The 72,089-nt window shown below is 36.8% G+C and overlaps 1 protein-coding gene across 2 annotated transcripts; it reads left to right on the forward strand.

Annotated features, from left to right (window-relative positions):
• Positions 1 to 25,273: 25,273 nt before the first annotated feature.
• Positions 25,274 to 48,523, forward strand: CLEC2D (C-type lectin domain family 2 member D). 2 transcript variants are annotated; one of them, XM_069490401.1, is made up of 5 exons: positions 25,274 to 25,352; positions 34,552 to 34,665; positions 41,014 to 41,198; positions 46,266 to 46,369; positions 48,235 to 48,523. In XM_069490401.1, exons 1-5 carry the CDS (start codon positions 25,298 to 25,300, stop codon positions 48,371 to 48,373), a joined length of 597 nt encoding a protein of 198 aa, XP_069346502.1. In that variant the 5' UTR covers positions 25,274 to 25,297; the 3' UTR covers positions 48,374 to 48,523. The 2 variants fall into 2 exon arrangements, with proteins under 2 accessions (XP_069346502.1, XP_069346503.1); XM_069490402.1 differs by lacking the exon at positions 46,266 to 46,369 and having other exon boundaries at positions 48,235 to 48,330.
• Positions 48,524 to 72,089: the final 23,566 nt, after the last annotated feature.

Consider the following 72,089-nt stretch of genomic DNA (forward strand, 5'->3'; position numbering starts at 1 on the left):
AAACTGTGGCCTGGGTAAAGGGACTGTGAGAAAGGCAGACATCTGGCAGTCCGGCAAACAGGACTTGGGATATGAATGCTAATGGCCAGCTCCATACAGCAGGCTTTGGAATGCATGGGAGTGAGACTGATGTTGGGTCCCTGACCTTTTCTTTATGTCCCTAAGGAGTCATAAGGAAATACCAAGATAAATATAAATTTATTGCATACCACTAACTAGATTTCTTTAGAATAATGTATTTGCTGGTGCCAGAGATTTTATCTGTATGTTCTTTGCTTTGACCTTGCATACCTTTCCCTGCAATAAATACGGAGATTTGGAGAGGTACAGGAGCTCTTTGAAATGAAAAGAGTCTCTCCTACTCTTTTCTGACTTACAGGGAAAATGTAATTGTAGGTCAGAAGATAAATATATCAATTTCTAAGTGTGGCAATTATCACGTTAAAGCAAATGATTATGTTGCAGTCTTTTACAGGACAAAGCTACAATTTCTGATGTCTAGGTGTCTTAGAAGACTCCTTTTCTGTAAATAACATTACTAGGACATTATATAATACAAAAAAACAGGGCATTACATTTTTATAAAAGTATCTGCACTTAGGAAAGTAATGATACTTTCGTGCATGTTATCATACTTTCGTGCATGTTATCAATTTACTATTTTATCAGAACTAGATTTTAGGACTCAAAATAGTGAAGTTTCTTTTCACCTTTTGGGAAAAAGGAAAAAATTTTTATCTCATCTTTCTGAGACACTTTCTGTTAGCAGTTAGTGATAGAAGGACCAGCATTTGAAGTGTAAGCACCAAAAATGGACTTAAGAAGTTTAAAACTTACACTATAGAAAAAAGAAAGGTCATAAGAGAAACTTTTACAAATGAAGTATGCTCTCATAATTTATATCTAGCTTCTTCCACTTCTATTCCATCCTGCAACCACTGCCACATTAAATCTCCTAAAAGTACAGTTCTGATTATTGATACCACCATTGCACATCTGCCTTTCATGGGTCCCCAATGGCTATATCATGGCCATTTACTGTCTCTAATCTACCTTTATTACATATTGTTACCAGGTTTTCAATTTCCCTTCTCTATACATTATACCAGTGATTCTCAGCACAGGCTTCCTTTGAGTATCATCTGGGGGAAGGACCTCTTAGAAAACCTGGATGTGCAAATTCCACCCCTAGAGATCCTGATTTAATTAGTCTGTCATACATTAGAATTATTTTGTAAAAGTCCCCTGGTGATTCAGATATGAAGGCAAGGTAGAGAATCTTTGTTCTGCCTCATTCTATGTGTAGCTGGGAATAACTTAATTTCACCTTCATTTGTTGAAATCTTGCCCACCCTTTAAGGTTCAGTAAAAGTGTCATCCCCCCCATGAAGTCTTTTCCCAAAGAAAAATACTGCCTGCCACACTTGGGCCACAAGTAGTACAGTTGGTAAGTTCATTATAGATCAAGTTGACATCATACTATCATTGACCCTTCCAAAGCCTCTCCCATTTATTGTCTTTATAGTCCCATTTCCATATCCCCTATGGGCACCCATTCTAAGGCATTTCATGTGCACTATTTTATTTTTAATACAGGTTTTATTTTTTGTACAAATATATTTATTTAGTAAATATTTTTATTTAGCATGGTGAAAAATTATGTATCACAATTTTATACTTAATTATCACAAAGTTAGTACCATCCACACAGCCACCACCCTAATCATAAAATAGAATATTACAGCAGTATTCAATCCCTTGTGGACCCCTTCCAATCACGTTTCCCTTCTTGCTTCACAAATGAGTCCTATTTCTTGACTTCACAGATGACTTTTGTCTGTTTTTGAACTTTATATAAATGAAAGAGTTCAAGATGTATTCTGTAGTCGGAGACTTCTTGTACTGAAAATTATTTTTTGAGATTTATCCATATTGTTGCCTGTGATAGGAATTTATTCATGTTCATTGCTGTATTGTATTTCACTTTATTAAAACACCACAATATGTTTCCATTCTACTATTAATGGGCATTTGAGTTTCCATATTGGCTACTACAAATATGCTGTTATGACCATTTTGTACATGTCCTTTTCTATGCATATATTTTTGTGGGGGGTAGGGGAAATATGAGTAGAATTGCCAGATCATGATTTGGTTATGTTTAACTTTAATAGTTATGCCAAAGAGTATTATTAAATTATAATAACTATTTATTTTCTTACCAGCAGTGTGTAGGAGTTTCGGGAGTACCATATGACCCCTAAAAAGTTATATACTTATCTTTCTCATTTTAACCATTATAGTGGATATTTAGTGAGTTTTTTCCTTGCCCCACATGCTGTGAGTCAGAATGGGATTCCCAGCCTTTTTGGCACCGGGGACTAGTTTCTTGTACGACAATTTTTCCGTGGACTGGGAATGGGGTTTGGGGTGTAGTGGGTGAGAGGGAGATGGTGGGGAGGATGTGGTACGAAGTTCAAGGTGTGATCAAGCAGACTTTGGTCATGCCTAGTTCAGGCGGAGTTTGCCCTGCGGTCAGGGACCACACGCAAACAAAACATTCAGAAAGTTCCGGGTATGTTAGTTTCACAGTACTAGTGGCTTCAGCTTCCTTACTCTGGTGTGTTGCAGGCTGCTCCTCTAAGCAAGAAGATGACAGCCGGAGAGGTTACAGAAGAAATGTTAAAGACAGACCTTACCTTTAGAGATGGCATGGAGAGAGGAGAATCTGGTAATGTAACTGATGAAATGTGAAAAATCAAAAGGCAGGAACTTTTCTTCCACTGAAGCAGGCAGGAAACTGGATTCAGGTGCACAATCTCCATAGAAGGGATTTGTTTAGGAGGGAAGAAAGGTGGGTGGGAGAACCGATGTACAATTTTTAATCGGTTATTGTATTACTGTGTCTGTTACTTAAATATTTCTGGGGCAGGAGAAATGAGCACATTAGATCATGGAGAATGAGGAAAGAAAATGTTCTTTGTGTTTCTGTTTAGTCCTCTGTTTTCCCAGGTTTCTGGCAACTTGCACTCTGGCAAGTCACATTATGATGTTAAATAGCATGTCCTTTATATGCCAGAGTGATGACAAACTTCCAACAGCCTTGTAATATATATACTGACAGAAGTTGCCCTGCAAAACTGAGACTTTTTGTTTATAGGTTCTTTGTAATTAAGAAGAGATAGGGGGACTTGAGGGTGAGGGTGGGAGAGGCTGAACCCTCCCACCAGCAAAGCCTTTAGCATTTCAGTTTGTGGCAAATTCTGTAAGAAAGAGAACACAAGAAGGAGTCCAGCAGAAAGGATCCCCTTTGCTGAACCTCTTTGTTCTGCTTTTTGAAAAACATTTCTTTTATTCTTTTTTTTTCCTTCACTCTTCCTCCTCAATTTTATTTATTTATTTTTGTTTGGGAGGGCAGGACATTGGATTTCCTGGAAAACAGGGTTCATATTGAACAAGAAAAGAAAGGTTATAAGGAATGTTAATGTTTTTCAGCTAAGCCCAGTTCTTACAAAACTGAGAGTAATGTTACCAGTTAGAATGTTACATAATGCAGTTGTGAAACTTTTTTAAAAATGCATCCTGTTTTTGTAAAAAGTTAAGTAAGTTTTTTGGATCCTGAAACTATTAATAAGTTAAAATTTCACCAGTAACATGGTTTACTTCTTTGTTCTTCTGCAGGATAATTCATAATAATGTTTTTCCAACTAGAAATTTGAAGGGCATTGTGTTCAGTGTACACTATAAGAAGCATGTGAATTTAGAGGGAGACAAGAAGAGGGAACACAGTTAAGAAAGGTAGAAGAGAAATAAGCAAGAGAGAGATGGAGCAAGGACATTAGTAGGAGGAAGTAGAGACAGGGAAAAACCAAAAGAAAGCAGGGTCTTTTTGAAGATTTGTAAGAGAGGCAAATGGGAGATTTTGGGGGAGATTTAAGTGAACATTTACATATTACTGTACAACAATGAAAACATTATAGAAATCATAATATACTGAGTTTTTAAGACATTTTTGCTTAATGTAGAATCAGGAAGAAAGAGGGTTGAGGTTATTATATGGAACCAAAATCCAAATGATATCGTATACTGCTTAAAACCATCCAATCCAATATGTTAATATCTTTTCCCCTCTGTAAATTTAAGCTGGGGCTCCCTGTTGTTCTTGGGGATGTATGTTAAGTGAGTGAAATGTAGTGGTTGAAAGAAAATCAGCAGGAACATTTCTAAAAGTATGATTATACATTCAGTAAAATTCATTCTTTGGTGTGCATTTCTATGGGTTTTGACAAACACATATAACCACATAGCCACCATCAAAATCAAGATATAGAACGATATCAAATTCCCTCATGTCCCTTTGTAGTCACTTTTCCTCTGCCCTTGGCAACCACTGATCTGCTTTCTGCTCTTACACTCTTGCTTTTCCAGAATGCCACGTAAATGGAATCCTGCAGTGAACTGCAGAGTCTGACTTCATTCACTTAGCAATGATGCCTGAGAGTCATCCACAGTGTAGTATATACACTGACAGTTTGTCAAATAAGGGCAAGTCTGGACTTAGATGGGGGAGACTTTATTCAGAAGGACTGTTACTGTAGGAATAACATTCTGACTTCAAAAATCCACAAACGTTTCAAAATCAAGCAGAAAAAGGCTTTTATTTTAGAAAGAGGTTAAGATGGGTTAGCAAACAACTTGTATGTAAGAGGGCATTGATGTGGAAGAGAGCTGGTGGCAGCAGGTGTTTCAACAGGAAATGTTTCTCTTTGTTTACGGATCTCAAAATAAACCGGTTAGGGTGGGTTATTTTTGCACAATAGTGCTTTAGGGCCTGGTGAATCTGGTGAGCAAGCCAGAGTTTAAAAGGCTTGTGAGGAGGAAAGAAGACTGACAAACATTTGGCCAGCCAAAGCACACTAAGAAATGAGTAACAAATGTTTGGTTAAGGTTTTTTTTTTTTTTAGTGCTGAATAGTTCCTTGCCTCTTCACCACCTTAAGCATATTTGAACTGTTGCCAGTTTTTGTGTGATAATGAATAAAGCTGCTGTAAATACTCATGTACAGGTTTTTGTATAAACACACACAAAAAAGCTGCTTTTTTTGAGCCTGCCTGGGAACACATACATGTTTAAACTTGTTTCTGAAATCTCTCTTCTGCTCCACTGATTTATGTGTCTACACTTCTGTCAGTACCATGTTGCCTTTATTCCTATTACTTCATAAGTTACAAAATCAGGTTTCTTTTTCATCCTTATTTCTACTCTTTTTGTTTTTCACTATCCCATAACTAGAAGATTCCCTAGTCCCCTTTGGGCCATGGCTGTCATTTATGGACCAGGACCTTTTGTGACAGAGGTTGACAGTAGGTATGTTGAGGTACAGCTGAGCTTAGAGTTGATTCTATGATAAATTTCATTTTCTCTCCCGAAAATCTTCATGAGATTGAGACTCTGATATTTGTATTTTATAGGTAAAGATCTCCAAAGAAAATGTATACATATTATATCTCCTGTAACTCCGATCAAGGTTTATTGTTGCTTTTTGATCATTGCAGTCCTAACTATTACTGTGGTTGCACTTTCTATTGCTTTGGCAGGTAAGTTACTTTTTCTCCAACCTGTACAATATTCTTCACATATTTACGTTGTCAGTAAATATTTATGGAGCTCCATTATGTGCCAGGCACTGTGTGAAATGCTTGAGGTATATCAGTGGACAACACACACACACAAAAACATTCCTAGCAGGAGTGACACAGGTCCTAATAAATAAGGGCAGAGGTGGAACAGGTTACAGTAGGGTGGCCAAGGTAAGTCTCCTTGGGAGTACACATAATAGTGATTTACTAATGTTAGGTCATGTCTCCCTGGGCAGTACTTAAATGTGCCAAGCAGTGCTGAGGACCTGTTGCCCGTATATATAACGTACTTTTGTGCATTCTCACTCTGCTTAAGTAGAAGGTACAAATTCTTAAGGCCAAGGAATATGCCTGAAAACATTTCAAGTAGAGTTCTCACTTTCTTCTTTAATGAAATGACAATTCTGATAGGAACATGTCAGGAAATAGCTCCATAAATGGAATTCCTACACCCATAGCATTTATCATATTAGTGGATGGCAACTACATTTTTGCCAAGTCTCAAAAGAAAGGATAGAGTTATCTTTAGCTTTTCTCTTTCTAAGACAGCACATCCAATCTGATATGAAACACTGTTGGCTCAACTCTCAGAATATCCAGAATCTGACCACCCTGCCTTACCTGCACTGCTATCATCAGGCCTAAGCCACCCTCGTCTCTCACCTAGATGTCAATAGGATTTCCCTAATAGGTCTCCCTGCTTCCACTCTTGTCTTTTAACGACCTGTTCTCAATATAGCAGTCAAATGATTATTCTACAATGAAAGTTAGATCATGACATTCCTCTCCTACAACTTCCCTCATCCTAATCTTCCTATTGCACTCAAAGAAAAAGCCAAAGTTTTCAACTGACCTGCACAGCTTTTATCTTCCTGATCCCACACCCTGTTACTCTTCTCTGTCCTCACTCTACCCTAGCTATAGCAGCCTCCTTACCTGTTCCTCAAACGAGCTGGGAGATGCCTCCTTAGGGCTTTTCCTCCTCTTGTTCTCTGCCTGGAATAGTTTCCCCAGGTAGCCGCAGGTTCCCTCATCTTTCTTAGATATTAAGGAAGGAAAAGATGAGGTCATAAAACAAAAACGTCTATTCTTCCCATAGTCCACACTCCGAAATCTTGCTGGTTTCAGAACATCTAACAAGGGCCAAAATATTTTTTATATGTATTTAACAGAAATATATATATATCTATATATGTACATTATATGTGCATGTATGTGTATGTGTATGTGTATGTGTGTGTGGGTATATATAAAAACTACAAGAAGCCCTAGATTGTACTTTGGTACCAAAAACTATTTTGAATTGTGTTATGTTCACTGGTAGGTTTTGTACCCCCCAAGAAACATACCATAGTAAAATCCAAGACAGGTAAGGACTTTGCCTTTCCATTGTGAATAGGAGGAAGGGCCAATGTGAAGGGGAGGGTGTGGAAAAAGAAAATCTATATGATCTTAGGAAAGAGTGGTATGGTTGTTGCTATAGAAATTGATTTCCTTGGAACTGTTCATGTCAACGTACACCTCAGAAAGTCAGGGGTGCGGGTACCCAGCCACAAGACCACTGGACTTGACTGTGTTGTGCTTAGGATGAGACTCTGAGTGGTGAGTTAGGAAAGCAACAGTCCAACACACATACTTCAAAATTGACCTCAGGATGGTAAATGAAAAAAGAGATAAAAGAGATGAGAGAATTTATTTATTATAATTCCCTGTGATTATCTAACTTTCAGTGAGAGGGGAAAAGGTGCTCGTAGAGCACTGTTTGGATGCTGCAGAGCACTGTGTGTATGCTGCCTGCCCGGAAGGCTGGATTGGATTTGGAAGTAAATGTTTTTACTTTTCTGAAGACACAAGGAATTGGACATTCAGTCAAACTTTCTGTGCCTTGGTAGAAGCCCACCTTGCTCGGTTTGAAACTCTGGAGGAACTGGTAAGAAATGTTTTTGGGTCATGTTTTCTGTTGCATACTTGGCCCCGAGGTGGGTAAGCTGCATAGGGCTACGGCTGAAATATGAGGAAGGATCTCATTTCAGGCAGAATTTGGGGCATGAGAGTGTCTACCATTAGCTGAGGGTATATTCTCTTCCTAGAACCCTGTGAGACATTTTAGATATAGTTTCTCATGTAATCCCCATAGTTAACCTGCAAAACTACATGTATTGTTCTCATTCTGTTAAGAAATATGGCATTCATATAATTTGTCATCCAAATTGGGACATTTTGGGTATTGAAAGTGGGTGTTAATTATGATGGAATGATAGACATCAACTGAGACTTTCCTGGTCATACAGGGATATATTGTCACTTTAAATGAAGTAATTTAGGATCAGTGATATTTGACTGTGAGAATTGGGAACTAGTCTAACTCCCAAGTCTATGCTTTTTGATTATACCATGCTGTCTTCCAAAAAGAGAAGGCTATAGGGAAAAGAAACTCAAGAGTAATATGAAAGAAACCTATGTTGTTATTTTCTGTGTTTTATAATAGAATTTCCTGAAAAGATACAAAGGCCCTTCTGACCATTGGATTGGCCTTAGCAGAGAATCAGGACGTCACTCTTGGAAATGGACAGACAACACTGAATATGATACCTCGTATGTTTTGTAACTTCGTTTCCTTCTACTGTGTTTATGTGTGGTTATGTGTGTGAGTTGTGTTTATGAGATGAGAAATGTGATATGGAAAGCTTATGAGGTAAGAAATGTAAATCTTCTTTGTGCTTTCATTTATTAGCTGTACCCTGGGAAACTTTACTTATGATTTCAGTTGAAATCTTTAACTCCATGGTGACATTTGACACAGTTCTTGAACTTTCATCCACTGATTTAAAGCTTTTCTTTGCTGAAAAGCCTATTCAGAATGCAGACAGAACAGCTGATTTACAGCAAGGGTTCTCCCATCCTAGGAAGCCACTGAGGAACTGATGCCCACGAGGCTCTTAAGTCCCCTCTTGCAGCAGCTGCATCCATTCAGGAAACCTATATGCTTCTCTCCCAAAGTTTTGTCACCAGAAGAAAACTAGTGGCCTGTGTACACTTCATTGGGGTATTTTTGATTATAACCATTACATTGGAGCAGATAAAATGTAGGGACTCAATCATTTCCATTAACCAAAGCTAAGCCCTTTTAGGAATTTACTAAGCAAGTAAATATTTTTCATTTCACATATTTATGAAACAGTTCAGGAGAAGGCTGAAAATAGTCTTCATTGAAGGCTTCTGATGGCAGCAGTTCATTTGGGTACAACAGCAATCACTAGTTAAGTACCTAATCAATAACATAACTGGGTTTGGTATGGATGAATGATAAACTTGGGAATTTCAAGCAAGGACCCTGATAACATAAAGGAAACTAAATACAGAAATGGTGTATATTACTAAGAAGCAATATTAATGACAAACTTAAGCTCTTCTCTTCTTCACATATAAACAAATACAGAGTGGGGGTGCTGGAGATTATAGGGGAGGAACAAATATAGTTGTCAAATCTAGGAATATTTAATATTTTTACATTTGGTTTTAGGTTTGCCATCAGAGGAGATGGAGAATGTGCCTATCTGAATGACAATGGAATCAGTAGTGCCAGGACCTACACAGATAGGAAGTGGATTTGTGGCAAGCCAAACCATTATGTCTACAAATGCCAAATGAAAAGCCCTTTATAGCATGTTCCATGAGGATGCATTGTAATTTGTTATATACAGTTGCTGCTTTTATTTTTTGGTCTATCAAAAATGTTATCAATATGCATTCATAATTTCTGTTGACAGCAAAGATGCAAACTATCATACAGTGATATAATACATACTGATATAATACCAGCATTTGGAAGATTATGTTTCTAAATTAAATAGGTATTTGGATATGAGTCGATGGTTATATTTTGAACATAGAGTACAATAACTATCAGCGAACTCCTCTCCTATGATCAGATATAAAACATCTTTTATATAGACAGTCTTTGCTTTGAATGCATGGGCCATAAAAATGAGTATGCTAACTGAAGCCATGCAAAATGACTTTGACAATCAATGAGAAAAATTATAATTGGTCCGTGACTCCAAAAATTTTTGGTAACACATTCAAAATTCTCTAACAGAATTCAGTTACAAATATAAAGAGACATTTAAAAAATATTAAGACTAATATTTATTTTGTGTTCTGTAATTTAAAACATGAGAAACACTGACAAAGTATATTTTACACTTTAATTCTCAATGTTTATGTTTTAAATTACAATGTAGTAAATAAATGTATCTGTATAAAAATAGTATTCTTTATTTTACCCTTTATTGGATTTAAAATTCTTTTATCATCTCAGGTAAAATCAGTTAATTACTTGAACTTTTTAAGCATTAAATATCCAGTGTTACAACCTCATATAAATTATTGAGTTTCAAAGGCAAAATAGTTAAAATTTTTCTAGAAGCAGCTACACTGTACTGATGAGTCCCAAAAAGGACGAAATAACAATTTACAATGCATCCTCTCCCTTATGTTTTCCCTTTGTATTTTTCCTGCTTTATTGACGCATTTGTCCATTTGTTCTTATAATTGTAGAAAATTTTGTTTTATATATTTTAATGCTTTTTTAGATAATGCTATAACATTTTATTGTATGTAACTTCAGGCTTTGTTGTTATAAGTCAATAAAATTTTATTGTGTGTGTCATAAGGCTACATTTTTATATAATTGAATAAAATTTTATTGTTTGTATTTTGGGGCTGTGGTATTAGGTACATACAAGTATATTTCATTCAGAAATAAATCTCTTTTTCAGTGAATTATTTTATTTAGCCCTAATAGTGCTTTTTGCCTTGCAATCATTTTATTCCACATTTTTTAACAGGCAAGGACTACATCTAGTTCACTTCTGTATCCTAAGAGACTAGCATAGTATAAAATGTAGGATATATTAAAAAAATACCTGTGGAAAGAAGAAATGCCTTTGTGATTATGCCTCTGCCCTATTTGCTTAGTTTCAGATAACTTTCTCATAAAGAAAGCTAAATTATGCAGAAATCTAGAAAGCAATAAAAAGCAAGATTTTATATTGATAAACTGTGTGTGATAAACTCACAAATGAAATTTGAGCCAAATTATGACCCTAACTGACCTAGTAGTGTTCTTCTACAAACCAGTTTCTAAGCCATATACCTAAAGCATGGATTCTATTACTTATTAGCTATGACCTTGATAAATTTGTCCTTCCATATCCCTGGGGGATTGGTTCCAATACCCCTGCAGATAGCAAAATCCATGGATGTTCAAGTCCCTAATATAAAATGGCATACTATGCATATAACATACAAATATCTTCCCATATAATTTAAAGCATCTCTAAATTATAATACCTAATAGAACATAAATGCTATGCAAATAGTTGTTATACTATATTTTTTTATATTTTTTTTGTTGCTTTATTATTTTTCATTGTTTTCTTTCTGAAATATTTTTAATCTGTGAATTGTTGAATTCCTGGATGTGGAACATGCAGATGTAGAGCTGCAGACATGGAGAGTCCACTATATAGCTCCTCAGGCAGAGTTTCTTCATATGAAAAATGGGCATAATACCAGTGTAACTGGCTAGCTGTAACATTGATGTGAGACCAAGCATGAAAATCTCTCGTCAGTATATCTAACTCACAGTAAATGTTTAATAAATTATTGTTCTTCCATTATTGCTCTATGGAAATAAAAGTAAAAATAAGAGCAATAGTTTTGCCACCAGTGTGGGGACTTGTATGTGATAGTACTACTACCAGTAAGAAGTCAATGAGCTGTTTCAGTGTCTCATGCTTCAGTGGAAATAACTACTGGTTGAATTAATCATTCAAAGCCCATGTGGGAACCTTTCTTCACAGGAGCAAGCCTGCAAAAGTACATGGTTTGTAACATATGACAGGAACAATCTACATAATTTGGGACTTACCCACTTTTCCATTTTTAGTACATTCCAATTCATGGTTTACATTGCAACCAAACTGATCATTTTCATCCAAAATATGATCAGGTCATTCACTGCCTGCCCTTTTTAATGGTTCCTCCTTTGCTGTCAGTATGTAATCCAAATTCTTGATGGTTATAAGGTAATATTATGTTACTGGTTTCCTTTCCATCTTCTCTCTGTCATTCCCTTCATAATCACTATCCCTCCAAATTTGACACACACAAAAAATGAATAGCTGTGCACCACCTTTCTTTTTGTTTCCATTTCCATGGAATATTGTTTTCCATCCCTTCACCTTAAGTCTGAATAAGTCCTTGTAGGACTTATGTTTCCTGGAGACAGCAGATACTTGGTTTATATATTTTTTTATCCATTCAGCCAGCCTATGTCTCCTCAGTGGACAGTTCAAGCCATTCACATTTACTGAAAAAATTGATAAGTGGGGAGGATTTCTGTTCTTGTTGAATAGAAATTTGTTGCTTTGTTTTCCTCTTGAGCCATTGAGGTATCTGGGTGACCGTTAGCTTTTGGGTGATTTTACACTTGTAGGTAACTCAAGACTCAAGATGAAGAGATGGAAAACAATATTCCATGCAAATGGAAACCAAAAGAAAGCTGGCGTAATAGTTCTCATATCAGGTGACATAGACTTCAAATTAACAAAAGAGAGAAAAAGATGGTCACTATGTAATGGTAAAGGGAACAATTCAACAAGAAGACCTAACAATTCTAAATATTTATATAGCTACCACAGGTGCACCCAGATTAATAAAGCAAATCCTACTGGATCTAAACAAAATGATAAACCACAGAATTGTAATAGGCCACAGAACATTTCTCAACACATTTAAAAAAAATAGAAATTATACCATGCATCTTCTCAGACCACAGTAGAATAAATGTAGAAATCAACTCCCAACAGATGCACTCATTTCTACACAAAGTCATGGATAACCAGCCTACTGCTGAAAGATAGTTGGGTTAAGGAGGAAATTAAGATGGAAATCAAAAGAGTCCTTGAACTAAATGATAAAGGAGACACAAGTTATCAAAATCTGTGGGACACAGCTGAAGCAATCCTGAGAGGAAAATTCATAGCCATAAATGCCTACATCCAAAGGCAGAAAGATCACAACTCAATAATTTAATGAATTGTCTCAAGGAACTGGAAAAGGATAAGCAAACCAATCCCAAACCCAGCAAAAGAAAAGAAATAAGATCAGAGGAGAACTAAATTAAAGCAATAACAAAAGAACTATACAGAAATTAATGAAACAAAAAGTTGGTTCTTTGGAAAGATAAACAAATTGACAGGCCTCTCAGTATATTAATCAGAAGCAGAAAAGAAAGGACTCTAATGAATTCAATCAGGAATGAAAAAAAAAAAAAAAAGAAATCACAATGGATACCATAGAAATTCAAAATATCATCTCTGAATAGTATAAAAATCTCTGTGCACATAAACTTTAAAATGTGGAGGAAGTGGATGAATTCTTAGAAACATACAGCCTTCCTAGATTCAATTAGAAAGAAATAGAATTCTAAACAGACCAATATCTAGTAACAATATTGAAGCAGTAATAAAAAATGTTCAAACAACAACAATAAAAGTCCTGGACAAGATGGCTTTACACCTGAATTTTACCAGACCTACAAAGAAGAACTGATTCTTATACTGCAGAAATTATTCCATAACATTGAGAAGGAAGGAATCCTCCCCAACATGTTTTATGAAGCCAACAGCACTTTGGTACCAAAGCCAGGAAAGGACTTAACAAAAAAAAAAAAAAAAAAAGAAAACTACAGATCAATATCCTTTATGAATATAGATGCAAAAATTCTCAATGAAATCCTAGCAAACTGAATTCAGGTTCTCATCACAAAAATAATCCATCACAACCAAGTAGGCTTCATCCAAGAGATGCAGTGATAGTTCAACATATGCAAATCTATAAATGTAAATCACCACATAAATAAAAGTAAACAAAGACCATATCATCCTCTCCATAGATGCAGAAAAAGCATTTGACAAAATCAGCAACCTTTTATGATAAGAATGCTTAACAAAATAGACATAGACAGGACTTACCTCAAAATGGTAAAAGCCATGTACGACAAACCCAGAGCCAACATCATACTGAACAGGGAAAAATTCAAAGCATTCCCACTTAAAACTGGAAGCAAAGTTACCCACTATCACCACTTCTATTCCACATAGTGCTGGAAGTCCTAGCCAGAGCAATCCGACAAGAGAAGGAATTCAAAGTTATCCAAATTGGGATAGAAGAGATTAACTTATCACTCTTTGCTGATGATAGGACTTTATATCTAGAAAACATCAAAGATTCTGCCATGAGACTACTGGAATTGATAAACAAATTCATCAAAGTCTCAGCTTACAGAATCAACATGCACTAATCGGTAGCATTCATATACACCAACAACAGTCAAACTGAGAACCAAATCAAACACTCACTACATTTCACAATAGCAACAAAGAAAATAAAATACCTAGGAATATATTTAACCTAAGGAGGTGAAATACCTCTACAGGGAGAACTATGAAACAGTGAGGAAAGAAACAACAGAAGATGTAAACAGATGGAAAACCATACTATGCTCATGGATCTGCAGAATAAACATTGTTAAAATCTCTATGCTACCTAAAATGATCTACAAAGTCAATGAAATTTCTATTAAAATACCAACATCATTCTTTGTAGATCTAGAAAAAATAATTCTATGGTTTGTGTGGAACCAGGGAAGACCTCATATAACAAAAGTAACCTTAAGCAAAAAGAATACATTGAGAGGTATCAATATCAGACTTCAAAGTATACTACAAGGCTATAGTAACCAAAACAGCATGGTACTGGCACAAGAACAAAGACATAGGCCAATGGAACAAAACTGAGAACCCAGATATAAAACCATCCTCATATTGCCATCTGATCTTTGACAAATCATACAAAAATATGTACTGGGGAAAAGAATATTTATGTAAGAAATGGTGCTAAGATAATTGGATAGCCACATTATAAGTCTGCACCTTTCACCACTCATGAAAATCAACTCATGATGGATAACAGACTTAAACCCAAGGCATGAAAGTTTAAGAATCCTGGAAGAAAATTTTGGGAAAACTCTTATAGACATTGGCCTAGGCAAAGAATTTATGAAGAAGGTCCCAAAGGCAATAACAACAAAAATGAATAAATGGGACCTGATCAAATTAAAAAGCTTCTGCACAGCCAAGAGAACAATCATTAGAGTGAATAGACAACCTTCACAATGGGAGAAAATACTTGCATGCTGTACATCCATAAAGGGCTGATAACTAGAATCTATAAAGAACTCAAGCAAATCAGCAAGACAAAAATTAAACCAGCCCATTAAAAAGTGAGCAAAAGACATGAACAGAAACTATTCACAAGATGATAGACTAGTGGGCAACAAACATAATAAAAAATGCTCAGCATCTGTGATCATCAGGGAAATGCAAATCAAAACCATGATGAGATATCACTTATTTCCAGTGAGAATGGCTTTTATCAAAAAGTCCTAGAACAGCAAATATTGGTATGGATGCAGAGATAGGAACACTCATACACTGCTGGTGGGACTGCAAACCAGTACAACCTCCATGGAAAGGAGTATGGAGATACCCCAAAGAACTAAAAGTAGGACTACCATTTGATTCAGCAATTCTACTACTGGGTATCTACCCAAAGGAAAGAAAAACCATTGTATAAAAAAGACACCTGCAGTAAAATATTGATAGCAGCACAATTCACAATTGCGAAGATGTGGAGACTACCTTAATACCCATCAATACATGAGTGGATTGATAAAATGTGGTATATGCATCCCATGGAGTACTAGGCAGCCATAAAAAAAATGGTGAGCTAATAATACCTCTTGTATTAACCTGGGTGGAACTGAAGACCATTCTTCTAAGTGAAGTATCGCAAGAATGGAAAAAAAACACCACATGCACTCACCATGATATTGGAACTAATCAATCAACACTTATATGCATATATGGAAATAACATTTATTGGAAATCAAACATGTGGGAGGGGGAGGAAGGGATAGATAAACTCACACCTAATGGGGACAGTGCACTCTCTCTGGGGGATGAGCATGCTTATAACTTTGACTCAAATTGTTCAAAAGCAACTTATGTAACCAAAACATTTGTACCTTGGTAATATCCTGTAACTAAGAAAAAAATGAACAAAAGACATTATAGGCCAAGCAAGTTTTCTTCTAGTACTCAGCACCTCAGCTTCTGGATGGGTCCCAAATGATGCAATTTGTCAAGGCAGAGCTTATATAGAAACTGCATGGTGTTCGTGTTCATTAACAATAGTGTTGCTGTTTTCGCAATTCGAGAAACGATCAGGGCATAGCCATCCATGGCTAGTTTTGTTTAAAGCCATATCAGCAGCTGCAGTTCCCAAGACCGAAATTCCAGCGTAGAGGGTGAAGGCAGATAGAGAGCACCAACTTAGGGTGTGGCAAATGAGTAGAGAGCTAAAAATACAGAGAGGTAGCTTGATCTGCTCATTCTTGATTTTAGATTAATCACCACTCTCCATGGATGTGCTTTATGATATTTATGTATATAAATATTATTTATTTATGTTTCTGCATCCCTGTGTTCTAACAGCTATTATTCACCCAGGCTAAACCTTATTTTGTGTTGGTCTTAGTTAATTTTCTCACTTCCCAATGAGAATGCAACTGCATGCAGGAAGAAGCTATAGTTCCTTTTCCTTCATCATGTTCTTAGGGCTTTGTGTAATCCATAGAAGATGGCAGGGATTCGATTAATATCTGTTAAATGAATCTATGTGAAAATATTTTCCTGTTATATATTTTTAAAAAATCACACTTATTCTTAATAGTTTGTGACTAATTTCTTTAAAAAGCATGGTTTTTCTGTACCATGGAATATACCTAACAGACTTCTGAGTTTTTTGGCTTTGAGTTAAGGAGGTATAGCAATTACACAAACTGTACCCAAAATACTGTGGAATTTTATCCTCATTTAAAATTTATCTTTATTTAAAGTAAAGAGTACCTGCTCTATAGCACAGCAATGGCAAAAGTTACATATAAACACATATGAGGTTGGCATTTATTATAATAATATTCTGATTATGAAATAAATAAGCTGGAAATAGATTTTGGTATTTGTTCAGTGAGAGTGAATGTACAATGCATGTATAGTGGTTGCTTTTCAACGTGTGCAATAGAGTTAGTGCTGGTATTGAAATCTCTGTAGTGACAATCCCGTGCAAGATGTTTCATTTGGAAATTGGATGTCTTCATATTCTGGTTGGAATTAGGATTGGAGTCTGGTATCTCTCAGAATGTAATGTAATAACCAGAGAGAACATAGAGACTTCAAGAGCAGACACAATCAAATAAAGGAGAGCAAGAAATAGAAAGACGCAAAGTAATAAAATGGAAAAGGAAAGCAGCCAGAGCAAAAGCTGTGGACTAACAAGCTATATTAGATTTATTGTAACAGGAACTCAGGTGGAAAATATGGGCAGGATCACAATATCTAACCAAGACGACAGTGTAAACTCATCTCTCTGATCCCCTCCTGAAAATTATACAAGAAATAACCAGTGGTGAATTTTTAAAGATGGTAAGGGAAAGGTGAGCTGATTTGGGACCTCAGGACTGAAGAACTAGCACAGTCAGAGGGTATCTTGTGCCTTCTCCCAACATCCAAAAGAAGAAAGCCAGTATGACTAGGCACTTCTTCCTGACCCCCCCCAACCTAACAATAGAAGGTAGACCCTTTCCTCACTCTGACTGACACCTGCTGACAACATAGCAAACCCAGCAGCACCAGCAAAGGGGCTCCATTGGGAGCCTCTCCTGACAATAAGCAGTCAGGGGAAGCACTCTTCCTGGCCAGACCTGAGACTCCTCTCTCCTACCTAGGGATAGATAACACGTGGGCAGGGACACCAGCAGGGGAAAACCCAGGTAACAAAGACACTGTCCAGGTAAATTCCTTTATCTCTGTGAGATAGAGACTCCCTTTACCCTCCTAAATGCACCAGGCAGAGCAGCTTGAGGAAGCTCCCTCTTCCCCCTCAAGCAGCACCAGAGGATTTGGCACACATTAAACTGAGCAGACCAAAATAATGTAAAGGCTCTGGGTCGTTGGAACCACAGCCCCCAAAAGTAGGCCAGAACATACAAGCTAAACCTAAAATAGGATGGCTGCCTGCTAAAATACAAAGTAAGTAGGATCCAGAGTCTTCAAACCTAATAGCCAAAATGTCTGGGGCACAATAGAAAATCACCCATCGCACCAGGGACACAACTTTATTGAAAGAAAACTCTCATAATATTATTTTAAAAGAATTTGGGGGAAGGACTTTAACTCAATAAAAAGCATCTGTAAGAAACATACAGCTAACCTCATATTTAATGGTGAAATATTAATGATTTCTCCCTAACATCAAAAACAAAGTAATTACGTTTTTTCTCACCACCAATATTCAACATCATATTGGAATGACATTGCATTAGGCAATGCAGTAAGACAACAAAAATAAATAAAAGGCATACAGATTGAAAAGGAAGAACTAAAACTGCCTCATTTACATATCATAAGATTGTCTATGTAGAAAACCCCAGAATTATAAAAAAACAAACCAAACAAAAACATCCTAGAACTAATATATACATTCAGCAAGATTACAGGATACAAGTTCAACACATAATATTTAATCACATTTCTATACCAACAGTTCAAAACAAATTAAGAACTTAATAGCATTTATAATTATTTCAAACAAACTGAAACACATGCATAAACTTAAAACAGGATGTGAATGCTGGAATTTTAAAATGCTGGTTGAAAAAGAAAATAAATTCTGGGGGTACACACTTTGTTTATGTATTGAAAGTCTCAACATAGTAAAGATATCAGTTCTCCCCAAAGTGATCTATAACTTTAATGTAATTACTATCAAAATTCCAGCAAGATATTTTTGTAGACATAGACAAGCTTATTCCAAAGTCTGTATGGAAAAGCACAGGCCCTAACATTGCTAAAACAATCTCAATAAATAAATAAATAAATAAATAAAGATATAATACTATATCATGCTAGGTCTTATTCTATTCTAAGGTAATTAAAATATTGGCAGAGGGCTGGACATTCAGATTAATAAAACAGAATAGAGAATCCATAAATAGACCCACACAAACATGCCCATCTGAATTTTCACAAAGTACAAAAGCAATTCAGTAAATGGTGCTGGAGCACTTGGGCCTTCATTGACAAAAAAATTAACCTCAATCTAAACCTCACATCTTATACAAATATTAATCCAAAAGGACCATGAACTTAAATATAAAACATAAAACTATAAAAATTTAAGGAAAAAAATGAGAAAAATTTGGGGATATAAAACTAGGTAATGATTTCTTAGACTCAATGAATCAAAAATATGATTCATAAAAAAATGATAAATTGGACTTCTTCAAAATTAAAAAATTTTATTCTGCAAAATATCTTAAGAGAATGAAAAGCCAAGTGAGATATTGGAAGAAAAAAATTGCATACCAGATACCCTATAGAGGACTGGTATCTAGAACATACAAAGAACTCTCAAAACTCAACAATAAAAAAGTCCTGTTAGAAAGTGGGCTCTATGGCCTTTTAAACCAACTAGCTGGAAGAAAGCCAAACTTCACAGGTGAAGGGCCAAGTCCTCCATAAGACTGCCTTCACTTTCACAAACCACCTGCAAATTCAGGAATCCCCAAGCTACCCTCACTCTGACCAGCTAGTTATAAATTTGGGAATTCCCTCTATCCCCTGAGTTTCACCAATTCACTAGAATGACACACAGAAATCAGAAGAGGGCTATACTTAAATTTACAGTTTTATCATAGTAAATGGATCCAAATCAGAAGCAGCCAAAGGGAGAGATACAGAGGATGAGGCCTGAGAAGGATCCAAACACAAAGTTTAAGTTGTCCTCTCTCCATGAAGTCAATACCCTCCCGACACATCCATGTATAACGTGCGGAGTACCATTAACCTTTGCACAATGTGCAGGTTAGGGACACCAAACCCACACACAGTCAAAATCCACATACAATTTTAGACTTCCCAAAAACTTCACTACTGAAAGCCTACTGTTGACCGGGAGCCTTACTAATAACGTAAACAGTCAATTAGTACATGTTTTGCACTTTGCAAAAAGTGCAAGATTTTTGTGCCTCCTGGCACAACTGCAGCAATGGCTTCATGAATTTTCTTTTTGTACAATGGTCCTTATGCTGGATTCATTTATCTTGAAATGGTGGGCAAGTACAGCTGCAGACCTCAATCTCTGGTACATATCAAGCAATTCAACATTTTCTTGTAATGACATGACTTTGCTTCTTGGAAGTACATCCAGCATCACTTTGTATGTGTCGCGAGGTGTTATTCAAGGTTTATGGTATTTTACTAAACATAATGAAAAAATATTCAAGAACCTCAAAAAGTCACTTTTTACTGATATACAATTTACTGGAGAGATGAACTGGTCATGTGGAGATGATTAAAGCATCTCATGACGTTTGTAGCAGACATTTGCAACACTTGAGCTTACCAGAATTAGCAACAGGAGATGCCTAGGGCATTAATAAAATAGCACAACATGTAATAAAACAAATTTTTGCACTTATGAATTAATACTGCATTTTTACATTTGTTGACATTTCTCTCTACTGCGAATGGTGCCACGTACAGTTTGGTTTGTGTTTGTATGTGTAAATTTTGAAAAATTTTAACTTTTTATAATACGTTTGTACATATTTTATGATAGTAAATGATAAAATTGACTAGTATCTACATATATTTTGGGCATCCATGACATAGTGAACTTTTTCTTAATTTTTTCAATATTTCTAGGATATGTAGTTCCTCTGTGAGTTTTTTCAAATTCTCACAGATCTCCAGAAAAATTTCCAATATATTTATTGAAAAAAATCCACATATAAGTGGACCTATGCAATTCAAACTCATGTTGTTCAAGAGTCAACTGTACTGCCAACCAGAGAAGCCCACTGGAGTCTCTGTGTCCAGAATCTTCTCTGGAGTTTCATGACACAGGCATGATTGATTGAATCATTTCCATGAGGTTGTACTCAAAATCTAGCCTCCCTCTGCTCCTCACAGGGCTAACATCACATGTTCAAAGCCCCAACCCCACACTCGCGTGGTTGTACTTTCTAGTGTGTCCAGCCACACATTAACATGAACTACGACTCTCTTTTTATTTGTATAGATCTTGAGGCTGAGAGAGCTTAACTAGTGTGCTGTAATAGTTTGTGTAACAATAATTCACCACAAACTAGTGATGCTATGTTCTGAATGTTTTTGTCCTCTCCCCCATTCCAAATTCAGATATTAAAACCCTACCCCCCAAGGTGATGGTATTGAAATCCTACTCCCCAAGATGAGGGTCTGGGGAGGTAATTAGGTCATGAGGGTTATGAATGGGATTAACGCCCTTATAATAATAGCCCCAAAAAGCTCCCTTGCCACTTCTACCACGTGGGAACACAGCTGGAAGGTGTCATCCGTGAAACAGAAAGTGGTTCCCACCAGACGCTAAATCTGCCAGAGCTCTGATCATGGACTTCTGGCCTCCTAAACTGTGAGAAACAAATTTCTGTTGTTTATTAGCTACGCATTGTATGGTATTTTGTTATATAAGCCCAAATGTGCTAAGACAAGTGGTTTAAAAACAACACAAACTATTATTTTACAGCTTGGGAGGTCAGAGGTTTAAAATGGCTAAAATTAAGGTGTTGATAGGGCTGTGTTCCTTCTGGAGGCTCTTAGGGAGAATCTGTTTCCGTGCTTTTTACAGCTTCATTCTTAGCTTACGGCCCCTTGCTCCATCTTTAAATCTGCAAATTTGCATCTGCAAATCTCTCTCTGACTATGACACTCTGCCTTCCTCTAATAAAGACCCATGTGATTAGGTTAGAATTCCCTGTATTATCCAGGATAATTTCTCCATCTCATCTATCCTTAACCACATCTGCAAAATCACTTTTGCCATGTAAGATAACACATTCACTCCAAGGTTTGGGAAATTATGACACAGCATTTTTGAGGTGTCATTATTCTGCTTACCATGAACATGTAAAGTTAAACAACTATCAGGCTACAGTAGTCACATTTGGGTCGGGCTTATTTTGCCCCACAGGCTGTGTTCTTTCATATCATAACATACTGCCTTTCCTATTCCTCCCTCTTTCAGTGTCTCCACCACCCAGCATGTTGTCCAAGGCAACAGGCCCAAGACAAGTGGGATAGAGGTCAACTGAGAGTAAATAATTTTCATGATTTTTTGCTGCCTCTTGTAACATTTTATCAGTTGTTCCAATAAAACCAAAATCTGATAACACATTACTTTTATACTAGTCACTTGAGATACATCTGTTGAGTAGTAATGGGTAACTTGAAGGGGCTTTTCCTTTTCCTTTTAATGTCCAGCCAGTTAAGTCACTAATTCCTGCCTCCTAAATACAAACTCAATTAAAAAATTTTATTTTGAGAAAAGAAACACATTTCTTTCCACAGTCAAATTAAAATTACTCTATCCGTGTATTCCTTTCCCTCACGCTGCAATTCGCTAGGGATCATGTGAATACATATGGGTCACTATATCTTATATATAGTATCAGCTACTAAACATAAGTTTACATAAGAAAGTAAACAGAGTGATATGGCTTAGAAGTTATGAAATTCATATAGTTTAATATAAAGCCCTTGTGACAATTGGAAAGTTATTTTATCACATTTTTCCTTTTATAATTTGAGCTCAAGTCATCTCAAATTTCAGGTGGTTTATCAACAATGCTATATATTCTCTTCTTTCTGGGCCTAACTGAATAAAGTTCCCTTCAACAGGAAGACTTCTCCCTCCATTACAAATGACTTACTTTCTCATTTAGCTAACTCCTACTCATTGTTCAGGTTGTAAATTTAGTTACTACTTCCTTGGGAAAACTTATTCTGGGTTAAGTACCCTCACTGTGTGCTCTCATAATAACTTATTCTATTGTCTTTCACAACATTTTACAATAAGCCATACATACTCATTTATTTTTCAGTTTTATATTAAGTTCCTTAAAGGAAAGGACATCAATGTATACTCAGAATCCACCAAGCCTGATGGCTGAAAGATACCATGTTTTAAAAATTTTTGTTAAATGGTAAATGAGTATTTCCACCATTATGACTGCACGAACTTACTTTCGGTTTAGTTTTCTCAGAATAGAAAAATCTGTTACAGTAAAATAGAAACTGAAACATTTATATTAATAGACTATGTGACTAACTCACCAGTGCCATGTCAGTTGACCATTGACCTTTATATACCAAGCAGTTTTCAAGGCAGATCATTTATGCATGGGCTGTATTACTTACTGCGAACTTGAACAAATTAGTCACCCAGGGAGCTCATCTGAAATATAAAAATCATATCACCCCAATTAGTTAGATGAATCAATTAAATGAGAACACATATTTAAATCTCTTATTAATGTACCTGGATCACAGTAAGCAATAATATGCTATAGTTTTATGTTGTCATGCCAAGATAATAATAGTGAAAGTAATATTATTAGTTCTGCCATCATTGTATGAATTCCAACATGATTTGAAATTCATGAAGTTTTACCTTCTGTCATCTTTAAACTGATAATAAAATCCTAAAAGGATGTTAAAAAGGATAAGCCTGACAATTCATATTCACTTCTGTATATGATAATTCAACTCGAGAGAGATCAAACTCATGCTGAGAACAACTAGAAGAACTGGATTTTTAACAAAAATAAACTTTTAAGGTATTGGAGAGTTTTCAAATCAACTGGAGGAGGAACAAAGATTCTGGAAAGGGGCCACAGAGAAGTAAACCAGCATTCCTAGAGCCACCCTTTTCTTAGGGGCATCTTGACAATAGATCAGAGGCTGAGAATCTGGGCTGATGGCTATAGCTAACAAGCATTCTTTTGGGAGAGATAAAAATGTCTTCCAAGACACTTGAAGGGCCAAAATCCTAAAGAGGAGAGAGGGCCAAAGAAATGAGACCAATATTTTTCCTTCAAGCCATTTGCCAAATTATTAAATTTCACAGGAAAAGAGGCCAGGAAGAAAATGTACAAAACAATTCAATTTTTGTCAATCATGTAGTACTGAAGAGACAAAAATTCAAATTTTGGCTCCAACAAAGAGAAGGAGATTTGGTAGAAATCAGGCTTTCAGATGGAATTACTAGAGGGGTTTCTCTTAGGTACTAGGGCAAACTAGAAATGATGGAATAGTGGAATAAAAGATACATAGAATCTTATAAAAATTGGAATTGAGTACTAAATCAACATAGTCTCTATTGAACTAAGGCAAGAACTATCCAATTTGTCTACCTACCAGAAAATAATGTGAACATTTCTGTGAAGAAAGTTTTATATTATATATGAAACTGTACATACCATTACACAGACAGCACTTAAGCAAAAATTCCCTTTATTGTTCCAAGAGAAAAAATAACTTTTAAAAATGAAAGAAGAAAGAGACACAGATATGACCAAGGTATTGGAATTACTACACTCAAATTTCAAAATAATTGTGATTAATATGCTCAAAAGAATAGCTAACAAAAATAAAGTTTCATTAGAGAAATGGAATCTCTAAATTAGTCAAAAGGAAATTTTATAAATGAAATATTGAGTAGTAAGAACTGACAATGAAATAGATTTAAAAGCAGTGGCTATTTATAGGCAAGATCCCACTACTGATCAGCATGGGAGTTTTGACCTGCTCTGTTTCCGACCTGCATTGGGTCACCCCTCCTTAGGCAACCTGGTGATCCCCCAGCTCCTGGAAGATCACTATATTGATGCTGAACTTAGGGCAGATATTCGATCAACATAGCAGGCTACAGCCCAGAACTCCTGGCCTCAAGCAATCCTCTCACCCACCTCAGCCTCCCAAGTAGCTGGGACTACAGGTGTGCTGTTATTTATAACTGTCCCTTTCTGCATGTATATTACACTTCAGTGATAAAAAAGACTACTCAAGCATCCACAGTCTTTCAGATACTAGGTAAAGAGAATGTGTGTACCTTATTTGAAAATAATATTTTTTAAATGAGTGAGCTCTTTAGAATGGATTTTGAGATTAGAATTCCTATTGTTTTTATTTGCCTAACAGTCATTTCCTCTGAGAATAACCTCCTTCTCTTCAATAAATTCTTTATTTTCTAAAATAATATCACTTTGTACTCCATAAATATATTCAATTATAATTTGTGAATATTCAATACAATTTTTAAAAGTTAATAAGCATTAGTTTCTCTTGTAATCAAAGTATTATTAGAGAAGTAGCTTCAGCATCTTTTCTTTTAAATTCCTACAAACACCAGGGTATTCTGTTGAAGCGTGCTGACTTCTAACTGAGAATTACTACTTCATTTTTTGCTTTACCTATATTGACCTTAAGCTACGTTGACCTTAAAAGCTTCACAGTTTTAAACATTGAGGAAGTCCTAAAATGACACATTTTCAGTTGTTGGAGTTTCTTTTTTAATCATTCTTGGGGTGGGATCTGTAAAGACTGTGGCTTAGATGGCTTAGATTGCTCACAGAAACCGTAGGCAAAATGCATGACAATGTGGAGAAAGGCTTTACACAAACCAAAGTGCTGGCAAACCCAGGTAAGAAGCCGGGCTGTGCGGAGTAGTGTGGGAACCGGGGTGGGAAGACAGTGATGGGCTCTAGTCTCCACACAGGAAAAATGGTTAACAAGTAAAGAGTTTTCAAGAATGAGAGGTGGAGTGCTGGAGACCATAACTAGTTTATAATTTGTGTAAAATATGCACATATGTAGATACCCAATCCTAACAATTAAGGAGAGGGAATCATTAGAGCAAAATGAAAGAGAATGGAATCAGGTTAAATTTATAATTGAAAACAAAAAGAATTAAATTTACTGAAAAGAATGATACAAACTCTAGGGTGTTACACAGATAAAAGATATTATCATTATTAAGCTAAAAAACCTATCATGGAAGCTCATAAGGGAAAAAATAGAAAAAAAAATAGGTAAAAGACGTTTATAAATCAAAAAAGTAAACAGAGGTCCAAGTAAAACTTAGTAGGGTATTTAAATGGAATATTCTTACATTGGCTGCACTTAAAAAGAACAAATATATATATGTATACACACATTATATGTAATATTATGTGTATATATGAGAAGTTTAAAATTAAAAAAATCTGTATGTGAGGCCTCATGGTGATTTAGTAAGTGAAAAATATTGTGATTTCTTTTTCCCCCACAGGGAAATTCAAGGTGTCATAATTTAGGACTTGAAAGGTTTTTTTCTTCCTAGTAAAAGTGGTAGTCAACTGAGAGAGAAGGTAATTCAGAGGAGGAAAAGATGCTCTCTAAACGTCTGTTAAATTATTTCATTTATTTCTTCATCCATTTGGTATTTTGAATATTTTATGACTGCTGCTTTAAACAGCATTTTCCCTGTCAGAGGGAGATTTAGACTGTTGATTTCATTTCCTCTTTTACTTTACTTATATATTTTTCTTCTTCTTCTTCTCTTTTTTTTTTTTTTTGTGACAGAGTCTCACTCTGTTGCCCGGGCTAGAGTGAGTGCCGTGGCATCAGCCTAGCTCACAGCAACCTCAAACTCCTGGGCTCAAGCAATCCTTCTGCCTCAGCCTCCTGAGTAGCTGGGACTACAGGCATGAGTCACCATGCCGGCTAATTTTTTCTATATATTTTTCGTTGTCCAGCTTATTTCTTTCTATTTTTTTTTTTTTTTTAGTAGAGACAGAGTCTTGATCTTCCTCAGGCTGGTCTCGAACTCTTGAGCTCAAACGATCCACCTACCTCGGCCTCCCAGAGTGCTAGGATTACAGGCATGAGCCACTGCGCCCAGCCTATTTATATATTTTTCAACAACAGATGAATCAGCTAGCTGTGTCCCCATGTATGAATTTTTTTTTCAACACAAGATGTATGATTTATAGTAGGCATTTATGTAAAAAAATATACAATTTCCCTCCCATATAAAAGTAATTTTAAGGTGAGGTACAATGGAATGATAAAACAATTAAAGCATATGGATGATACCCCTAAAATATTTAAAAAATAGCATTTTTTAACAGCTGTATTTGTCAGATAATCCCATCATCCCTGTCATGTCAGGGATTGCCTTTTCCCATGGAAGTTGACATTTTCATGGTTTTCATATGCTGAGTAATTTTGGATTGTATTCTGGACATTTTGAATAAATATTTTGTTATGAGACTCTGGATCTTGTTGAAATTTTTGAATATATTGACTTTTTTGTTTGTTTGTTTTAGCATGTAATCACTCTGGTGGGGTGCAGGCATTCTGCAGGCTCTGGTTCCACTGTCAGTTCAGTTTTGAAATGTTTTGTCATACTCCTCATATATGTCTTTCTGGTGCACAAACCACGGCTCAATTTGGGAGCTGTGCAATGTTCTATTTATTAGTCTGTAACATCCTCCATCTGCTAATTAGGCCCAGACCTAGGCACACACAGCTTGAGGGGCTGGTGAATTCAGGAGTTTATAAATAACTTTCAGGGGCCCCTTTCAAAAGTTCCTCCCTCTTCACTGTTCAACCAGTACTTTATGTATCCCAAGGGTTTCTCTTTTTTGAGAAAGAGGGCCAGAAATTCTGGATTCCACTTACCCTGATCTATCATACACTTCTGCAATTGTGGCTTCATTTTTCAGCCCACATGGCAGAAGGAGAGCAAAAACGAAGAAAAAAAAGCAAGGGGTTTGGCCGCACTCTCTTGGAATCACAGCTCTACCGGATGGAAAGGAAGATTCCTCTTTCTCAGGGTTTCAGCTGTTGCAAGTTGCTATAGTTTCCACTGCCACTGCCATGAGGTTGCCTGGGTTTGAGGCATGTGAGAATGGAGAAGAGGGAGAAAAATGGGATATTTTCATCCTTCTTGAGATAGCAGTTCACTTTCTTGTTCCTGAGACCAGGAGTGCTTCTCCTGGGGCTCTCTCTATCTGGGCCTTGATAGATGCTAAATTCCAGGTTCCTGGCTGTATTAGGTTCAGGGCACTGATTCTAAAGGAGGTAAATTTAATCACTGGTTTGATGATACTTTAAATTCTGGTGTTCTTTTTAGATCTGCTGCTAGTAAGCCATGCCTTGCCTTTTGCCTTGCCTGAGGCTGAATAATTTATAATGAACAGAGATTTATTTGACTCACAGTTCTGGGGGCTAGGAAGTCCAAGAATGAGGGTCCACATCTGGTGAGAGGCTTTTTGCTCCATCACCCTACGTCAAAATTTGGAAGGGCAAGACACCATGCACGAGAGGGGTGGGGGGAGCGTGCGAGCACAAGAGGGGTCACACTTATTTCATAACAAATCCCCTCCAATGATAATGAACCCACTCCCAAGATAATGACATTAATCCATTCATGAGGGCAGAACACTCATGACTTAATCACTTCTTGAAGGTCTCAACTCTCAACACTGTTGCATTGGGGATTAAGTTTCCAACACATGAACTTTGGGGAACACATTCAAACCAGAGCAGTTTCCCACATTATCAACATTTTTCACCAGTTGTACATTTATTACAATTAATAAACCTACATTGACACATCACGACTGCTCAAAGTCCATAGTTTACATTAGAGTTCATGCTTGGTGTTGCATATTTTATGGGTTTGGATAAGTGTATAATGACATGTATCCATCATTATATGGAATAATTTCTGCCCTAAATATCCTCTGTGTGATAGTATGTAGCCTTTTCAGATTTGTTTTTTACCTTTGGTATTACACATTCAAGTTTCCTTCCTGTGTGTGGTTTGACAGCTCATTTTCTTTTCTTTTTTTTTTTTTTTTTGAGACAGAGTCTCACTTTGCTGCCCGGGCTAGAGTGCCGTGGCATCAGCCTAGCTGACAGCAACCTCAAACTCCTGGGCTTAAGTGATCCAACGCCTCAGCCTCCCAAGTAGCTGGGACTACAGGCATGCGCCACCATGCCCGGCTAATTTTTCTATATATATTTTTAGCTGTCCATATAATTTCTTTCTATTTTTAGTAGAGACGAGGTTTCACTCTTGCTCAGCCTGGTCTTGAACTCCTGAGCTCAAACGATTTGCCTGCCTTAGCCTCCCAGAGTGCTAGGATTACAGGCGTGAGCCACTGAGCCCGGCCTACAGCTCATTTTCTTTTAGCTCTGAATAATATTCCATTGTCTGGTTGTACAAGTTATTTATTCATTCACCTACTAAAGGACAACTTGTTGTTTTTCAAGTTTTGGCAATTATGAATAAAGCTGCTACAAACTTCTGTGTGCAGGTTTTTGTATGGACATAAGTTTTAAATTTTGGGGGGTAAATTCCTAGGAGCATAATCACTAGATTGCATGTTAAGAGTATGTTTACTTATGTGAAAAACTGCCAACGTGGCTGTAACATTTTGCATTCTTATCAGTAATGCATGAGAGTTCCTGTTATCCCACGTCCTCAACATCCTTTGGTGTTGTTAGTGCTTTGGACTTTGGCTAATCCAATAAACCTATAATGATATCTCATTGTTGTTTTAACTTGCAATTCCCCAATAACATATGATGTTGATCATCTTTTCAGATGTTTATTTTTATCTGGATATCTTCTTCGATGAGGTGTCTATCCAAGTTTTTTGTCCGTTTTCTAACTGGTTCATTTTTTTCCTTTGAGTTTTCAGAATTCTTCATATATTTTGGATAACAGTCCATTATCAGATGTATCTTTTGCAAATATTTTCTCCCAGTCTGTGGCTTGTCTTCTATTCTCTTGATAATGTCTTTTGCAGGGCAGAAGTTTTTAATTTTAATAAAGTCCAACATACTGATTTTTTTATTAATAAATGGATTGTACCTTTGTTGTGTGTCTAAATAGTCACCACCATACCCAAAGTCATCAAGGTTTTTCTTATGTTATCTTCTGAGTTTTATAGTTTTGGTGTATGATTCATTTTGAGTTATTTTTAGGAAAGATACAAAGTCTGTGTCTAGGTTCATTTATTTGCATGTGGATGTCCAGTTATTCCACACCATTTGTTGAAAAGACTATGTTTTATTTTTCATTGTTTTGCCTTTGCTCCTCTGTCAAAGATCAGTTTACTACATTTATCTGGGTCCATTTCTCTTTATTTTACTACTTTACTCTCTATTCTGTTCAATTAATCTGTCTGTCTAATCTTTAGCCAACGCTACATTGTCTTAATTACTATAGTAAATTTTGAAGTTGGGTAGTATCAGTCTTTCAACTTTGTTCTTCCTCAAAACTGTGTTGGTTATTCTGTGTCTTTTACCTTTTTATATAAACTTTAGAATATCAGTTTGTTGATATTTACAAAATAACTTGCTGGGATTTTGATTGTGATTGCATTTAATCTACAGATTAAGCTGGGAAGAACTGATATCTTGGTAATATTGAGTCTTCCTATCCATGAACATGAAATCTCTCTCAATTTGTTTAGTTTTTCTTTAATTTCACTTATCAGTTTGGTAGTATTCCACATATAGATCTTATACGTATTTTGTTAGATGTATTTTATATTTTTGGATGCTAATGTATATGACATTATATATTTAATTCAAATTTCACCTCTTTATTGCTGGTATACAGGAAGGTGATTGACTTTTGTATATTAACTCTGCATCCTGGAACCTTATTAATTGTATGTCAGTTCCCAGAGGTCTTTTGTCATTTCTTTTGGATTTTATGCATAAATGATCATGTCATTTGCAAACAAAGACAATTTTCTTACTTCCTCATCTGTATACCTTTTATTTCCTTTTCTTATCTTATTGCATTATTTAGTATTTCTACAACAATGTTATAAAGTATTGAGAGGGGACATCTTTGCCTTGTTCCTGATCTTACTGAGAAACCTTTAAGTTTCTCACAATTAGGTCTGATGTTAGTTGTAGGTTTTTTGTGGTTATACTTTATCAAGGTAAAGAAGTTCCTCTTTACTACTTGGAGTTTTTATCATAAATCTATGCTGAGTTTTGCTATATGCTTTTTAAAAATCTATTGTTATGCTGAAGTGATTTTTCCTTTTTAGCCTGATAATATTGTGGGTGACATTAATTGATTTCTGAATACTGAACCAGTCTCAAAAAACTGAAATAAATCCCACTTAATCATGGTGTATAATTATTTTTATACATTGTTGGATTTGATTTGCTAATATTTTGTTGAGGTTTTACATCTATGTTCTTTTCTTTTCTTGTAATGTCTTCATCTGTTTTCTATATTAGGGTAAATATGATCTCACAGTTAACTGTGAAGAAGTAATCTCTCTAATTTATCTTCTGAAAGAAATCATAGAGAATTGGTATGATTTTTTCCTTAAATGTTTGGTAGAATTTACCAGTAAACCCATTTTGACATGATGTTTTCTGTCTTTAGAGAGTTACTAATTATTGATCCAACTTATTTAATAGGAGCATATTCAGATCATCTGTATCTCCATGTGTGAGTTTTGACAAATTATGTCTTTCAAGGACTTGGTCCTCCATATGACCATAGAATTGTTCATAGTATTTTGATTCTCATTTAATGTCCATGGGATCTATAGTAATATCTCTGTTTCATTTCTGATATTGGTAATTTTTGTCCTGTCTCTTTTCTTCTTAGTTAGCCTGGATAGAGGCTTATAATTTCTTTTGGCCTTTCCAGAAACCAGTTTTTGGTTTTGGTTATTTTCTTTATTAATTTCCTATTTTCAATGTCATTGATTTCTTCTCTAATGATTATTTCTTTTCTTCTGTGTACTTTGTACTTATTAATAATTTGCTCTTCTTTTTCTAGTTTCCTAAAGTAGAAGCTTACATTATTGATTTTAGATCTTTATTCATTTATAATATATGCATTCAATGCTATAAATTTCCCTCTAAGCACTGCTTTTGCTGAATCCCACAAATTTTGATAAGTTGTTTTTTCATTTTCATTTAGTTAAAATATTTTAAAATTTCTCTTGAGACTTTTTCATTGACCCGTGTGTTGTTTAGAAGTCTATTGCTTAATCTCCATATATTTGTGGGATGTTCTAGTTATTTATTATATTTCTGTTATTGATACCTAATTTAAATACGTTGTGATCTGAGAGCAGACACTGTATGATTTCTATTCTTTAAAATTTTCTAAAATGTGCTTTATGGCCCAGAAAGTGGTCTACCATGGTGAATGTTCCATGTAAATTTGAGAGTGTATATTCTTCTGTTGCTGCATGAAGTAATCTATACATGTCAATTACATCCCATTGATTGACTGGAGTTCAACTATGTTCTCAACTATATTGAGTTCAACTATGTTCTCACTGATTTTTTGCCTGCTGAATCTGTCCATTTCTGACAGAGGGCTGTTGAAGTCTCAAACTATGAAAATAGTTCATCTATTTCTCCTTGCAGATCTATTAGTTTTTGCCTCACATAGTTTGATGCTCTCTTGTTAGGCACATGCATGTTAAGAATTGTTGTCTTCTTGGAGAATTAACTCCTTTATCTTTGTGTAATGCCTTTCTTTATCCCTGATAAATTTTCTTCCTTTGAAATTTGTTCTGTTTGAAATTTTTATAGCAACTTCTGCTTTCTTTTGATTAGTATCAGCATAGTATATTTTTATTATCAATTTACTTTTAATCTACATGTGTCTTTATATTTAAAGTGGGTTTTTTGTAAACATCATACAGTTGTGTCTTTTTTTTTTTTTTGGAGACAGAATCTCACTCTGTCACCCAGGCTTGAGTGCAATGGTGTCAACATAGCTCACTGTAACCTCCAACTCCTGGGCTCAAATGATCCTCCTGCCTCAAACTCCCAAGTACCTGGGAATACAGGTGCACACCACCATGCCTGACTAATTTTTCTATATTTTGTAGAGATGAGGTCTCACTCTTGCTGAGGGTGGTCTCAAACTCCTGACCTCAAACAACCCTCTCATCTTGGCCTCCCAAAGTGCTAGGATTACAGGTGGGAGCCACTGCACCCAGCCCGTGTCTTATTTTTTGATCCACTCTGACAATCTCTGTTTTTTAATTGATGTTCAGAAGTGATTATTTATATAGTTGGGTTAATATATACCATATTTCTTACTATTTTCTATTTTTGCCTTTGTTCTTTGTTTCTATTCTTGTCTTCTACTCTTTATCTGCCTTTTATAGTTTCAACTGATCATTTATATGATTCTATTTTTTTCTCCTTTCTTAGCATATCAGTTATACTTTTTTAAAAACATTTTTTAGTGATTGCCTTAGAGTTTTCAATATATTAATACATTCACAACTGATCCAAGTTCACTTTCAAATATTGCTACACCATTTCACAGGTACTGTCACTACCTTGTAACAACAAAATAATCCTAAATTTTCCCTTTATCCTTTATGTCATTGCTTTTATTCATTTAATTTACATATAAGCATACATAATTAACCATACTGTTACTATTATTTCAAACTGTCAGGTATTAGATAAATTAAGCATAAGAAAAATGAAAATTTTTATCTTCACTTACTTTTTCTTCAATGTTTTCCCATTTCTTTTAATGTAGATCCAGGTTTCTGAACTGTATGGTTTTTCTGTTTTTTAAAAAGTTGTGCAATATTTTTCATAAGACAAGTCTCCTGGCAACAAATAATACAGATTTTTGTTTGTCTGAGAAAGTGTTTATTGCTCCTTCACTTTTGAAGGATAATTTTGCAGCGTAAAGAATTCTGAGTTGGTAGGATTTTTTCTCGCAACACTTTAAATACTTTATTCCACTCCTTTCCTTCTTGTATGGTTTGTGGGGAGAATTTAAAGTAATTCTTATCTTTGTTCCTCTCTAAGTAAGGTTTTCCCCCTCTGGCTTCTGTCTTGATTTTTTTCTTTATCTTTGATAAAAGAGAGACAGAAGGTTTATGTGAACTTTGTAATTTTCATTCAATATTTCTGTAACTCTATCTTGCTGAAATTATAAAGTCTATTAATTAATAAAAATAACTTGGAAAACATGAATATAAAGGTAACTAATGTCTCCACTGTGGAAGAAATTTTGGAGAAAAAATATACCTGTTTAGCTAACGACGTGTCTAAGAAATTAGCTAGAAGTGTGAACTACAGGCAAGAGAGAACATCAGAATCAACAATAAATTTTAAAAGAGGTTTTAGTTAACCTAAGATATTTTGAGATATAACACAAAAGAGAAAATTATACAACACAAATATGTAGCTTGATGAATTATTATAAAATGAACACATTTTAAACTACTAACATTGAGAATGATCCTTGCTATGCAACTCAGAGGCCCCTCCTTGCCATTTACCAATCTTTCCTCCTAAAAATAACAAATTTGACTTTTATGATAACCATTTTGTCACTTCAGTTTTGCCTTTTTTTAAAAAAAAAAGCCATTGAGTCTCTTTTAGTTAATAGATTCCCTCTTGATATATTTTTAAAATTTTCTTTACTTTTTTTTTTTTTAAAAAAAAGAATCAGGTTAATTTTCTACATAGGCTTTTTAACAATCTGTATTTTGTTGGTTTCATTTCTGTGGTTTAGTTGACATGATTCTCTCCTTTCTACATTTCCATAAAATGATAGTTGAATGTGGAGATTTAATCAAATTTCTATGTATTTTGATGGGGGCATGTAAGGCTACTTCATGGGTCATGTGTGCTTACCTTAACTGTGGTAAATAATTAAACTCTGGATACAAAATAGCAAATTCAAAAAATGACAGGTCAGTTGCCTCCTCTAGTGAAAAGGGAAGAAATTAAATGTGAATAATATTTTTGTGGTTAGTGCTTTGAGTAGTATTATGTCTGTATTTAATTTAAAAATGTTTTTCAATAATTGTTTTTAGGTAATCTGCATTCTAAAGAGCATTCTAATAAAGTTAGTTCACACTGGACCTTGTATTTCTTCTCAACTGTATGTCTGACAATCATACTGTGTGGAATGATCACTACGTTAGGAGGTAAGTGAATTATAATCTTTGTTCATTTAGAGAGAATTATATTTGCAGAAGGAAGAGAAGACATTTTAATTATTTTGTTGTTATTTAGACCTCCTAATATATTATTTCACCCAGTAAGTTAAATGCCAATAACCTTATAAGCAGCATCTAAAATTTTAACTATGTATGATAGGGGACACATTCTTGCAAGTTTAATGGGATGATCAGAATCTGCAAAAGACAGAACCCAATTGCCAGTCCATATGCTTAAATTTACATTAGTTTTTAGGCCTTTTATTGTGTAATTTAAATGCATAGTTTTTTTCTCACTCAGAAATTTCATTTTTAATTAAATTACTTGAAAGACATTGTACGTAGGTCTTGATGGAGGGCATGTCAAAATAGAGCTGTAGAAGGCTTTGTAATTTATAAAATTGTGTTCATGCTTGAAAATAGTAGTCCCCCCCTTATATGTGGGTGATACATTTTAAGACCCCCTATGGATGCCTGAAACTATAGGTGGTACCAAACTCTATTGCCATTGGTCAGATCATGTTTCTGTTCATGTCTTCTAGACACAAATTTAATGCCTTTTAAATCTTGACTAAGCACTGTAACTATAACTTGAAGTTAGAGGTGCAGCAGCAAAACTAGCACAACATTTTTGCCTCCTCAGAATTTCACAGATAGATTTGTTTTTACCTTAGGTCTTACCATACCTCAGCATACAATTTTTTCTTCCCCTATTAAGTTGAGAACTTTCATTTTTTCCACAAAGAGTGAGTGCTTCATGGCTTTCCTTTGGCATGTCTGAATTGCTAGCATCAACACTCTTGTGCTTTGGGGCAATTGCTAAGTGATATAAGGGTTACGTGAACACAAACATTGTGCTACTGCAACAGTCAATCTGATAACCAAAATAGCTACTAAGTTACTAACAGGAGGGGAGTGTCTACAGCATGGATACACTAGAAAAAGGGATAATTCACATCAACAAATTGGAAAGTTGGTATTTTTTAAAAGATAGGCTGGGCGCAGTGGCTCACGCCTGTAATCCTAGCACTCTGGGAGGCCGAGGCGGGTGTATTACTTAAGGTCAGGAGTTCGAGACCAGCCTGAGCAAGAGCAAGACCCTGTCTCTACTAAAAATAGAAAGAAATTATCTGGCCAACTAAAAGTATATACAGAAAAAATTAGCTGGGCGTGGTAGCGCATGCCTGTAGTCCCAGCTACTCGGGAGGCTGAGGCAGTAGGATCGCTTAAGCCCAGGAGTTTGAGGCTGCTGTGAGCTAGGCTGACACCACGGCACTCACTCTAGCCTGGGCAACAGAGCGAGACTCTGTCTCAAAAAAAAAAAAAAAAGAAAGAAAGAAAAGATTAAAAAAAAAAAAATCAACAAACCATTAGCCAGACTAAGAAAAAAAGAGAGAAGATCCAAATAAATAAAATCAGAGATGGAAAAGGAGACATTGCAACTGATACCATAGAAATCGAAAGGATCATTAGAGATTATCATGAGCAACTATATGCCAAAAAATTGAAAAACCTGGAAGTAATGGATAAATTCCTAAAAGCACACAACCTACCAAGATTGAACCATGAAGCAATCCAAAACCTGAATACACCAATAACAAATAATGAGATAGAAGCAATAATAAAATGTCTCACATCAAAAGAAAGCCGAGGACCCGATGGCTTTACTTATAAATTCTATGAAACATTTAAAGAAGAACTAATATCAATCCTATTCAAACTGTTCCAAAAGCTTGAGGATAACAAAATATTTCCAAACTCATTCTATAAGTCCAGTATTACCCTGAAACTAAAACAAGACAAAAACACAATAAAGAAAGAAAATTATAAGCCAATATTTCTTATGAACATTGATGCGAAAATCCCCAAAAAATACTAGCAAACCAAATACGGCACCACAAAGATACATTAGAAATACACCAACTACAAAAAGATCATTTATTCTAATCAGGTAGGATTTATTCCAAGGATGTGGGGATGGTTCAACATATGGAAATCAATAAATTAGTTACATAGGATCACCAGAGTGAATAGACAGCCTAAAGAATGGGAGAAAATATTTGCAAGTTATACATCAGATAAAAAGATGATAACTAGAGTCTATATAGAACTCAGGAAAATTATCAAGAAAGAACCAAACAACCCCATTAAAAAGTGGGCACAGGACATGAACAGAAACTTTTCAAAAGAAGACAGACAAATGGCCAAGCAACATATGAAAAAATGCTCAGTGATGCTAATCATCAGGGAAATGCAAATCAAAACCACAATGAGATATCACTTAATTCCAGTGAGAATGTCTTTTATCAAGAAGTCCCAAAACAACAAATGTTGGCATGGATGCATAGACACAAGAACACTCTCACACTGCTGATGCGACTGCAAACAAGTATGACCTCTATGGAAAGTAATATGGAGATGCCTCAAAGAACTAAAAGTAGAACTACCATTTGATCCAGCAATACCACTAGTGGGCATCTACCCACAGGAAAAAAAGACATTCTATAAAAAAGACATCTGCACTAGAATGTTTATAGCAGCACAATTCACTATTGCAAAGATGTGGAAATAACCCAAGTGCCCATCAATACATGAGTGGACTAATAAACACACACACACACACCATGGAGTACAACTCAGCCACAAAAAACAATGGTGAACTAACACCTCTTGTATTATCCTGATCGAGCTAGAGCCCATTCTCCTAGGGAAGTATCACAAGAATGGAAAAACAAGCACCATATATTCTCACCATCTAATTGGTACTAATTGATGAACACTCATATGCACATATGGAAGCAACATTCATCAGGTGTTGGGCAGGTAGGGGGAAGGAGGGGATGGGTAAATTCACAACCAATGAGTGCACTGCACACTGTCTGGGGCATGGACATGCTTGTAGCTGTGACTCAGGTGGTGCAAAGGCATTATATGTAACCTAAACGTCTGTACCCCTGTGACAGTCTGAAATTTAAAAGATAAATAAATAAATTTAAAAAAACACAAATTTTATATTCAAAGGACATTAACATAAACTTTGCATATAAAGAGCTACACATCTTCAATAAACAAATGTTGAATGAAAAACAAACCCAGCAGTGGGATTGGTAGATCAAATGGTAAATCTACTTTTAGTTCTTTGAGATATCTCCATAGTACCTTCCATAGAGGTTGAACTAGTTTGCAGTCCCACCAACAGCGTATAACTGTTCTTTTCTCTTTACATCCATGGCAGGATCTGTTGTTCTGGTAATTTTTGATAAAAGTCATCCTCACTGGAGTTAAGTGATATCTCAGTTTGGTTTTGATTTTCATTTCCCTGATGATTAGCATCATGGAGCATTTTTTCATATACTTATTGGCCATTATTAGTCTATCTTCTTTTGAGAAGCTTCTGTTCATATCTTTTGTCCACTTTTTTAGGGGTTGTTTGATGTTTTCTTGCTGATTCACTTGAGTTCTTTGTAGATTCTGGTCATTAGCCCTTTGTCAGATGTATAGCATGTGAATGTCTTCTCCCATTCTGTAGGTTGTCTATTTAGTCTATTGATTGTTCCTTGGCTGTGCAGAAGCTTCTTAACTTGATCTGGTCCCATCTGTTAATTTTTGTTGTTGCTGTGATTGCTTTAGCGGTCTTCATAAATTCTCTGTGTAAGTTGATATCTATACGAGTGTTTCTGACCTTTTTTTCTAGCATTCTCATAGTTTCATGCCTTAGGTTTAAGTCTGTTGTCCATCATGAATTAATTTCTTGTGAGTGGTGAGAGGTGCAAATCCTGTTTCAGTCTTCTACATGTGGCTATCCAATTATTCCAGCACCATTTATTCAATAGGGATTCTTTTTTCCAGTGTGTGTTTTTGTCTGCTTTGTCAAGATCAAATGGCAATATGATGATGGCCTTGATAGAAATCTAGATATCCAGGTTCAAGAAGCTCAAAGGACAACTGGGAGATTCATCAAGAAGAGGCAATCACCATGACATATAGTCATTGGATTGGCCAAAGTAAACATGAAACAGGCCCTCCTAGGAGCCATAAGGCAAAAGCAGCAGGTAACTTACAAAGGAAAACCTATCAGACTAACTGCAGACTTCTCAACTAAGCCCTCACAAGCCAGAAGAGATTGAGGCCCCATTCTCAGTCTTCTCAAACAGAATAATGCGTAGCCTAGAATTTTATATCCTGCAAAACTAAGCTTCTTACATTATGGAGAAATAAAGTCTTTCTCAGACAAGCAAACACTGAGGGAATTTGTCAAGACCAGACCTGCCCTGCAGAAAGTACTCAGAACTGCATCATACCTGGATTAGTATAACAAACACCCACCAGTGTAAAACCACCCAAAAGCTAAAGGTCAGAACCCAGATACCACAATGGCTCAAGAGATAAAACAAAATAATAAAGTTCCACTCAACAGGATAAACAGAAATTCACCCCACCTACCAATTCTTTCAATAAATGTGAATGGCTTGAACTCCCCACTCAAGAAACATAGTCTGGCTGGGTAGATCAAAAAATACAAGCCAAGTATCTGCTGTCTCCAGGAAACACATCTAATCTACAAAGATTCATTCAGACTCAAGGTGAAGGTATGGAAAACAATATTCCATGCAAATGGAAACCAAAAAAAAAAAAAAACTGGTATAGGTATTCTCATATCAGATAACATAGACTTCAAATTAGCAAAAGTAAAGAAATACAAAGATGGTCATTACATAATGGTGAAGGGAACAATTCAACAAGAGGACATAATGATCCTAAATATTTATTCACCTAACATAGGTGTGTCCAGATTCATAAAGCAAACCCTACTTGTCCCTTTTTTTTAAACTGGTTATTATAGGAGAAATGATAGCACAATAGAGATGCATACATTTAAAGAAATCCAGTATGCCTTAAGATCTAATCCCAGAAATTACACTACAATAGGTATAATTTGGTACCTGGCTTGTGGTGAATGCCTTAGAACTACAGTCCTTAACCCCTGGGCCATGGACCAGTATTGGTCCATGGACTATTAGGAACTGGATCACACAGTAGAAGGTGTGCAGTGGGTTAGTGAGTGAAACTTCATTTGTGCTTACAGCTGCTCCTCATTACTCACATCAGTGCCTGAGCTCTGCCCACTGTCAGATCAGCAGCAGCATTGGATTCTCATACGAGCAGGACCTCTATTATAAACTTCACATGTGAGGGATCTAGGTTGCACACTACTTAAGAGAATCTAATTCCTGATGATTTCAGGTGGAGTTGAGGTGGTGATGCTAGTGCTGGGGAGCAGCTGCAAATACAGATTATCATTAGCAGAGAGGTTAACAATGTAATAATAATAGAAATCAGGTGCACAATAAATGTAATGCACTTCAATCATCCCAAAACCATCCCTGCCTATCTCCCAGTCTGTGGAAAAATTGTCTTCCATGAAACCAGTCCCTGGTGCCAAAAATGTTGAGGACCACTGCCTTAGAGTACATATTTCCCTGGTGTTATATGGTTTGACATTTGGATTACACCAGTTATTACTTATAGCCAGGAGCTGTTTCTCATTTCTTAAGGGGCAAAATTCAAGAATAATGGTTGCAATTATTGTAATGATACCATGAGTACAAAGCTTCCTGGTATGCCGTAGCCATCTTCAGAGCTGATGAGTTGAGGGGAGAAAGTGGTTATGTAGAAGCTGAAGAGTCAGCTACTAGCAGCTCAGTGACAACTATCTGGAGAGACTTTCATCACTCTGGTACAATTTGAAGAGAGCATTTCTCCTGATTATACAAGAAGTGGGTCTGAGAATCCTGTCCAATGGAGTATGGCTGCCTTCCAAATATAGAGAATCTCACTAATTCTCCTCAGTAGAAGGAAGCTCTGGGTGCAGCAAATTCTTTAATATTCATGGGACTATTTAGGCATATATCAGACCATTTCACCTTAAGAAACTTTACTCACATGAGGTATCTATACCCTGCCCCTTATTTTATCAACTCATCTAGAGTAGTTGAAGAAGCATCTGTTCTCCAAGGCTGATCATATGCTGATATTTATGTATCCGATATTTTAAGAAAAGATAACATTGTTGAATTCCAAGTAGACAGATATGTGACACAGAGAGAGCTTAAGGCATTGATAACTCCCTTTTGACCTCATCTATTACTGAAGGCATTAGTTTGAATCTCAGTTTTGCCATTTACTGTGTAATGTATGCAATGATCTTCAACATCATATTTCTCATTTGAAAAATGAGGATACTACATGTAATACTTAAACAACAGTGTTGGAGAATGTATTAGTACTTGGTAATTTATACAGTACAGTATAAAAGAAAGTCATTTTTATTTTTAGCACTTAGAACTAACTGCAATCAAAAGCCCTCAGTATATCTTGAAGCTGTGTGCCCAGAAAGCTGGATTGGTTTCCAAAGAAAGTGTTTCTATTTTTCCGATGACATCAAGAATTGGACATCAAGCCAGATATATTGTGACTCACAAGGTGCTGACCTTGTTCAGGTTGAAACTCTCCAGGAACTGGTAAGAAAATAGTTTTGGCCAGAATGAAAGATTCAGCCCTAAAAGGATGTGGTTCTTTGTGGGGTGTCTAAGAGACAGATTTAGACATTTGCTTATACATTGCTTAGTTAGCATAAGCAGAGATGAACCCAGCAAGTACCACATTCTACAGTTAGCCATCTGTATTTACCTTAACCTTCATGGCAGAAACATGGCCAGAGAGCAAGCCAGAGCATTCTTTGACTTGTGAGCCAGAACTGTGCAAATAGGAATCAGAAAATTATAGGTCAAAACACAATTTCAAGTTTATATGAAGTTAGTAACTTTGCTTCAAAATAAATAAAACAGGAGTAATGTCAGAGAATATGGTGGAATAGGAAGCTCCAGGAATCTGTCCCTCCACCTAAATGACTATTAAACTATTAGAAACCGTCTGAAGTAACTATTTTGGAACCTTTGTGCCTAGTTGAACACTTGCAGTATCAAGGGAAGAGTTTGATGAAGAGGCTCATAAATTTTGGCTAATTTTAGTAAATTTTAGCCTTCTACTCAGTAATAACTACTGTTCTCCACACCTGATCATTGTAAGGAGCCATGGGGACTGCTGCACATGTTCCTGGCATGGCTTGCTGAAGCCAGGGCAGGCAATAAGGAACTTTTCCTCTAAATATCAGGGTTATTGACGATTTCTGCATTTGGTTGCTGGGGGGAAGGCACAGAGGTGGGCTACCACTGTTTCAATCAGTCTAAGTGGATTCTAGGGGATTTAAGTAAATATAGTAGCATGTTTGTTTTTCCTCCATTTTAGGAAGCAGACATATAATAAAAGTTTTTTTCAGGTAACTGGTTGATCACAGACAGAACAGAAATTTCAATGACCATGCACAACAGGGAATACACACTTTGCAAAAATAGTTGGGAAAAGTCATGAACAAATAACTCCAAACCCCAACAAGCAAGATTCAATGATTTCCAAAAGCAAAAGTAAATTAACAGAGTTACCATAACATAATGCTCATAATGTCCAGTTCTCAAAAAATTATAGGACATGCAAAATAAAGTATAACCCATTCACAGAAAAAAAATCTAATAGACACTATCCCTGAAGAAGCCCAAATATTAAAAGTATTAGTCAAAGATATTAAGTTAGCTGTCTTAAATATATTCAATGAACTAAAGGAAACTATATGAAGAGCTAAAGGAAATCTGGAACACAAAAATATGAACAAAATTAGTATATGAAGGAGAAGGCAGAAATTGTTAAAAAAAAAAAATAGAAATTCCAGAGCTGAAAAGTACAATGCTTGAAATAAAAAATTCACTAGAGAGGTCAGACAGCAGCTTTGAGCAGAAGGAAGAAAGGATCAGAACAGGAGGAAGAAAGGATCAGAAAACTTGCAGATAAGATAATTGAAACAATCTAGATTTAGAAAAAAAAGAATGAAGATTAATGAACATATCCTTAGGGACATGTAGAACATTATCAAGCATACCAACATATGCATTACAGAAGTCCCAGAAGGAGAAGAGAAAGAGAAATAGCAGAAAAATTTTTAAAGAAATAATAGCCAAAATTTCCCAAATCTGAGGAAAGATATAAATATATATGTCCAAGAGGCTCAATGAACTAGAAATAGGATAAACTCAAAGAGATCCACATTGAGATAAATTATAGTCAAGTTAAAAAAAACTATTCTACAAGGCTATAGTAACTAAAACAGGATGGTACTGGTAGAAAAGTAGACACATAAACCAATGGAACAGACCCAGAAGAAAAACCGTACACCTGAAACCAACTATCTTTGATAAAGCAGACAAAAACACACTGTGGAAAGGATGCCCTATTCAATAACTGCTGCTGGGAAAATTGGAGGGCCACAGGCAGAATAATGAAACTGGATCCCTATCTCTCACCGTACAAAAAATTAACTCAAGATCCATAAAGACTTAATTTAAATACAAGATGTGATACTGTCAAGATTTTAGAAAAAAACTTTAAAAATATTCTTATGGACATTGGAATTACTCTTATGGACAAAAGGAATAATCAACAGAGTAAATAGGCAACCTACAGAATAATGGAAAATATTTACAGACAAAGGACTAATATCTAGAATCTACAAATAAGTCAGAGAAATCAGCAAGAAAAAACAAATAACCCCATTAAAAAGTGGGCAAAAGACATTTACTGACATTTTTCAAAAGAAGATAAACAATGGCAAAAAAAATATGAATAAAAGCTCAACATCACTAATCATTAGGGAACTGCAAATTAAAATCAAAATGAAATACTATCTTAACCTTGTCAGAATGGTCACTGATAAAAAGTCAAAAAACACTAGATTTTGTATGAATGTCATGAAAAGGGAATGCTTACACACTGTTGCTAAGAATGTAAATTAGTACAACCTCTATAGAAGACACATTATCTTAAGTAAAGTATCTTAGGAATGGAAAAATAATACCACACGTACTCACTTATAAGTGGGAGCTAAATGATGGGTATACATAATCTTACAGAATGGTATAATGGACTTCGGAGACTGAGAAGGGGGCGCTGGTGTGAGGGGGCCAATAGATCAGAAAATACCCATCAAATATAATGTATACTATTCGGGTGACATTTACACCTAAAGCCTTCACTCACGTGTCAACAAACTACTTGTACCCACAAATCTATTGAAATAAAAAAAAATAAAGAAAAATCCCAGAGAGAATTTGGAACCAGCAAGAGAGAAGCAACGACACATCATTTACATAGGACATTTAATGAGATTAATAGGTGATTTCCCCTGAGAAACATGAGGATGAAAAGGCAGTGGAATGATATATATTTAAAGGTCTGAGGGAAAAGAACTATGAACCCAGAATTCTATATATGACAAAACTATCCTTAAAGAGTGAAGGAGAAAGTAACACATTTTCAGAGAACCACCTGAAAGAGTGTGTTACCAATAGACCTGTCCTACAAGAAATGCTAAAGAGGATTCTTTAGGCTGAAATGAAAGGACTGTAAACAGTAACTCAGAGCCAGAAGAATAAAGCATACTCATAAAAAGTCAACAACATAGATAAATATAAAACCCAGAATTACTCTGTGTATAGTGTAATATGTAACTTATCTCTCTCATATGTATGTAAATATATATATGCATTATATATAATGCCTATATAACATTTAATAGGTAAATACATAAAACAATAATTATATTTGTATGTTTATGGGCATACAATATATATACACCCAGTCTGTGACAACAGTATGAAGAAAGATGAATGGAGATGTACAGGCTCAAAATGTTTGTATAGCTATTGAATCTATACTGACATTATTAAACTATGTTGGTATAAGTTCAAGATGTTAATTTTAATCCTCAAGATATCCAGTAATAAAATTACAAAAATATACAAAAAAGGAAAGAAGAAGGGAATAAAAATGATACACTATAAAAAATCAACAATTAAAAAATGGCAGTAATAGAGGAATTGAGGAACAAAGACATGTAAGATATAAAGAAAAGAGATAAATGGCAGAAATAATTCTTCTTTTAATAATCATATTAAAGGTAAAAGAATGAATCCATTTTATTAAAAGGGAGACATTGATAAATTGGATAAAAAACAAATTAAAAAACAAAACCCATCCCTATGCTGTCCACAGGAGACTCACCTCAGCTATAAGGATACAAAGTAAGAAGATTGAAAAGGATATTCCATGCAAATAGTAATCTAAAGAAATTAAGTGGCTATATATTTGTGAGACAAAATAGACTAAAGTAAAAAATTTTACAAGTACATCATACATTGATAAAGTTTGACATGGCAAGTCAATCTAACAGTTATAAACATATATGTACTTAATATCACAGCCCTAAGATATATAAAGCAACAATTGACAGGATTAGAGGAAGAAATGGACAGTTCTACAAAAAGTTGAAGAACTCAATACTCACTTTCAATAATGGCTAAAACAACCAGATAGAAGATCAATAAAGAAATAGAGAATTTAAAGACCACTATAAAAATTAGCCCTAACAGACATTTACAGAACATTCTACCCAACAAGAGTAGAATAGGCATTCTTCTCAAGTGCACATGGAATGTTTTCTAAAATAGATCATATGTTAGGTCACAAAATAAGTCTTAATAAATTTTAAAAATGTGAAATTATACAAAGTATCTTTTGGAACCACAATAGAATGAATCTAGAAATCAATACCAAGAAAAACTTGAAAATTCACAATATGTAGAAATTAAACAATCCACTCTTAAATAGCCAATGGTCAAAGAAGAAATCCCAAGGGAAATTAGAAAATACCTTGAGACAAATAAAGTGAAAATACAAATACCAAAATTTATGGTATGAATTGAAAATAGTTCTAAGAGGAAAATTTATAGCTGAGAATACATATCTTAAAGAGAGGAAGGATCTCAAATCAATAACCTACTGTACACTTTAAGGAACTAAGAAAAGTAGAGCAAAAGTAAAGGTCATTCGTATGATTCAAAAGAGTAAAAGATTTTCCTGAGTCCTCACTGAATTCACTAATCATAAAGGAAAATATTTATATATATGTAATTACACTGAAATTCAGAACCTGTCATCATAAAAAGGACACTCTGTGTTGGCAAGGATGTGTAGCAAAGGACACTGGCCTACGCTGCTGGTGTAAGGAAAATTTGGTACTCTTACATTAGTTTAGTGTCCTTTCTTAAAGTTGACAACAAGCTTACCCTGTGGCCTAAAAATCACATTCCAGAACCGGTGCCAAGAATGTCATAATAGCATTTATAATAACTCTACATGTGAAACAACCTTAATATCAGCCAATAGCAGAATAGATAAACTGTAGAATAGTCACACAAATGGGTACTATGTAGAAATGAAAGTAAACAAATTATCATTAACTTGTCTCAGTTTTGAACTATCTTCTTTATGTTTGTATGATAACATACCACACTCATTCTCTATATATTATTAAACAATAAAAATAAAAAATAAAATTGCAAGAGCAGTTAAGGATATTTCTTCTGGGAGAGGCTGAGTTATGTAAGATTGATAAATATTTTCTTCATATTTTCTGAAAGAATTTCCTGTTGAGATATAAAGGCCCATCTGACCACTGGATTGGTCTGAGCCGAGAGCAAGGCCAAACCTGGAAATGGATAAATGGTACTGAATGGACAAGATGGTAAGTTCTGAAAATTCTGGCAGTAATACTTGTATTTGAATTTACTTTACATGAAATCTAAAGTATTCTCTAGTTATATGCTTTAAAAATTCTCAATTTAAGATTAGACATAAAGAAAGATACTGCCAATTTGTATGTTTCAAAGGTTTTTGCAAACTCCTGAAATCAATCCAAAGGCTGTCATGGTAAGATAGAATGACTGTAAACTGATCTCATCTATGAGATCTCGAGCCTCATCTATGTCACTTTTGAACCCTTTGAGCAAACCAACACATCTTCAAGTCTATTTCTTACATCTGCAACAAAATTATGTTGTACTTGTCCTATTGATCTCACAGGGTTGATATGAGGATTAGAGGTTTTGATGAATATGACTGTACTTTTTAAACTTTAAAAGATTATATAAATGCAAGTTGTTACTATATAAAACTATATAGCATTATATCAACTATGTATATATATTGTATCAATCTTAGCCGATTTAGAGAGGTATTATGAGTGACATCAATAATACCTATTATTCATAACAAGATCATAGTTTTAAAATTTTAGGATGGGTAAAGTTTGGCATTACAGTATTTAATTTCAAATGTATATTTATAGGATCTTTAGATTACTGAAAAGATTTTGGATAATGGTGGAAGACTTGGATTCACACAAGTTTACTTAATGTTTGAGAGATGAGAGGGTTTTGAAAAGCTGCTTTATGATTATCAAGTAATCAATATTGGAAATATAACTTTATTTATGGGAAAGGCACTGGGCTGGACATTGGCAGGTTTGAAAATGGGCTTTTTCTCATTAGCTTTTGACATTGGACAGGATGGTAAGTTTTAGAAGTCAGAGAGCTCATTCATTTCTACACTGTTGTATCTACACTGCCTACCAGATAGTGAATCCTTTGTAAACATTTAGAATTAATTTTGATTTTTCCCTTTACATTACTAAAATAGTAATATTTTCTCTGCCTAATTCTCAAAATATTTTAAGGATCAAATATACTGTTAACTATTCACTTGTTGAAAACTGCTCGTCACTTAGAGAAATGTAAAATACTACATGATTAAACTCTAGCATGTTTCAACAATTAGCAAATTATATCACAGACCATAGTAATTTCAGTGAGTAAAGAGGAGACATTTATAATATGAATACCGACCCAAAATGTCTGTCAGGTCATTTAAACTCAGCTGCATAGCACTGCAGTTTTGGTACTAGACTGACCAGGCAAGTAGGAAGACTATGATGAAACAAGGGGCTTAGACACAAGATGCTGAGGTCTTCAATTACTTAAAGAAGTAGAATATTGCTAAAACTGTGTAGAGAAAACAGGTGTCAGAACTCTCCCACAAGCCAAATGAAGCTTTGGATGTAGTGGGAAGAACATTACGCTTACAGACATAACACAGGTTTGTTTCAGAACTCTGCATTCTTCCTACAGCTGATCTATTGTATTTCCTGCTAAGAAAAGCTCACTGACTCATTAGTGATAAATACATGAGCCAGGAGAAGATCAGGGCTTATGAACAACAACAACAGAATTGCCTGTAATAGAGCAGCATTTCTTCACTCTCCCCTTTCCCAAAGTGAAAAAAGTTGAAATAGTCTAGCTAGGCCCTATAGTCTCATGGGCCTAGATATGAATCCCAGTTTTACTTGCTATATTAGCTTGGAAAAATCCAGTTTCCTTGGCTGTAAAAGGACATAATTATTAAAGTAAGTATTGATATTAAAGAGATGATATGTGTAATGCATCTTCCATTTTGAGGTTAAATTAATGTCAGTGTTCTTATTTTCTTATCTTTGGTCTCCCTGCTTTTGCAGAAATTTCCAGCAGCCAACTGCTTTTGTCTTTTCTAATGCAGGTTTCCCATCAGAGGAGGAGGAGAGTGTGTCTATTTGAATGACAAAGGTGCCAGTAGTGCTAGGCACTACACGGAGAGGAAGTGGATTTGTTCCAAACCACATACATATGCCCAGATGAAGCAGCAAAGCCCTAACTAATCTTCAGAAGCAACATTGGAATGAATAACCTCATTAAAAAATAGAATTAACAAACATTAGTGATGGCATGGTGAAATGGAACCCTTGTACACTGTCGGTGAGAATGTAGTTTGGTGCAGTCATTATGGAAAACTGTGGAGGTTCCTAAAAAATTTAAAAATAGAACTACTATATGACCCATAAATTCCTCTTATGAGTATATACCCAGAAAAAAGGAAATCACCACTTTGTAAAGATATCTGCACTCCTAGGCCAATGTCTATAAGAGTTGTTCGAACATTTTCTTCTAGAATTCTTATAGTTTCATGCCTTAGGTTGAAGTCTGTTATCCACCATGAATTGATTTTTGTGAGAGGTGAGAGGTGTGGATCCTGTTTCAGTCTTCTACATGTGGCTATCAATTTTTCCAGCACCATTTCTTGAATAAGGATTCTTTTCCCCAGTGTATATTTTTGTCTGCTTTGTCAAAGATCAGATGGCTATCTGAGGATGATTTTATAACTGGATTCTCTGTTGTGTTCCATTGGTCTATGTGTCTGTTCTTGTGCCAGTACCATGCTGTTTTGGTTAATATAGCCTTGTAGTATAGCTTGAAGTCTGATAAATTGATGCCTTCCAATTTGTTCTTTTTGCTTAAAGTTGCTTTTGCTATATGGGGTCTTCTCTGGTTCCATACAAAGTGTAGAATTATTTTTTCTAGATCTATGAAAAATGATTTTGGTATTTTAATGGGGATTGGTTTGAATCTGTAGATCACTTTGGGTAGTACAGACATTTTAACAATATTGATTCTGACAATCCATGAGCATGGTATGGTTTTCCATCTGTTTGTGTCCTCTGCTATTTCCTTCCTCAGTGTTTCCTAGTTCTCCCTGTAGAGGTCTTTCACCTCCTTTGTTAAATGTATTCCTAGGTATTTTATTTTCTTTGTTACTGTTGTGAAGGGTATTGAATCTTTGATTTGGTTCTCAGTGTGACTGTTGTTGGCATCTAGGAATGCTACTGATTTCTGTACATTGATTTTGTAACCTGAGAGTTTGCTGAATTTGTTTATCAATTCCAGTAGCCTCATGGTAGAATCTTTAGGGTTTTCTAGATATAAGATAATATCATCAGCAAAGAGCAATAGTTTGACCTCTTCTTCGCCCATTTGGATGCCTTGATTTCCTTCTCTTGTCTGATTGCTCTTGCTAGGACTTCCAGCAACATGTTGAATAGAAGTGGTGATAGTGGGCAACCTTGTCTGGTTCCAGTTCTAAGTGGGAATGCCATCAATTTTTCCCCATTCAGTATGATGTTGACTGTGGGTTTGTTGTATATGGCTTTTATCATTTTTTGATAAGTTCCATCTATGCCTATTTTGTTAGGCATTCTGATCATAAAAGGGTGCTGAATTTTGTCAAATACTTTTTCTGCATCAATTGAGAGGATAATATGGCCTTTGTTTTTACCTCTATTTATGTGGTGAATTACATTTATAGATTTGTGCATGTTGAACCATCCCTGTATCTCTAGGATGAAGCCCACTTGGGCATGATATATTATTTTTATGATTAAGCACCTGAAATTGATTTGATAGGATTTTATTGAGAATTTTTGCATCTATATTCATAAGGGATATTGGTGTCTGTAGTTTTCTTTTTTTGTTGAGTCCTTTTCTGGCTTTGGTGTCAGGGTGATGTTGGCTTCATAAAACGTGTTTGGGAGGGTTCCTTCCTTCTCAATGTTGTGAAATAATTTCTTCAGAGTAGGCACCAGTTCTTCTTTGTAGATCTGGTAAAATTTGGGTGTGAAATCATCTGGTCTGGGACTTTTTGTTTTTAAGGAACTAGATTATTATTATTTTTTTTTTTTTAAGGAACTAGATTTTTTTTTTAAGGAACTTGTGTATTTTCTTCTTCACCCACAGGGATGCCTGTGATTCTAATGTTAGGCCTCTTCACATAATCCCACATTTCTTATAGGCTTTGCTGTTTTCTCTTATTTGTCTGCTTTGTTTCTGTAACTGATTTGTTGAATTGCAAAGTGTTGTCTTCAAGCTCTCAGTTTCTTTCTTCTGCTTGATCAAACCTATTCTTAAGGCTTTCCACAGTATTTTGTAATTCTCTGGATGAGTTTTTCATTTCCAGAAGTTTTGCTTGATTTTTCTTTAATATTTAAATTTCTTTAGTGAAATTTTCCTTCATTTCCTGCATTCCTTTTGTGGTTTCTTTGTGTTGGGTTTCCATTTTATCTTCCATTTCATTGAGCTTCCTTATAATCTATGTTCTAAATTCTTCATCTGCCATTTCAATATTCTGATTTTGGTTGGTGTCTATTGCTAGAGAGCTGGTGTTCCCTTTGGGGATGTCCTTTCGCTTTGCTTTTATACGTCTGGAGTTCTTTCAGTGGTTTCTTCTCATCTGCAGCAAATGTTGCTTCTTACTTTTGGATTTTCTTTTGTTTAGACACTGACATGCCCAGTTTAATCTCTGAGTCAGTAGGTGGTGCTTGTGGGTGGGAATGAACCACACCCTGGATGATGAATTAGTAAATGCGGTTAAAGGGCATGTAAATGTATCCTCCTCTGAGTCAGTGTGTTTGCCAGAAGGAACCAATTGCAATGTTGTCTTTTTGGAGTCCTGTGACCAGCTCTAGTTTCTCTGGAGAAGCTCTCTAGTGCCCCAGGTGGTGGGTGGAGCCCTGGCACTTCCAGGTGTGTCCTATTATCCACCTCAGCATAGTGGGGTTGGGGAGTGAGACTGGGTGTGGTCGAGTTGGGTGAGCTTGCCCTCAAGCTCCATGCATGCTTTTAGCAGGGGTCAAAATTCTGTTCTCCACCTCTGTGCAAAGGTGCCAGGGAGGGGCTGAAGTGGCCTCACTTAATCAGAAAGTCTGCGTGTGGAGGCAGGGCTGTCTGAGACCTGCAGTCTGGCAGTCTGGAGCAGGCCTTGCTCCTTTCCACCCTCCCTTGTTCTGTGCTTTCTCTTGGGCCTCTGCTGGTAGGCAGGACCTCAAGCCAGTAGAGCTCCCCCATCACTGTGATGCAGACCAAGAAAGAGGTTCCCTGCCAAGGATCCTGGCCTGAGCTGGGAGCGCAGCCCTCCCATTGGAGAAGGGGTGCCCCACAAGCATGCCATAGCTAGAACTCACATACACTGCACTCTCCTCCCTGACCTGCCCCTGCAGGTACCCCACCTCACAAGACTAATGCACAAATATCCCCTATATGCCCCTGGACAATGTGATCAAGACCTGGGTATATGGGATCCAGCCTGCAGGCCTGTCCCCCAGGCCCCATAGATCAATCCCTGTCCATGCCAGGGAGAAGACTGCTGGTCCCAAGTCACCCATGTTGTGCCCAAGCTGGTTCAATGTCCCTCTGCCTCAGAGTTGCCCTGGTCTGCTGGAGTCACTGGGTGAGCAGCACCAGGAAGGGCCAGCTGGTAGGGAGCTCACAGTCCAAGCACCCCTCAGTCCACCGCAGGACCCCAAAAGGAAATGTCCAAGCCCCATTCCCTGTGGATACCTCTGTGTGGTAGCTAAATTCTCTCTTTCATCAGCCACAGGTTAGGGAAGGGAAGGGGAGAATAAAGGTCTAGGTGGAGGAAGGTCTGCACACTGGTCATCTCCAACCCTCTCTCTGGGAGGCAGTCCACCCAGAATGACCAGGCTCTGGAGTCATGAAGATCACCTGGGACCCACTGGACTCCTGTGGCTCCTGCAGTCTGGGCCAGAGTTGGGAAATGTCTGTGTGAGGATGACCAAAATAGAACCTGAGCGGTGGGTGCCCCCTGGGGAGGACAACAGCTCCTAGTGGATAGGGAAGCAATATGGCACCTGTTGACCGGCTCAGGTCTGTGGGGTGGGAGGAACCCTGAGGGCTGGGAGCCTGGTGCCCTCTCCGCAAGAAGCTCTCCGCTCACTGGTGGCAGCAGTGTCTGCGCTGGTGTCGGCAGGTCTCTCCAGCAGCTTGGGAGCTCACCAACAGTCCGAGATGCAAGGGAGGGGAATTTTAACTGTTCTGCCTACTGTTCTTGCTGGTCTCCAAGCCTCTCAGGGCTTAATCCCTGCCAATGCCTTTCTCCTTCTAGTTATGTTCCACAACCTCTTCCTGTGGAATCTCCTGTAGGTTCAGGGACCCTTCCTTCTGACCCTCATCTGATCTATGTTTGTCTGTCTGTTTGTTTTTTTTCTCTTTCTTCTAAAATTTCTCCTTCTTGCAGAAACACTCTGGCTGGTGGTGTCTCTGATCTGCCATCTTGCCTCCTTTCTCAGGGGAAATACAAATTATAACCACAGTAAGATAGCACCTCACACCAGTAAAAATATTTGCATTCTTACCTATTATCTTCTAATGGAAAATGTCAGATTACCTTTCCAAGTGCAAGAATCTGTGTATTTCAGGTCCCCTTCTAAATCTCTGTCTAATGTAATTGCTTCATTTGCTATTCAGTGTTTCCATTTTAAGATGCCTAGGTCCAGACTAGTGATTACATAACTCCAGATAATACCAGTAGATAATGATCTGAGAGGCCAACTGTTTCCTGTTTTTGAAGCTCATGGCCTTTTGTTTCCTAAATTTACACATTTTTGTTTTCAGCAGCACAATTTAACAGGACAATGACCTTGATAACCGGAGTGGGAACAAATTCAGGCCTGGGCTATTTCCCTGCAGTGACTGGCAGCCCTTAGAGAAATTCTCATATCTTCAGCTTTGCTTCTCGTGTAAAGTTTTGAAAATTTTACAGAGTTATACCTGGATTGAGCTGCTTTGGTGGAAAGAGTACTGCCAGGCTTCCTGTGGATAGTGTTGCCAATTTCACAAATAAAAATACAGTATAACTAGTGTTATGTTTACATTTCAGATATGCAACAAATAATTTTTTATTAGTATTTTCCATATAATATTTGGGACATACTAACAAAGATTCTTTGCCTGGTCAAAGTTTGGTCTGGCTTCTGAATCTTCTGCTAGTCCCATCTGTGCACTTCCTTGTAAAATCCAGTTTTAGCAAAGAACTCTGCTAAGTCAGTTGAGCAAGAACCCCTCCATCCTTGATATCTGATCACCTTGGATATCTGATCAGGATCCTCATCTTCTACTATCGCCCAGGTGATATCGAATCGCACTGGGCTGCCTTCAGCAAGAATCCTATTAGGTCAGTTTAGTCAGAATCCCCCTGTGTCATGATTGCTTCCACTTGGTAATTTTCCATCCACTGACCCCCACACTGCTCTTTGCCTATAAATTCCCGCTTGCCTACACTGTATTCAGAGTTGGCCCAGCCTCTCTCCCGAACTGCGAGACCACTTTGCTATTGTTCCTGTATCTATAGCAATGGTCCTCAATAAACTCTTTCTTATCACACTTTAACAAGTAGCTTTGAATAATTTTAACAATAAACTACTATAAACATTACTTTTTACCTGAAATTCAAATTTAACTGGTCTACCTGCATTTTATCTGGCAATTCTACCTAAGAATCAAGTCTTACCCACTTTACTCCTGGTTGACAACAATCAGGTGCTTATTTTGCCTCTTCTTTTTTTAATTTCAGTAACTGGGGCAGAAGAAAAAATTGTCATAGACGTCATTCCTCCCTTTGACATCAGTAGGTAGCACTGTGCAGTACCGCAGTATTGCTGTTGGCGCTGCTACTACAAGGCTGGATCACGAGAGTAACGTCAACTTGGTGTAACTCCTTCAGCTCCCTTTCCTATTTTTGAACTGCAATATGGAAGAGGACCAAATTGCATGATACACAAAACCTAGCACATAGTAGGTACTAAGTACACTTAAATTTTTTTTTCAGAGAAAACAAGCCAATAGAATATATATAGATATATAAGAGAAGATTTATTGTGGCAATTGATTTTGGAGACGGAGAAGTCCCATGATACGCCATCTGCAAACTGGAGAAGCAGAAAAGCCAGTGGCATAATTCAGTCTGAGTCTTGAGGCCTGAGAAAGTTTGTGTGGGTGATGCTGATAAGTCTCAGAGTCAGAAGGCCCAAGAACCAGGAGTGTTGATGTCTGAAAGCAGAAGAAATGGATGTTCCAGCTCACAAAGTGACAAAGAGAGAATTCACCCTTTCTCTACCTTTTTGTTCTGTTCCGGCCCTCAATGGGTTGGATGATGCCTATTCACATTGGCGAGGGCAGGATGCCTATTCACATTGTAGATAGAACTTCCAGGCTTATATTGAATAAAAGTGATAATGTCCATGTTGAAACAAATATAAGAAGCTGCCTTCAGTGGATTGAATGATGGAACCAACAAAAGATATCTCCACATCCTAAACCCCTAAAGCTATGAGTGTTACCATATTTGGGAAAAAGGATATTGCAGATATAATTAAATTAAGAATTTTGAGATGAAAAAATTTATTTTCCCTTCTTGATATGATTAAATATCATTTAATTTTAAACATAAATATGATTTATGTTATATATCAATAAAATGTATTATATATTGTATAAAATAATATATAATATTAATATATAATGATCATATATATAATTTAATCTCAAATCCAGGAATTCATTCTGTATTCTAGAAGTATATAATTTGGGAGTATTCTATAAATACTTCTCCCTTTGATTGGAACACACAATATACTTGTAAAAAACTAACTTTTCTCTCATCAATAGATGAATTTTACTCATGACTATCTCTAACTTCATAGTGGCAGCTGAAGAGATTCCACAGGACTACCATTCACCATCAGCACACAGGACTGGAAATTGGTGAAGAGTTGGAATTTGACCCTTGACTTTCTTGGCAGCATTAGGGTCTGAGATCAAACAGAAGCACGCAGGGACTCAGAAAGCTTCAGATCCTTCTGTATCACTCTTAGGGAAGTCTGTGGCCTTTCTTTGTCACATTTGCCCTAAAATATCTAGCAAGGGCAATGGAGGACATTTTTTGTTGCTTCATATTTTCTAAGCTCTTAAAATCCTTGTTCTCTAATTTATATCCAAAACAGAAAAATATCTTCTGCCCAAGCATTGTCTACTATTGTTAAGGCTTGAAAACAAAACAAAACAAACAGAAAAAATAACTCACAGTTTAACAGATATAAGAGTTTCCTAATTCTATGCTAGACATTAACATACCAAGGTCATGGTTTAGAAATAACTACCTAGGCAATTTCATTGTTATATAACAACCACTTTTTTTTTGTTTTGTATCAACATCTAACCATAAAAAAGTGTTTGCTTAAAAACATTATTTTAGTAAGGTCACCTCATTTAAAATATGGCCAAGACATTCTAATTTTGCTATAATTTCCAAGGGTACATTTCAAACAGTACTGTGGTATTACTAGAGTCTGAGGATGAAGCTAGAGCCAACATTTCTTTTTTTTTTTTTGAGACAGAGTCTCGCTCGGTTCCCCAGGCTAGAGTGAGTGCCGTGGCGTCAGCCTAGCTCACAGCAACCTCAAACTCCTGAGCTCAAGCGATCCTCCTGTCTCAGCCTCCCGAGTAGCTGGGACTACAGGCATGCACCACCATGCCCGGCTAATTTTTTCTATATATATTTTTAGCTGTCCATATAATTTCTTTCTATTTTTAGTAGAGATGGGGTCTCGCTCTTGCTCAGGCTGGTCTCGAACTCCTGAGCTCAAAGGATCCGCCCACCTCGGCCTCTCAGAGTGCTAGGATTACAGGCGTGAGCCACCGCACCCAGCCAAGCCAACATTTCTTTTTTTTTTTTTTTTTTGAATTTCAAGAACAGTATAATTTTTTTTACATTGGCATTATAAATGAAATAAATATCAATATAGCATCACCTTATAATCTGTAGCATCAGAGAAATAAATATTTTTTTCTTCTTTTTTCTAAATTTTTTTTTTTCAATTTAATTTTACAGAATCAAAGAGTCTAACAGTATATCTTGTTAGATACAGTATGTCCTCATAATGTATACATTATTTCTTGTACAATGATATGAAATAATATGGGAAATATTCATAAATTATTAAGTGAACAGTGCAAGTTAAAAACAACAGTTTCATATTTTTTCCCCACCCCCCCTTTCCCGAGTCAGCACCTTCAAGTGTTACCACTCCCCAAACGGTGCGCAATGCACTCATTGTGTAGGCATACCCCCATCCCCTCCCCCACCCCCCACCTCAGTCTGATGTCCAATTGGTGTCGTTCCCAGATTTGTATTTAGGTGATGATCAGGGAAACCAATTTTCTGGTGAGTACATGTGATGCTTGTTTTTCCATTCCTGGGATACTTCACTTAATATAATGGGTTCCAACTCTCTCCAGGAGAACCTTAGAGATGTCGTATCTTCATCATTCCTTATAGCTGAGTAATATTCCATGGTATACATATACCACAGTTTACTAATCCAATCATGTATTGATGGGCACTTGGGTTGTTTCCACATCTTTGCTATTGTGAATTGTGCTGCTATAAACATTCGGGTACATGTGTCTTTGTTACAGAATGACCTTTTTTCCTTTGGGTATATGCCCAGTAATGGGATTGCTGGGTCAAATGGCAGGTCTACTTGAATCTGTTTAAGATACCTCCATAATGCTTTCCACAGGGGTTGCACTAGTTTGCAGTCCCACCAGCAGTGTATTAGTGTTCCTGTCTCTCCACACCCACGCCAACATGTGTTGTTTTGGGTTTTTTTGATAAAGGCCATTCTCACTGGGGTTAAGTGATATCTCATTGTGGTTTTGATTTGCATTTCCCTGATGATTAGAGATGTTGAACACTTTTTCATATGTTTGTTAGCCATTTTTATATCTTCTTTTGAAAAATTTCTATTCATGTCCTTTGCCCACTTTTTGATAGGGTTGCTTGATTTTTTCTTGCTGATTTTCCTGAGTTCTCAATAGATTCTTGTTATCAGTCCTTTATCTGATGTGTAGTATGCAAAAATTTTTTCCCATTCTGTAGGTGGTCTGTTTATTCTCTGGACTGTTTCTTTGGCTGTGCAGAAGCTTTTTAATTTAATCATGTCCCATTCATTTATTTTTGTTGCTGCTGTGATTGCCTTGGGGGTCTTCTTCATAAATTCTTTGCCTAGGCCAATGTCTGTAAGAGTCTTTCCTACATTTTCTTCTAGAATTCTGATTGTATCACGCCTAAGGTTTAAGTCTGTTATCCACCGTGATTTGATTTTTGTGAGAGGTGAAAGCTGTGGGTCCTGTTTCAGTCTTCTACAAGTGGCTAACCAATTCTCCCAGCACCATTTATTGAATAGGGATTCTTGTCCCCAGAGTATATTCTTTCCCGCTTTGTCAAAAATTAGGTGACCATATGAGGATGGTTCTATATTTGGATTTTCTGTTGTGTTCCACTGGTCTGTGTCCCTGCACTTGTGCCAATACCAGGCTGTTTTAAGAACCACGGCCTTGTAGTATTGTTTGAGGTCTGGCAAATTAATACCTCCCATTTTGTTTTTGTTGCTTAAAATTGCTTTTGCTATACGGGGTCTTCTTTGATTCCATACAAAGTGTATAATTATTTTCTCTATGTCTGTAAAGAATGATGTTGGTAATTTAATAGGGATTGCATTGAATCTGTAGATCACTTTGGGTAGTATAGACATTTTAACAATGTTGATTCTTCTGATCCACGAGCATGGTATATTTTTCCATCTATTTGCAAGTTCTGCTATTTCTTTTCTCAGTGTTTCATAGTTTTCCTTATAGAGGTCCTTTACCTCTTTAGTTAGATATATACCTAGATATTTTATTTTCTTTGTTGCTATTTTGAAGGGTATTGAGTCTTTAATTTGGTTTTCCGATTGACTGTTATTGGCATATATAAATGCCTCTGATTTGTGTATATTAATTTTGTAGCCTGAGACTTTGCTGTATTCGTTAATCAATTCCAGGAGTCTCTTGGTTGAATCCTGGGGGTTTTCCAGATATAACATCATATCATCAGCAAAAAGTGAGAGTTTGATCTCTTCCTTCCCTATTTGGACTCCCTTGATTCTGCTCTCTTGCCTGATAGCTCTCGCAAGGACTTCCAATACTATGTTGAAAAGTAATGGAGACAATGGGCAGCCCTGTCTGGTTCCAGTTCTAAGTGGGAGTGCTTTCAGTTTTTCCCCATTCAGTATGATGTTGGCTGTGGGTTTGTCATATATGGCTTGTATCATTTTTAGGTAGGTTCCATCAATGCCTATTTTGTTAAGCGTTTTTATCATAAAAGGGTGTTGAATTTTGTCAAATGCTTTTTCTGCATCTAATGAGAGTATCATATGGTTTTTGTTTTTGCTTCTATTTATGTGGTGAATTACATTTATAGATTTACGTATGTTGAACCACCCCTGCATCTCGGGGATGAAGCCCGCCAACATTTCTTAATGCTGATTTTTACCACTAAATCTTTCCCTCAGTTGGCAAATTACCAGCTACACTGTACTGAAGAGTCCAAATGAGGATGAAGTGATACATTCACCATCAGATCTGTCTTATTCTTGACCTGATCCTCTCTAACTAGCTGGCAAGGTACTTATCATCATTCTGGGTGTCCCTTAAAAGTTTAGTGTTGCAGTTACTGTTTTACAATAAACTTGGTTCTTACCTGGATGCACACAAGGTAAAAACCAAGATGGCATGTGGTGTGCTCTACCCGGCTGCCTTTTCCATCGGCCACTCTGTGTGGATTTGCACTGGTCCCTCACCACTTGAGGCCTCAGCCTGAGGCTTCTGGCTCTGGCCACTACATGCTAGGATTCATTGCAGGGAATTTGGCTTATGTTTTACAGCATCTGCTGAATGGGTGTAGCCCAGGAATGTGGGGGACTATGATAGTTAATTTTTTGAGTCTACTTGGCTGGGTCATGGGGCCCAAATAGTTGGTCAAACATTTTTATGGATGTTTCCGTGAGAGTTCTATGGATGAGATTCACATTTAGATTGGTAGACTTTGAGTAAAGCAGCTTGCCTTATGTGGGTGGGCTCCATCCTATCAGTACAAAGCCTTAATAGAACAAAGACTGCCTCTGTCAAGCAAGAAGGAATCCTTCCAGCAGACAAGTCTTCAGGCTTGATCTGCAACACTGGCTCTTCCCTAGGTCTGCAGCCTGCTAGCCCACCCCATAGATTTTCAACTTGCCAGCCTCCACAATCTCATGAGCCAATTCCTTAAAATAAGTCTCTAAATATACACATCCTATTGGTTCTGGCTCTTTGGAGAATGCTGATTAACATGGGGAGTTTACTCTCTCCAGGACAAACTTTCACTAAAGGCAACAGGAAACAGAACTGTAAGATACTTTCCCTGTATATTTTCTCTCCCCTTGGCTGGACCATGTGGAAGGATAATAGTTTGATGGAGGCTCCCTGAAGGCATCCTGAAAGAATAAACAATCTGCTCAGCTCCTTTTAATGAGATAACTTTAAAAACTTTAAGCTCTTTTAAGAATAAAAATACCTTAAATTTTTAATATATAAACTTGGATTTTTGCTACAAAGTTTATAGTTTTTCTCTCAATGTATAATTTAAAGAGTTGATAAGGTCTGAAAATAATTTTTTTAACAATAAAGCCAAACTTTTCCAATGAAAAACGTCTCAAGTTCAATAATATCATTGAACTGCATTATTCAGACCAGAGAATAAATAACGTTCTCTAGGCGGTTGAGATGGGCATGATGTTGAGAATATGAAGAATTGACTTTTATGAAACATTCTAAAATGTACTGGTGATAAGATTTTGAATTATTCCCAGAACCACTGTGAGACTGTTTCTTCAGCTCTAAAATCAATGTAATATTCGTAGCAATCCAACTTCATAAAATCTGTTTAGATTAAGTAATAAATATAGTACAAGTTTGAAAATTGTAAAGTTCTATAGAAAACAGTCCTGGCCTGTAGCTGATCTGGCTGCATGGCAAAGACTCAGGCCATCCGGAAATCGCTAACCACCTCATCCCAGAAAATGAGTTCCTAGTCAAAAATTACCAAATATATGAGGAAGAACAACAACATTAAAGAAAGTCTGCAATCTCTACCAACAAAATACTTTGCATCTGAGGCAAGACAACTGATAGAGCAATTTTTAATAAATAAATAAATAAACAAACAAAAGAAGTACAACCTGACCTCATCAAAAAAGTTTCAAAATGATTATCTTTATTATTTCTAAGGAGAAGAAGTAGTGTATAACAGCAGTCCCCAACTTTTTTGGAGACAGGGACCAGTTTCATGGAAGACAGTTTTTTCATGTTCAGCAGGGTGGGGATGGTTTTGGGATGATTCAAGCACATTAGATTTGTTACATTTGTAGCGGTTTCCCACTGCTAGCATCACCGCCTCAGCTCTACCTCAGATTGTCAGGCATTAGATTCTCATAAGGAGTGCTTAACTTAGATCCCTCGCATGCGTAGTTTGCAGTAGGGTTTGCACTCCTATGAGAATCTATTGCTGTAAATACAGATGAAGCTTTGCTCACTTTCCCGCCATGCACCTCTTGCTGTGTGGCCCGGTTCCTAATAGGCCACAGCCTGGTATTGGTCTGCTGCCTGGGAGTTGGGGACCTCAGGTACATAAAACAGACAAAAACAGTATAAAAAGAAGCTGATTGCAATTTTGAAAACAAAAATTATTGTTTAAATATTCTTATTAGACAGGCTAAATGTAATTGTGGACATAACTGACAAACAAAATAGTGGTGGAGCAGGTTAGGTTCAAGATATCACTCAGAATGCAAAATGGAGAGATGAAGAGTTGACAAAAATAAAAAAAATTAAGAGCTATTTATGATTGAGGGAGCAACTCAAATATTCATGCTATGATCTGAATGTTTCTGTCCTCATCAATGTCCTATGTTAAAACCTAATCCTCAGTGAGATAGTATTAAGAGGTGGGGCCTTTAGGAGGTGATTAGATCATGAGAGCTGAGCCCCATGACTGGGATTAGTGCCCTTAAAAATAGGCTACAGGCCAGGCACAGTGGCTCATGCCTATAATCCCAGCACTTTGGGAGGCAGAAGTGGGAGGATAGCTTGAGGCCAGGAATTCAAGACCAGCCTGAGCGAGAGTAAGACCTCACCTGTGCAAAAATTAGAAAAATTAGCCAGGTGTCGTGGTGTGCACCTGTGGTCCCAGCTACTTGGGAGGCTGAGGCAGGAGGATTACTTGAGCCCAGGAGTTTGAGGTTGCAATGAGCTACGATGATGCCACTGTACTCTAGCCCAGGAGCAGAACAAGAGCCTGTCTCAAACAAACAAACAAAAAAAGGCTACAGAGAATTGTCTTGAACTTTCTACCATATAAGGACAAACCTGGTAGGTGCCTTCTATGAGGAATGGGCCTCACCCAACACCGAATCTGCCAGCACCTTGACCTTGGTCTTCCCCATCTCTAGGACTGTGAGAAATAAATGTTTGTGGTTTATAAGCCACCCAGTTTATGGTATTTTTGTTATGACAGCCTGGACAAACTAAGACACTTCATCTACTGGGAGTGCTAGAAGGGTATAAGAAAGAAATGAGAGGAAAGTAACTACCTGAAAAACTCACAAGATGGATAGAAATACCATCCCTGGACCTGAGCCACAGGTTCTTTGACTAGTGCCAAGGACACCATAACTACACACATAGAGAATATATTTGCTATGATCTTCAGGGATCTATCTGGGGAAAAAAAAGAGGAAGAAAAAAAAGTATCTAATGGTTGGCCGAAGTTGCTGCTGTAAAAATGACTTTTATATCCCAATTGAAAAATGGTGAAGTAATAGTTTTTGTTCAAAGTAGGGATTTTAATGCAGAAATTGAAGAGTGCAAAATCATTAGCTTCATCCTGTGAAATGTGGCTGGCCAAGAAAAGATATAGTTCCTATTGTTTTACCAGTGTCAAAATGTACTAGTGGTTGACTATAATAGGAAAGAAAGGCTGAATGAGAAATAGGCAAAGTTCTTGAGCAATCCTTGATGGATTTAAATGATGCCTTATTAGCATTTGTAAAGAACAGATATATCCATTGATTAAAAAAATTAAAATCACATTTAAACTAAAACTGGATTTTCAATACCACGTAAAATTATATTGGCATCTGTGTCACCACTGGGTTCAGGTGATATGGAAGATGAGATGCCCTCAATTGTTCAGCTCATAATTAAAATGTTTTCTCCTCACACAAGCCTTCTCCCTAATGTAGGGAAGTCACTCTTTGCCTGACGAAGGTATCACTTTAGTGTTTTTCAACTCCCATCCATGTTGTCCTTACTTCCTCTGGATTAATGGGCTAGAACCTTTAACCTTCCTCCCTTGCAGTGAGCTGATGTTAGGCTTCTGAGCAGAGGACACTAGAGAGACATTGTGGGAGGGAGGGGCTTCTCCTCTTGGTTTCGATTCTTCTATTTTGTCTTCTCGATATACTTTGAACAAGGCATAACATTAACATAAAAATTGGTCAACAAACATTTGGTAACAAGCAGAAACAAAACCAAAAACTATTCTGGAGTAGGAATATCATTCAGCCATAAAAAAGGAATAACTTCATACGTGGTACAATGTGGTTAACCCCTGAAAATATTATGTTAAGTGAAAGAAGCCAGAAACGAAAGATCACATACTGCATGATTCCATGTATATGAAATATCCAGAACAAGCAAATTCATAGAGACAGATGCAGATTGGTGACTGACAGGGGCTGCGAGTGGACGTGGGGAACGGGGAGTAACTGCTTAATGAGTATGGGGTTTCCTCCTGGGGGGTTGAAAATGTTTTGAAATTAGATAGAGGTGGTGGTTGTACAGCATTGTGAATGTACTAGATGCCACTGAGCTCTTCATTTTAAAATAGTTAAATTTTATGTTATACTCATTTCACCACAATTACAAACAAAAACTATTCTGGAGTGATATTTCTATAATGTGGAAAAATCCACACTGAATGTGAGTTCTCAAATAGAAAATGAAAAACACCAGCTGGGAAAGTCAACAGAAGCAGCAAACAGGAGGATTAGAATCATAAAACCCAAGATGATATAAAGAACCTCAAGTATTAAGAAGTAAAGGAAACCATAAGAAAAGAACAAGACTATGAAAAAAGAACAGGTGAATTGTTAAAATAACTAAACGGAAGTTCTAGAAATCAAAAATAAAATAGTTAAAATTTGTAATGAATGTATTGAACAACTGAGTAAATTAAACTGAAGGGATAATCAATGTGCTGGAACTTAAAGCTGAGGATATAAAGAGATTTAAAAATATGTAAGAGATTAAAAAATAAGACTTGGATGATAGATTAAGAAGATTCAAAAAAATGTCTCATAAGAGTTCCAGGAAAAGTAAAGGAAATATTAAAAAATAGAGACAGGTAATATTTGAGGAGTCAATGACCAATAATTTTCCAGAATTCTCATTATTGCCTATTGAAAATATAAACTGTTACAATTACTTTTAAGAAAAATACATCAATATCTAATAAAGGTGAAGATTGTGCATATACTATGAGCCTGCAACCCTACTGGTAGTTTTCTACTAGAGAGAAACAAACTCTTAGAAGACTAAACGTGTGCAGTAATGGACCATCCAGCATTGTTTATAACAGAGAAAAACAATATTAACCGAATATTTTACAGGAAAAGTCTTTTGTCACACTGTGTTTATACATTAGAGAATTTGCATTTAGTCATGAGGACTGCATATTACTCAATAATTTAAACATTGGATTAATTAAATTTTATCAGAGGAAAAAGCTTGTTAATTGAGTTTAAAATAAAATATACAGATAAATAAGACATACATACTTTACTAATTTTATTAAGGTCTGCTGAAACAATGTCTTCAGAATAAAGCCAAGTACTATTCAGAAGAATGTCCCATTCAGAGCGTGATTCAAAATCAGTTATGTTGCATGCAATTGCAGTGGGTTTGATTATTTGATTAGTTCAAGGCTACAAATATTAGATTAGAAATGAAGGATGAGAAAATGCCCAGAGAATAATTACGAGACTGAGGAGCAGTAGATGAGAGATGGGAGAAAAACAAACAATACAAAGCAGATGTATTTACACAAAAAGATTTGTCACTTGGGTCCCTTAGCTGAGAGGTGTAGAGTCCTGTTTATCTTTGTTTTTCTAGAAGTCTGCATTATATTGCAATATGGTTTTAAAATCCATGTTCAAAGTGCATCACTGTCACAAATTTCATTTTGTTCCATATGTCCTGTTCAATATGTTAGGCCGAGGAGAGTGGAGAGTGGAGACAGTAAATACATGATTGAAGAAAGAAAGATGAAGGGGAATGTTGTAGTGTCTATACTGACAGTTCGAAGCCAAGGCATGCTGCTGGGTAGGAGAACTGCAGGAGCTACGTTCTAAAAGTGTGGTGATTTTCACAGAGCAACTCTTATGGGATTACACCAGAGTTTATTTGTTGAAAATACATTTAAATTCATTTTGACATCCTTCAGATAAACACCGTTAGTTGAGAAGGCAGCACACTGTTCTTCTTGCCTGGCCCTGTGACATTGAACCTAAAAATTGAAAATGAGGAAATACATTACGGTTTGGAGTTGTATTCCCTCCTCTGCTTCCAGTAGGCTTTTGATTATGATATTTCCTTCCCTTTTTAAATGTCATCCCTTTTTTAAACATAAACTTTTTCTTTTAAAGCAGTTCTGGAGTTGCAGTACAATTATGGAGAGAGTACAGAGACTCCCCATATGCTACATAATCTACACCCAATTTCCTCTATTATTAACATCCTTACGTTGGTAGGACCCACTTATTCCAATTAATGACACCCCATTGTATGCATATGTAATGATACGTTACGTTACTGATATGCTGTTATTAACTGAAGTCCATATTTTACTCAGATTTCCTTAGTTTTTACCTAAAGTCCTTTTACTCTTCCAGGATCCCATCCAGGGTCCTACATTGCACTTGGTCATCACGTCCCCATAGGCTCCTCTTGGCTGTGACAGTTTGCCATCTCTTTGTTACCATCCAAATCCCTCTTTAGAGAAATCCCTTCGAATGTTATCCTGGAATGTCCCCAGTGCTGTTTTGACCAGAAAGAAAAATTCCACTCTGTTCTTCTCTCTTAACTGATCTCATGTGTTGACAGCGGCCCGTCTGTCTCGGTCTTGTTTGTTGATCTATTTGTTGGACTCCATCATGCTGGGGAAAGGAAAGGTTGAAGGAGGGATTTTTATCTTTGAGTTTGCTCTTAAACATCTAAGATGATACCTAAGTTTGAGGTTGACATGATCTTTTCATAAACTGAATCATGTTTCCTTTGAAGGAAGTCATAGTTGCCATCAGCACATAACCGTCAAGAGGCCCTAGGTTCGCTGACAGCAGCCAGCTATCAGAGAAGGTTGCAGAGAGAAGAGGCTCAGACATCCAAAAAGCATTTTATGGAACACCTAGCATGTGCTAAGCATTGGGTTAAGCACTGACACTACAGCAATGAAAAAGATAACACAATTCTTGATTTCATGGACTAATAGATTATTCATTTTAAGAAGAATGACAAATGCATGAGTAAAGAACTGAAAGATTCCACATGCCCTTATTAAAGGTTAGTGTTAAGAAATACTCAGAGTTGTAAAGAACATGAGGCACTGTTTCCTCACTTCCAAGTCTTCCCTGCTGATGAAGTGGAAAGTCCACTCCAGACATATCATTTCTTGAATTTAATATGTTTGATCTCTAGAAATGGCCAAAGAAAGAACTCTAGAGAAAAAAGATACTGAAGAATACTTAAGAAACCACTTGAACAAATACGACATCTTAAAATTTTTGAACTAAAAATGATCAGAATGGAAAGGAAAAAAATGAATAGCTAGCATGACTCAGAACAATTGTTTTTCTTACTTATCTATAAGTATTTCTTGGCCTTAAGCAAAGTAACACAATATCTGTGTAATACTATCTAGAGGCATTAGTACCTTGGCAGGGGTGGGACAGGGTTTTTTCCATAAGATTGAAGACAAAAGCTTTGAGAGAGCTAATTTTTCCTTCATGAGAACAGGGGAAGATTAAAAACCTCGGGGAAATCCACAAATAGGGACAGTGAAATCTCAAAGGCTAAGCTCCAGAGGGCAGAGGAGAGAGAAAGAAACGGTTGTCTGCTCTACTGTAAGAAACTAAGAAGTGCCAGCCACGTGGAGGGTATTTTGAGAGAATGATGTATCCTATACGCTGTGAACCTACCTTTCAAACTTCTCTACACACCTTCAGTGCTAATACTTTGGAATAAATGGATTTGTTATGGTGGCTGGGAATGGTGTTGAGTCCTGCTTTAAGAATGTCACAGGGTGAAAGTAAAAACTACTTGCAGGGACAGCTGAGATCCAAGTTCCAATCAACATTACAGCACAGGACCAAGGAGATAAACATGGAAACCCTGTGTGAGGAGTAGGCCGCTTCATGTCTGAGAAAGAAAAGATTCTTTCTTTCTGAAAGAAAAAAAAGAAAGTAAAATCCTCAGCATTTCTGGTAACATACTTGAGCAATTTTCTGGCAGTCTTTTTTTTTTTTTTTTCTTTGAGACAGAGTCTCGCTCTTTTGCCCTGGCTAGAGTGCTGTGACATCAGCCTAGCTCACAGCAACCTCAAACTCTTGGGCTTAAGCGATCCTACTGCCTCAGCCTCCCGAGTAGCTGGGACTACAGGCAAGCGGCACCATGCCCGGCTAATTTTTTTCTATATATATTTTTAGCTGTCCAAATCATTTCTTTCTATTTTTAGTAGAGACGGGGTCTCACTCTTGCTCAGGCTGGTCTTGAACTCCTGACTTCGAGCCATCCTCCTGCCTCGGCCTCCCAGAGCACTAGAATTACAGGCGTGAGCCACACACCCGGCCCTGGCAGTCTTTTTGAAAGCAAAATCATTAAATATCTCTGCTCTTTGACCCCTACCAATGCTTAGGAGATAATATTTTATTACATCCCTATCTAATGAATCTATGGAGTTGAAGCCTGGAGATATATTGGTTTTCCTGGCAAAAGAATATAGTTCTATGGAAGGAGAAAATTTTGTGTCAGAGGAATATGGGGTAAGGTTATTTGGAAAAGGAAATTATTTGGAAGTTACTTGACTTCCTTCTCTCTGAGACACCACCTCCAAGCTTAATTTCCACAGCTTTTCTTTTGTTATATTCAAACAATAGCTGCTCAAAACCAGGCTATGAGTGATAAGATAGAAACATAGCTCCCACTACTCACAAAGTCCTCCTCCGCTTCCTCCACACCCTCAATCCCCTCTCCGATTGTTTGGTGTTAGTGCCCACTCATGTCTAATTCACCTCTGGCTTTACTTCCTCAGGCCAACTCATGATGACCCTCCAGCTAAGCACATTGAGAGGACGGACCTGTCTGCTTTGTTTCTCAGGAGCCAAAATAGTACCAAGCACGCAAATGCTCACTGAGTGATTCAAAATACCCTTCTTACAATGGATTATTATTTGTTTTTGTTAAGTCACAGAGGGAATAAAGCAAACATATAATTGCAAAGATGATCCTTTTTCTGATTACATTAGTCCCCCCTTTCTCTTTTGTTTTGCGTTCCAAGGGTTCAGATACTTGCAGGCAACCATAGTTTGAAAATACGAAATGAAAAATTCATAAGTTTTGAATAATTTTTATTATGGTATTTTGTTATAACTGCTATTTTCTTAGTTACTAATATCATTGTTAATCTCTTACTGTGCCGAATTTAAATTAAACTTTATCAAAGGCCTGAGAGCTGAACTGAAAGTGCACAGACACCAGGAGGGAAGAGTAGGCTGAGGGAGAGTGTGGCAGGGGCCCAGAAAAGGAACTACTGAGTTCCCTCCCCACCCACACCCGGAACCCCCGCCTCCACAGAGAGAAAAAAAACGAGAGCATACAAGGCAGTAAACCACTTCCTCCCCACCCACATTTAGCAAAACACAAACACATTTAGATCCTCTGCTTTTATCACGGAAAAGTTGGTTTTACCAGGAGCATTATCAAATAAATCTACTACTGTTCATGACAGTAACCCTATGATGGCCTTGATGACATTCCTGTGTGCACAGTATCATTCAATCCATCAAGCTGCACAGTTGAGGGCTGTCAGCCCTGAAGAATCCCATCGTCTCTGAGCCAAATAGGTCAGTTGAAATGTTGGAAAATGTTTATTACAAAGTACCTGACCCCCCTGGGGGGGTTGCTTTTTCACATGTGTGCAAAGGACACACATAACTAGCAGGGGCCTTGGTCCAGCCCCTCAGAGTTCACAGGGGGCAATCTCAGAGTTGAGTTCTCTGCAGGTGTACCTGCCAAGACAACCACAGCCCCCTGACTTACTGGGGGCATGCAGGCACATCAACAGCAGCACCTCAAAATGTGAGGCAGGGGTGGGGAGGTGGTTGGTTATGCTATCCCAGCATCTTAGGACTGGAAAGGCTCCTCTGACTTTGCTCAGCATGGAAATGACTCTTCTGAGAGCATCCAGTACACAGGTCAGGGTATTATGGGGTAGGAACTGGCTGCCAGGTTGTAATCTTTGACTCTCTGCTTATTACCTCTACCACCCTGGACAAGCTACTCAACTTCTTTGTACCTCAATTTTATCTTCTGTAAAATGGGCCAAAAATGTAGTTGTCACAGACAGTTTTGTTTTGTTCTGACATTTGCCTGAAGGCTCTGCAATCAGACAGAGATCAGAGTTTGTCACTTCAGTGAAGAAGGACCACTCAGAGCCCACAGAAAAAAACTGTACCAGGTACTCCAAACTCCCTACACTCCAAAGAACAGACTCTTAGGTTCAGGTTTAAATGATGTCCAGACCATTTCAGTGGGTTGATGAGAATTTCCAGAACTCTTTTTAGCTAAGAAACAGACAACTTCATAAGACTGCTAACTCAAGACCCAGTGGAACAAGAATTAATCACGTAGAACTGATTGAACTGATGAGAGAAATTTTACTGTGGTCTGATGTTGTTTTCATGCTTGAATTTCTGTATCTATAACAAAGCCCTTTCTCTTTCTTTTAAAGCTATTTGTAACTATTAACAATCTAGTAGATTCTTTTGTAAACTGAAATAAGTATTTTTAAGATCTTATTTTTAATGTCTGCACTCCCTTCTACCGAAATTCAGACATTTATTAGGTCTTTACTTTTCATGGCAGTATAGTTATTTGCAAAGGTTCCAAAAACAAACAAAAAAAATAAGATGAAGAAGAAAATCCAGAAGACAACAGTGAGAGTTATTCCCCCTGTCACTTTTGTCACTTTAAGAACTTGTCCCTGTTATATGCACCAAACATGAATTTTATCTGTTGCACACCCTACTGTTGAGGGATTATCAAACTCAGGAGCCCTTGTACTTAACAAAATGCCTTAGTAACCCAGACCAAAAAATAGTATGCAATAGATGTCAGCAGAGAGTCCTGTCAAATATCACAAAATCTAGACATTATGAAGTGGAAAGAAAATAAGGGTTTTTTTTCTAGCTTTTTTCAAAACAATAAGAAAAAGCAGGAGCCCCTTGAACACTTCTAAAAGAAAGCCTCATGTGTTTTTTATGAGGTTCAATATAATGTCCAAACTGCACATTTCAAACTCCTGCCATGTGTATGAAACAAATCAGGGTCTCTGTGGAGCAGGCATAGTGAGATCAAGCTCTCTCCATCTCAGTAGCACATCTTTAGAGAATTCATCTTTCAGAAGGACAAAGTAAAAAGCACCATCTACACCTTCTAAAATGTTCTGTTAATACATATCTAAGTGCTACAAAAAGCCATGTGGATGCTCTGCAATCAGTGGGAGAAGTTGCTACAAACAGTACTTCAGAAAACCAAACTGTGCTGAAAGGCTGCCCACCCCAGATACCTCCCTTGGCCCTGGGCTCCCAGCCAGGGACAGTGCCCTGACCTATTCTGACAGGGGAAACGTCTCTCTCTGATTGCTCAGAAGTCTGATGAAGCTAAATGTCACTGAAACGTGGAATAGACTCTTAATCGTGAAACCAAGGGGTTAATTTGATCAGGTCTGCTTGTCCTGCTTGCTCTTGGTCACTTGTTTTTTGTTACTACTATTGTTTTTGTTTCCTTTGTCCATGAAGCTGAAGGCCATGGGAGCGGAAGGTTACTCCACTGAATGCTGAAACTTACACAACCTTCACTGGTTGCTTCATAGACAACTTTCATAAGTCATTACGGTAATGACCCCTTCAACTGTTTCTCGTAACTTGGGCCAACTCCTGCGCAGTTCAAACCAGTTGATACCATCAGCTGTTCAACTGGGCTTGCGCAAATGCCCAACAGATGGCCTTTTCACATTGGAGGGCCAAAAGCTCCACCCTGGCATCATGCTAAGCTGCCATTTTCTGTACCTATGTACTATATGTCATGAACCCTGACTGCGCTTGCGCAGAATGAACCTGTTACTTCGTTTTCCCCAGTGCCATTCACCTTTCCCCATGCCTTACACACCTCCCACTGTCCTAATCCATGAATATCTCTAAGTCTGACCATCCTCAGGGAGGCGGATTTGAGAGCTCCTCTCCCTCGGTGGCCTTGTGATTTAATCTTTTCCCGTTGCAGAGCCCATGTCACAGTGATTGATTTTACTGCGTGCAGGCAGAATAGACCTGGCCCTGAGTGGGAACAATCCAGCCTTGAAGACGTAGATAAAAGTGAACTGAGTGCGATAGGGCAATGCCAAATGATAAGAATAAAAATATTTTTCTGGACTTACGACATTCCTTTTCTATCTATTGATATAAGAAATATGCCCTTGCCATCCAAAATAAAAGATCCTGACTCAGCCCTTGGCAAAGACATGAGAGTCCTCACAAAACCCCAAAATATAAAACAAGACACTAGAAACACAGATGGAGAAGGACCACATGTTATGACAGATCATGCAATAATGAAGAGATGGCAGTTGACTGTGTAAGAAACTTAAGGTTGTTGGGTCCAAACCAAGAAAATGATGAAAATGAAATATATATCTATACAATTAACACAGAAAATAATATGAAAAATGGGGTGAGGAGAACAGATGTCAATGTAGGAGGTGTTTCTAAAAGTAATGATGTGGTCACAGAAGTTGACATACTATAAAACTACCAGGCAAGTAAAACTGATATTGCATATGCTCCAAGGAAAATACTCCTCTAGTAGCTTCACCAATGTTGGATCAAAAATTAAATCAAGTCAGTGTAGAAATGGAAAAAGGCGAGATGCACAGTGTAATGATCTTTTGACTCCTATAGATGGGATTGATAAGAATGTATCTGCTTCTTATATAGAAAATTATCCATTTTATAGACAACTACAAACCCAAGCTCAAACCTTCAAATGAAGTTACAAGAGAGCATATACCGAGAATTGGAATGACTACTCACCTTACACCGAACTCTTACCTGGGAAAGGAGAGTCAGGTACACAATGCGTTGAGTGTGTTAGTGCAGTGGCTAATCTGAAAGCTACTCCCACATTGATGGAAGATACTGGTACAACTCCATTTGTGCCAAATTTTGAGATATAAACAATATTTTGGAGTTAAAGCTTGGATTGAAGTTTTCAAACCTCCATGACAAATCAACACTAGTTACAGCCTACTAAAAATGCACATCAAAACATAAAAGTGGAAAATTATATGCTGCTTCCCTCAGAGCAAACTCTTTTCCTTTTGTATAAAATAACTAGCTTTCCTCCACAGCCTTATTTAAAAAAAAAAAAACACTAATGCTGACATCAATCAGAAACCTGTACACATCTCTACCTTTTCAATAACGCTAAAAACTATGTCTTCTCACT

This window comes from Eulemur rufifrons, chromosome 16 (assembly GCF_041146395.1).
Source record: "Eulemur rufifrons isolate Redbay chromosome 16, OSU_ERuf_1, whole genome shotgun sequence".
Lineage (NCBI taxonomy): Eukaryota > Metazoa > Chordata > Mammalia > Primates > Lemuridae > Eulemur > Eulemur rufifrons.

Coding starts and splice junctions, on each gene's coding strand:
- CLEC2D (XM_069490401.1), top strand. CDS start 25,298: ATGCATGACAATGTGGAGAAAGGCTTTACACAAACCAAAGTGCTGGCA. Junction 34,666..41,013: donor AATGATCACTACGTTAGGAG/GTAAGTGAATTA, acceptor TTTTATTTTTAG/CACTTAGAACTAACTGCAAT. Junction 46,370..48,234: donor GGTACTGAATGGACAAGATG/GTAAGTTCTGAA, acceptor TTTCTAATGCAG/GTTTCCCATCAGAGGAGGAG.